General features: G+C 34.0%; 10 protein-coding genes across 11 annotated transcripts; 8 read left to right on the forward strand and 2 right to left on the reverse strand.

The window, feature by feature from the left end:
* The first annotated feature begins 20,617 nt into the window (after positions 1-20,617).
* Positions 20,618-22,035, forward strand: LOC6642405 (lysosomal aspartic protease). Its single transcript, XM_002064894.3, has one exon. The coding sequence runs from the start codon at positions 20,625-20,627 to the stop codon at positions 21,918-21,920; it is 1,296 nt and encodes a 431-aa protein (XP_002064930.1). The 5' UTR covers positions 20,618-20,624; the 3' UTR covers positions 21,921-22,035.
* A 964-nt stretch (positions 22,036-22,999) lies between these two features.
* LOC6642406 (lysosomal aspartic protease) lies at positions 23,000-24,255 on the forward strand. The gene has a single exon (XM_002064895.2). It carries the CDS (start codon positions 23,000-23,002, stop codon positions 24,233-24,235), a length of 1,236 nt encoding a protein of 411 aa, XP_002064931.1. The 3' UTR covers positions 24,236-24,255.
* A 968-nt stretch (positions 24,256-25,223) lies between these two features.
* On the forward strand, positions 25,224-26,633 carry LOC6642551 (lysosomal aspartic protease). The gene has a single exon (XM_002064896.3). It carries the CDS (start codon positions 25,229-25,231, stop codon positions 26,474-26,476), a length of 1,248 nt encoding a protein of 415 aa, XP_002064932.1. The 5' UTR covers positions 25,224-25,228; the 3' UTR covers positions 26,477-26,633.
* A 182-nt stretch (positions 26,634-26,815) lies between these two features.
* On the forward strand, positions 26,816-28,072 carry LOC6642552 (pepsin A). The gene has a single exon (XM_002064897.4). It carries the CDS (start codon positions 26,833-26,835, stop codon positions 28,009-28,011), a length of 1,179 nt encoding a protein of 392 aa, XP_002064933.3. The 5' UTR covers positions 26,816-26,832; the 3' UTR covers positions 28,012-28,072.
* Positions 28,073-29,034: 962 nt separating this feature from the next.
* Positions 29,035-30,573, forward strand: LOC26528985 (fibrinogen gamma chain). The gene is made up of 3 exons (XM_015178421.3): positions 29,035-29,233; positions 29,294-30,200; positions 30,258-30,573. The coding sequence occupies exons 1-3, from the start codon at positions 29,089-29,091 to the stop codon at positions 30,367-30,369; spliced, it is 1,164 nt and encodes a 387-aa protein (XP_015033907.3). The 5' UTR covers positions 29,035-29,088; the 3' UTR covers positions 30,370-30,573.
* A 1,244-nt stretch (positions 30,574-31,817) lies between these two features.
* LOC6642553 (pepsin A) lies at positions 31,818-39,237 on the forward strand. The gene is made up of 2 exons (XM_002064898.3): positions 31,818-32,962; positions 39,070-39,237. The coding sequence occupies exons 1-2, from the start codon at positions 31,822-31,824 to the stop codon at positions 39,102-39,104; spliced, it is 1,176 nt and encodes a 391-aa protein (XP_002064934.1). The 5' UTR covers positions 31,818-31,821; the 3' UTR covers positions 39,105-39,237.
* LOC6642554 (fibrinogen-like protein 1) lies at positions 35,188-36,724 on the forward strand. The gene is made up of 3 exons (XM_015178376.3): positions 35,188-35,385; positions 35,446-36,352; positions 36,410-36,724. The coding sequence occupies exons 1-3, from the start codon at positions 35,241-35,243 to the stop codon at positions 36,519-36,521; spliced, it is 1,164 nt and encodes a 387-aa protein (XP_015033862.2). The 5' UTR covers positions 35,188-35,240; the 3' UTR covers positions 36,522-36,724.
* A 2,283-nt stretch (positions 39,238-41,520) lies between the features above and the next one.
* LOC26530322 (angiopoietin-related protein 3) lies at positions 41,521-42,349 on the forward strand. Its single transcript, XM_015178523.3, has 3 exons — positions 41,521-41,716; positions 41,777-42,286; positions 42,345-42,349. The coding sequence occupies exons 1-3, from the start codon at positions 41,572-41,574 to the stop codon at positions 42,347-42,349; spliced, it is 660 nt and encodes a 219-aa protein (XP_015034009.2). The 5' UTR covers positions 41,521-41,571.
* A 697-nt stretch (positions 42,350-43,046) lies between these two features.
* LOC6642555 (putative uncharacterized protein DDB_G0271606) lies at positions 43,047-44,961 on the reverse strand. Of its 2 annotated transcripts, XM_023175673.2 has the most exons (4): positions 44,901-44,961; positions 44,492-44,541; positions 43,945-44,420; positions 43,047-43,880 (listed from the first exon to the last, which is right to left on the reverse strand). In XM_023175673.2, the coding sequence occupies exons 2-4, from the start codon at positions 44,532-44,534 to the stop codon at positions 43,266-43,268; spliced, it is 1,134 nt and encodes a 377-aa protein (XP_023031441.1). In that variant the 5' UTR covers positions 44,535-44,541; positions 44,901-44,961; the 3' UTR covers positions 43,047-43,265. The 2 variants fall into 2 exon arrangements, with proteins under 2 accessions (XP_023031441.1, XP_023031440.1); XM_023175672.2 differs by lacking the exon at positions 44,901-44,961 and having other exon boundaries at positions 44,492-44,618.
* On the reverse strand, positions 44,932-46,868 carry LOC6642556 (secretion-regulating guanine nucleotide exchange factor). Its single transcript, XM_002064901.4, has 4 exons — positions 46,433-46,868; positions 46,098-46,349; positions 45,259-46,040; positions 44,932-45,199 (listed from the first exon to the last, which is right to left on the reverse strand). The coding sequence occupies exons 1-4, from the start codon at positions 46,448-46,450 to the stop codon at positions 45,103-45,105; spliced, it is 1,149 nt and encodes a 382-aa protein (XP_002064937.1). The 5' UTR covers positions 46,451-46,868; the 3' UTR covers positions 44,932-45,102.
* Positions 46,869-58,929: the final 12,061 nt, after the last annotated feature.

Genomic DNA, 58,929 nt, shown 5'->3' on the forward strand with positions numbered 1-58,929 from the left:
ACAAGAAGGAAATAATCAAAATCAACCGACGCGTCGCAGCATCAGCAAACGGCAGAAGGCACGCGTCGTTCGAATTGCTACGCTGATTGAAAAAAGTTGTAAATTTTCGTAATGGCATATAAAAGTATAATGTGCAACAATCAACTTCTTAGGACTTTGTGATACCCTGTAGCAAGTATGGAAACAAATTCATTTGAGTTTTATATGATAAAATGACTTCTGTAAGAATCGTACAGTATCCCGACTTTATGTGACTCAACAAGACGGATTTATATTATTTTACTCCGATGTTTCGCAGAATTCGAATATGTATGCCAATTCCTGACCATATGATATAATATTCAAAATAAGGAAACAGATATAGTAGTATAGATATATAACTCATTAGCTCATCATCGTTATTCCCAATGGAGTACCAACTAACTCACATTAAGTCAATACAAATATACCCTGCTAGTCACAGCTCAATGGGTACAAGAGAATCCTTAAAAAATACATAACAACCGCTTGAAAGGTGACAGCAACGAAAGAGAATGAGAAGGAAAAAAAATGCCAAAGAGGGCAATTGATAAATTTAATGGCGTTACGCATGTCAAACTTGCAAAATCCTTAAAAAGTGTTCAAATTGCAACCACAAGAAAGAGAAGAGAAAAAAAAACGAGAGGGAAAACCCAAAGAAAAATGAGGAAAACCACTTGACTGACTGGCAGCTAATGAAAACAACAAACCGCCGTCTGACGATTTAATGGATAAATATAATAAACAACAACAAAAGTAAGTATGCAAAGTGCCAGGTGACGTAAATAAATTGTTGACAAAAACCAAAAAAAAAAAAGCGAAAAAAAGAGAGCAACAAAAATACAACATGATAGATGTATATTTCTACTTAAAACCCAAAGTTTCAAACTTGAAAGCCTCCAACGAAATTCCTTAATCTTAAAAATGGTGCAAACTTTTTAATGCCTGGCTATCATTAATTTTATAGGGAAATAAGTAAATTTGTTGACAAAAAAATAAAATTAATTGAATTGCAACTTTTTCGTCAAAGACATTTCCATTAACGTTAAGGTGAGAATTGAGTGCAAGATATTAATCAATACGTGAAATTCAAAATAAATACCAAAAGCTATTTTGACAAATACGAAACTAAAACTTATAAAAGTAAACATATTGAAACAGAGTTGAGTTATAATACAAGTCTCATATTCATATCAATGATTCAAATAAGATATAAAGTTCAGCATTCTTTAATGTATATGATTTCTTTAATTATTGTATCAATGTAAAATGTTAAATTGTGTCGCTTTTCTAAGTTAAAAACGAAAAACCTTTAATTGGCATAGTTCCTATAGGAAAGTGTTAAAGCGATAACGTTAATTAAATAATTAACTTTAATATAAGCTTAAAAATGGACTCGCTGTAGCCAACTTTTTGTGGAAAAACGCTAGAGTATTTAGTGTTGGGTTGAACTACGATATAATGACATCGTTAGAAAACAAATATAATAGTAGGCTTAATTGTCAACACTTTTAATGATGTCATATGTTATCCTTTTTCGAAGCTCCACTTGATATCGAAGCCATAGATAAAAATTAGTGATTTTATTGGCGATTGAAGTCAAAAGCCATCTCTCTCTCTCTCTTTTTTTTAATATCCATAATAATAATAATACTATAAGAGGTTATATATTTCAAATAAGTGTGTTATCGAAATCAGTGTGTCACAAAGAGGATTAAAATCTTAAATACATATTTAAATTAAACATTTTTTCTATTATTCTTGGTATTTTATAGGTTTCTGACGTATGATTATTTAACAATTTAAGTGCAGTATATGTAAGTCATTTCTTTGAATTTGAACATCGATATTTGGTCACAAAATTGTATTGATCAGCTGACATACAACATAAGAGGCCTGGCATAAGGATAAAGCCATCTATTACCAAAGACACACTTAGATATTGCTCGACTTTTGAAAAAAATTAATATTATATGTATGTATCTGTTGAACTAAAATTTCAATTAAAATAAAGGCAAATCAGTTTATTTTGTTTGGTTTTTTAAATATGATTGAATGTTGGCAGATGTTTTTTCTTTTCGAAATTCTAATAATTGCCATAATTGCGTTGATATTTACTCTTGGTTTTTATTGGTTTTGTTTCAGTTTAATTTTGCATTTCTGCCGCCACCACAGTCCCCTCTCTATTTCAATGGTTTTCCCTTTTGCACAAAGTCAACGAATGGCAAATGCATTTGAACTTTCGAGTACCTACATCGCATCTCGCTGTACTGTCTGTTCTGTCTGGCAAAATCTCCTCTGCTGATTTCTGATTATGTTTGCATTGAGTTCTTCCGCTTTCTATGTATGTACTAAATGCAGTCACTCACTCGTCCGTCAGTGGACTCAAGTGAACGACTGTGCCATGGCCTCTGATGTTGATGTTGATGATGATGATTTCTTGAAATGTTTGTTTTAATAAATGCTAACTAAATTGTGCGTTTTATGCTGTAAATGAAGCCTGCTAGAAGAACGTTTGATGTTTGCGCTGTTCGAGATGAGTTATATTTGGTTGGCCGGCCTTTCGATCTAAACTACCAAATTCTAATTGCTATATCCCAAAAAATGTTGTATTAAAAATATGTATTAAAAACTTTTACTTCTCATTCTTAAAAATCTGTTTATTCAGCTGTGACGAAATTTCAATTTAATATTTCCTCTTCAAAAGTGCATATCTTCTTTTCCCTCCTTCCTAATCTAGACGATTAATCCTGAATGATGTCAAAAATGTTGTCTGTCAAGGAATCCAAATGCGTTGATAATGTGTTTTGACTTGAGCTTGAGTTTAAGTCAGGCCAGCAACAACTTTTTACCATTCACCCACACCCACCCGCATACACCCCACTCAGATACACACACACACATCACAGACATCAAAATAAGCTTAGGCAAAAGTTTTATGACTAGACAGTTTTCCAAGGCACCTCTCACTTCGCCCTTGCCCCATCTCTGTCATGATTTTTCGTCAATATGCTAATAATGTAAACGCATTTGGCCGGAAATTGTTTAGCTATAAAACTTTGTTTGCGGTTTTTGCCAACTTCATAAATTTGTTGGTAAGAGAGAACGAGGGCAGCAGACATACTTAAAATGTTAAATATTTAACTAGGCATATGTGAATTAAGTCATGGAAAAATTTTCTTATGTAAGTGGTAGTATATACTATTACCATAAACTATCATTGACCAATCTAAAGAGCAAATTAACTTAAATATTTTGTGTATATTCACCAAAATCTACAACTAAATAATTCATATTTAATATTGTTTACATAGACATACATTTTTTCTTTTCTCTATAAATTTCTCCTTTTACCCTTAAACTAAAGAGGTAATTTTCAGACTTTCAATCGATGTATAAAGTTTATTCTTGCCTACGCCTTTGTCTCGAATTGCACCCCATTCAATCTCTACCCCCATTCAATTCATTCTGTATCTATTCCTTGCCCAGGCACAGTCAATATATATTCTGTATCCTCTTAGCCACGCTCGAATGCAACTGAAGACAATATAATGCTAATATTCCAATCGATAGCAAATTAATTAATATAATCACTTTTGTCCGCGACCAGAATAATATCCCCATTGTGACTTAGTGTCTGTGCTATACAGATTTGAATTTCATGCTCGCCGAACCAGAATGCAGAGGTAAAACCGCTAATAAGTATTCGCCCCAGTTGAAATCCTTTGGCAATTAAATGCCAATAAATTTTGTGCAAAATCTCGCAACTAGGATAATTGTGGCCGGTAACTTTGTCCAGCCAAAAAAGGATTAGACGACTTAATGAAAGTTGAAATGTATCTGTGCAGTAGAATGAAGCAAATTGAAGAAATTGCAAACAAAAGAAAAATCTTAGCTTATGATTCAGAATGCCTTTACTTAAAATGGTTTAAGAAAACATATTGAATTTGAACTCTTCTTCTTATATTTAATATTTTTGGGGTTAAATTTATCCAATTTTATATCCCAAGATCTGCCTTTAGATCCAGTAGTTATATAATGCTCCAAATTCTGTTAGGATTTCCAACAGCTCAAACAGCTATTTATTTACTTATCTTTGTTTATTTGAAGAAATGTTTATCACACTTTATTCTATTTTTGGATACTTCCAATTTAGAGAAAATATATTCTCCACAGAATTATGTATAAGTTATGCAGTTTGTTTTGCTCTTAATGCAATTTTTGTTTATTTGGTTTTGGCCAAAATTAACTTGCATAAATCTAACAATAAGTAAGAGGACAAACAACAAAAAGGCAAGAGAAGAAAAAAAAAAACTAGTGGCATATTTGTCTCTGATGAATTTTTGGCTCTCTCTCAAATGGCCAACAATAATTTATCATAAACTAAGTCCGGAGGCGATGCTCATTTGTCAAACCCAAAACTAAGTACAATGAACTGCAAAAATTGCTAACCAGCAAGACAAGAAAAAAACCAACCAAAAATAAGAAGGACTCTCTATCATCCACTTGGCAAATGCATAAATTTTAGCCTTGGCAATTGTAATGGCCCAAAAGATATTCGAACTTATCCACATATGTGGATATACATATATGTTTATTTCGATGTTTTTTTTTATGTTTTCTTTCTACGTCTGATAATTCAATTGCGGGACATTGATGCGTATGAGAGCGTAAAATGAAAGGAAATTGAAATGTGGGTAAATTGAATTCAAATTCAAAGATTGCCCTCAAGGCACACGGGCTAGGACTTGACTGCGGTCATGATGATAGGGGGGGACAAAGCCAAATTCGAGTCGTCTTATGCTTCGTTTAACCCGCCCACAACTTTCACTAGTAGATGAACTTTCACAATCAAGTATTCGAAATGGCCAACTTCTTGGCTTTGCTCTGCCATTGAAATGCATAATTAAAATCCATTAAGCGAAAAATTTCCAACTCTTTCGATTGCTTTTTCTTTTTCCGCCAAAAACTTTTCATTAATAGAATCAAGAAACATCGAAAAAAATTAAAAATAGAGACCAGTTGTCGATTAATTCTGGAATTTCGGACATTTACAGAATCGCGTTTCCATACCCTAGTAACTAAAAGCTGGAAAAGGGTATGTTAAGTTGGGCCTAATGTGTGTAAGTAATGGGAATCTTCATATTCTTAATATCCAAATATTTTAAAAGTTTTCTTTTTAATACTAAAATATCTTTATTTTCCTATTCTTTTGAATTTTAACTGTTTGTCAGTCTTTCAGTTTTTCTAATGGTCCTTAATTCATTTATAAATTGTTCTATCTACAGCTTAGTTGATTGTTTGCCTAATTTAGTCGTTGATTTTCTTACAGGGTATTCCACAGTCAATGCTCTATTTTGTTTGCAAAATTTTTTATCCCAATTGACTTTTTGGTTCATAAATTTTACAGCAAGGCAAATTTGTTTTAACATCATGAATACCAAAGTGCAAAATTCAATCAATTTGAGCCATTTACTGATTTGAATTGGGCTTGAGGTTGGGTTCTCTCTCTATATACATATATGTATATATCTATAAAGGACCACGCCCCCGCCCACAATCACAATGGTCAATTCTAGAGAGCTCATATGAGTGGGCGTTTGGGTGGGTGTGTAGAATTTAGGACTGAGGGCGTGTGTTTTTGACATAAGCAAAAACCATTGAAATATTTGAAAAGTTCATCAATTGCCAACGAATTTTTCAATTAATATCACACCAATTGGCATTGACTTTTGATTTAGTAAATATTTATGTGAGATATTTTCAATGATTTTTCATTTCATCAAAAATGTTAGTGGGATTTTAATTGAAGTAAATGACGTCGAAAAATTTATCTAATTTTTGATTGGTTTCATTTTTTAGAACGGAATGTTAAGGAAAATAATTTCTATACTTTTTTGTTTCAAAAAATTCAGCTTCATTAAGGCTTGAAGTCCACAAAAATGGATATAATAGTTCCGTTGTATTATGATATATGATATATGTATAATATATCTACTATAAATAGAAATAAGGAATCTTTTCTTTTGCAGATGTTGCTAAAAATTGAACTCAAACATCTACTTTTTCTTATAGTGTAGGCAAAAATTTTCGTCAAAGCTTTGGCAACATTTTTCTTGCTTATTTGATGTGAATATTCATTTATCTATTTCAATGAATCTTTTTTACACATTTCACCAATTTGTTGAAGTTTTTGTTGCTGTCATTGCTTTTGGGTATTTTTAAAATGAGATTTTGTAGAACAAATTGCAGCTACTTTCCGTTTGTCCGAGTAAAAAGAAGAAGCCAAAAACCTAACAAAAAAAAACTGCAAGTAATTACTTGGCTAATTAGTGAGGATTTTACAAATGAAAGGAATGAGCTAAAATAAATTATTTTGGTTAATGCAGCTCGCTGACTTTGCCAGGGATTTTTGCACTAGATTTTCTGTAAAAGAAAGAGAATGTTCAGTTGAGTCAAGTGTGTAGGACTTTATCAGAAACTAAAATATACTAGCCAAGGAAATTTATCTATCCGTGTTAATTCTAGACATTACAGAAACTAAGTTTTCGCTACTACTGATTGAATCCAAACGACTGGACATCATATCATATCATCAACGCACAGTATTGCAATTTAATCTTCTGAAAGGGTAAATGTGTTAAGTAAGTTTTTCATGCCGAGAGACACTTAATGAATGATCTGTTGTGAATTTTCTGTTAATTAAAGGTATCTAAGCTTCGTTGTTACAGGTGAAGATTTCAGGACTCTTCGTTTTTTTTTGATAAAAATGCTGGTAACATGTGTTGGCAAACGAAAAAAAGCATAAAGGAAAAAATCGTGTCTGTCTGCACATATTCCTGCACCTTTGTCATTCACACCTGCAGACACTGACACACACACACACAGGCACACCTCACTCGTTCTAAGTATAATGCTAAAATATTATACCGATATTATGCAAATTTTTATTGTTTTTCAGACGATGGGCCTGAGCCTGGATCTTTTTCCCTTTTGCAGATGCAGAAGAGATGTTCCATGGGCTAAAGGGATTTGGTGCGTGATGAAATTAGGATAATTTAATAGATTACGCTTTGGCGTTGATTTTGTCAGGGCAGACATTTTTGTGTGGTACGAGAAATGGGCGGGAGTAACTGAGTGGGTGGGCGGGGAGCACTTCATGCATTATACATAATATATAATACCTGTTATATGCCGTCTACGCGTATTGATTGCATTTACCTTATGCCTGGGTATTGTTGTCTGGCTTTTCACCACCCACTTGGGGTTTGGAATTTGGCATTTTTTTCGTTGCCTCAACCCCCAGCCCCATTGGGGGGTCCTTAATGCCTTTACCTTTGCTGTGTTCGTATGTCTGTGTATATTATGTGTTTTTTTTTTCCAGCCAAAGTAAGATTTCGCCTTCATTTCAGGCATTTGCAAGGCATATCACGTACTTTCAAGTCGCATTTCGTCACCCAAATAACAGGCAAAGGACTTCAATGGCTGTTTAGTGGCAAAGGAGCTCAGATTTCTCAACACCGATGCAAAAGATGAAAATGGGAGACGACCCTTAAGCTGCTATTTATGTGCTGGTCCAGTAATACTTGTTAAATATATAAATTATTCCTTCATCGATCCGCTTTATGTATGCGATTTACATAAGTAATGAATATATATAGGCTAAGATTATCGTTTCGACGCCTTACATATGTTTGTCACGATTTGTGATATTAACTTTCAGTTGTTTATATATATTTTATTTTGATCAGCATAGCTTAGATGATCTAGTCATGCTCTTCAATTTATCTAAGGCTTACATTCTTTGGTGTCAGAAATGGATATTATCTCAAACCACACTCTCAAAAATTCTTAGATAAAGGCATTTGCCATTGAAAATTCTTGCAGAAAAGTTTTAAGAAGCTTGACTTAAACAGAGAATGCCAAAACTATAATATTTGATTCTCATCCGACGTAGGTGGACTTCAGAAATAGTATTACTGGTACAGAACTCTGCATTGTATGGTGTAATTATTTCTGTTTGACATTTAAGTGGATTTTCAATGGGTTTACTTAATGATAGTTTTATTCATCGTCCATACTTGTTGACTTTTTACCCTTTTTGCTGGTTATTTTGTGATTTTCATATTTATTTTTTCATTTGTTGCCTGTTGGCTTTTCGTGCCATGAACCATGTCATTGATATAAATTGGAAAATGCAAAAAAAAAAAAAATTTAAACAAAAATTGTTCATTTATTAATATTGTCGATTTTACTAGTGAGGGAGGCCACGACGACATGAAGTCAATTTATACCACATAATGAACTGTAAACTGTAAACTGCAAACTGAAAACCAGGTAAACTGGTCAATTGGCCGACTGTTCGACTGGTAAACTGTCATTCCCAGGCCCAAGGAGTGGGTCTCTTCATTTGACTCTCATTTCTCGCTGTCGTTTCGATTCCATAATATGCCCATTTAAATGTAGCCAAAAAAAACAAAAACCATCAGCAACGGCAGCAACAAGCGAAATATATGTATATTAAAAAACAACAAAGCCGATACACACACCGACTTTGTTGATATTTATTGATTTAATATCTGGCCATTGCAATGGCCTGCGGCCAATTTAATCATCATTCTGTAGGAAATAATTAAAATTTACAATGGGCAATAAGACCAGACCAGACCAGACTGGACAAAAGGCTTTTCGTTTGACCGCCAAGTGGGAGGCCAACCTGTAACTTTTATAATTTAATGCATTTGTTGGTAATATATATCTATATATATGTATGTATGTAGGTAAATTTTTGAAAAGACAACTCAATGTATGGGGTATTTTATGACTTGTCTCCACTTTATTATTGCATTCATAAAAATTTGCTAATTATGTTGACATTGCGTAGACAGAGTTTTCAAATATTTTCAATCTTCTTTTTCCCTCTATACACTTTTCAGCTCATAAATTGTAGATAATGCAGAATTGTTGCAATGTTTGTTTTTTCTCTCTGTCTCTTTGTTGGTAAGTGCCATTTCAAGCTCATTAGTGGTGGCCATAATTAGCCAGATCAGTTTATGGACACCACAGACACCCAAGCAAAACACATTGAATAGAACTATAAATATAGCGCAACAGCAAAAAGAAAATCAAGAATTGAAAAACTACAGATTCGGCCTGCTAGAAATTCTATATACCCTGTGAAACATTAATGTAAAAAGAAGATATTTTCAAAATATTACGAAAAAATTTATAGAACAGAGAACATCATTTTAAAATGTTATATATTATCTCAAAGACATCTCACTACACTTATGACTCATCCATCGACTTACCTAAAATTAAGACTTTGCAGATAAATAAATATAAAAGTTTAATTTTCAAGCTAATATCCAATCACACTTTATATCTTGGGGTTTTCTGTGATCTTTTCGATTGTTATTAAATAAACTGAAACCAGTAAATGTTCAGTTTTTGTTTCGGTTCAATTTCGCCTGGCTTAAGTTCTTATTGAAGAAGGTAAACCGCTGCCAAATACCACATGTTCCCCTACAATTGTCAAATATAATCCTCTACTGGTGATTGCCGGCAAAAAATTCTCACACACATGCTCAGGCAACACACACATATGTACATATATATTGTATATGTAAAGGGCATGTGTTCCTTTCACCAAATAATAAAAACAGAAAACGCAGATACAAAATACTTTTTGGTTGCCCTCACATTATATTTCTTTATATATGCTTGTTTTTTTTTTGCACCATTTCGCCGTAGCATTTGAAGGAGACGGAAAGTGAAGAGGGGTAAGAAACAAGGAGGTTAACTTTACGGCCCCGCGCATTACAAAGTGAAACATGTGTTTATTATCCGTACTCGGTATGGTGATGGGGGGGAAGACACTGCAAAGACTGTGTCGACTTTGGTGTCTTTCTGGTCTGACTGTAAAAATTGTTGTACTTTCACACACTTACTGGCTTAAGGGTATATGAAATTGGTCGTGCGATTGGCACAAGATAACAAGAAGTATTATAAATATAAACTTTAAAATCCACATCTGAATTAAAAATTAATCGATAACATCTGAGAGTCTACAATATTCTTTAAGAGCCATGTTCAGAAGAGATCTAAGGTATATTGATTCAGTAAACCAGAGGTTTATAGCGGATATTTTTCAGTTAAGACTTTTTCTTATTTGTTTATACTTAAAAATGGGCTACCTAACTGAGATAGCTATGCCTTATTATTGAGTCTTTAAAGCGACGTAAATTAAATCAGTTTTCAATTTACATTCCCAACAGTCCGATTCAGTTGATGTATACGGTATGAAATGCATTCTCCCCAAATGAAAAGGGTATTAAAGAAACGGTTTGGATTTGATCTCCCCCATTTTCAATGGTTTTTATTTTCGTTGTCAGCGAGGCGACCCGAACTGAAGCTGCAACACTTCAAGTGACACTGCAGACACTTCTCACCTCCTCAGCCACCTCTCATTCAGTGCCACACCGATCTCCACCCTCCATCCGCCCATTTAATACTTGTAGTCAGTGTAAAATGTGAGTCTCATTTTCTTCTATTTAGCGAGTGTACATGGAATGCATTTAGAGGTCTTTGTTTTTGTTTCCACACAGGAGCTTGTCATTAACAAATTGCAAATTAAATTGTGCTTAAATTTGCCTAGCCAAATAAGAATGAGGCAAAACCGTCGTGGGGTCTGACAAAACATTAGCATTGTCATTTATACGCAAAGGGGCTAATATAAAGAGGAACAGGTGCAAAATGAATGGGGTGAAACGGTTAGGAGACCATCCCGAATACGCATCGGAATTTAAAAAAGTTTCTGAATAAACACCTGGGAAGACAAACATATATATGATATGTGATAAGGCTATATTATTGCATACTTTCTGTGCATTCAATTAACAATTTATTACCCATTTTAAATTTAAATTATAAAATTTTGAGTGAAAAATCTTTCAAAACTAATTGCTAATAGTTTTTTTTTTTTGGGACGTATGCGTAATGTTTTTGATAATATCAATAACTTGGGTGTTTAAATATTTCTTTTCTAAATTTTGAAATATATATATATTATTATATTAAATATATATTTTCGAACATTTCTAAGTACTTTAGCAGCGATTTATGGAAAATATTGAATTCAGATTAGGATTTTTCCGTTTTGGGACAAACTATACTTTTGACTTGAACGATTCCACACCATAAAGTGATTTCTTATCATGACAAGAAAAAGTATTATCAATTATTTTGTACTAACAAACAATTTTTATTCAAAAAGTATTCAGATCAAGTTCTATTCAAAAATCGGCAATATAATGGGAAACAAATTATTACTTTACCAGGCTCTTATATTAATAACTTATATAAAAGTTAACCAACAACATAAAAAGTTATTTCAAAAACTACGTATATTTGAACTGAATAAAATTCAACAAAATTTCTTTGCCTTTCAAATTGTTTGTATAAAAAAATGTTTAATTTTGGCTGACAATTGCAACAAATCGCTCAATGTGTGGCAGCTTGATGATAAGGATATATTATCAGCTTAGACTTGAGTCGCCCATTCCAACAAACAAATTCTTATCACAATCTCTCCCCCATGCCCATTTCCATAGACAAGCAAAAGAGAAAATGCAAAAAACTTGACAATGTCTGGCAGCACATCATGTGCACGGAAAGTTTTTGCCAAAATTTTTGCCATTGTCAAAACTTGACACACATGCAGAAAAAACTCAAAAATAAAAGAAAAAAACTCCAATGAGACCAAAAGAAAATGGAAATCATGAAAGAAACGAAACACATACAAATTATCAGTACATTTATCTGGGGACAACGATGAGTAGGATAATGCTTTGGAATGAAAAGTTTTGATTTATTTTTAAGCGCAAAGTTTTGTGGCCTGTCACAAAATTTTTGATAAGGGTATATATGGTTGTGCGGGTGTTTGCTTGTGTGTGCGAAATCGAAACAACAAAATGCAAAATCAAATTTAGATGGATGCCTCCCCAAGAGATAGTCTGGTGGAAGCAAAAGTGAAAACAAACAAAAAACAAATAAATCCATCTGTGTCTGAGAATGAAATTAGAGCTTAAGCAGCCATTTAACGACTTCAAGAGGCAAAAGTTAATTGAATTGCGGCCAGCTGCAAATAAAATTCTATGTGCGATTGACCAGAAAATGAGAAGAGCGACTTAAATACTCAAAAAAGTTTCTGAATATCCCTCTCTGAATTCCACCAAAGTCAATTACCTATTTCAAATGGCCACACCTTGCCATAACAAAAGTCTCCAGAGTGGAATAACTTTATGTAGTCCATACAAAGGAGAATAAAATAAATGTCGACTAAAGCTTCAGCATTTCAATTCAAATGCCACCCACAAGAAAAATCTCAGAACACATGTTTATTCCCTGTAGATAAAGTGTGAAGGGGTATATAGGGCTTTTATAACTTAAATTCCAAAAAGCTAAGTTGAAGTAGATTATTCACCTAAACAGAACCTCCTTTGAGGTGTTAAAATAAAGTCTTTTCTATGGCCAATTCCGGCGTAGCATTTCAAACTTCATCAGGATTTTCTAAACAATTTTCATGTGGTTAAATAAATTGATGGAAAACCCTTTTTAGATGCTTTTGAATTTACTATATTCAGGTTCAAATAATCATCGAGTCTATTGATTAAATATAAAAGTTAATGAAAATTTCTTTACAATATTCTCTTTTCCGGTTGATATATTCAAATATAGTAAAAAACTATATAGATCAAAATCTGAAAAATTTATTTGTTTGATATTCATTTACACAAATTTTGGCATATTATAATTGTGTCAATTGGCTCGAGTATTGGGTCAATTTCAAAAACGTATATCAATTCTTTAAAATATTATATCTCTATATTATCTCTATAGAGATATTTTTGTTTGATTCTTAGAGAGATACATTTTATGTATAGGTACTATATAAGAACATACAAAGAAAGATCGGTTCTTGAATTACAAAGGTAAGAAAATAAAAATGATACTATGATTTTTGTGATTGAGGTTTGATATTTGTCAAGTGAAGCAGTCCAAGTAGCATATATTACACAATAATTTAAAGCTAATAGTCTGATGTTGGGAGTTTTCAGTTTAAGCCTCGTACGACTAGAGGGTATCCCAAAGTCGTTAGCATCCCATCTTAATGGCAGTTTTATTTTTCTTCTTTGTGGCGGTAAACACAAAGCTTTTCGTAGAGCTAGCCCAAAAACCTATGGTGAATCTATTAAGGGTTTGATATTAGCATGAAAAACGCATTTTTCTTCAGGAAAAACGAAAAAAAAAAACAGAAAGATTGTGCCGGAGAGAGGAAAATGTTTTAAATAACTTTGGTAAAGACTTTTCGTTTCCTTTTTTTTTCTTTGCCCTTTTTACAAAGGTGACAAAGCATTCGATTCGAAGTTTTTTCTTATTTTTATACCCTTGCAAAAAGGGTATATTAATTTTGGTCAAAAGTGTGCAACGCATAGAAGGAAGCATTTCCGACCATATAAAGTATATATATTCTTGATCAGCACGACGAGACGGGTTCAAATCGCCATGTCCGTCCGTCCGTCCGTCCGTCCGTCCGTCCGTCCGTCCGTCCGTCTGGATCAACGCAAACTCCTCCTAGACCGAAAGAGCTACAGAGCTGAAATTTTGCATGTAGGCTTGTATATACTGCAGGCGTTGTATATCTCGGATTCAGCCGGATCGGATCACTATATCATATAGCTCCCATACAAATGGCAAAGTCACGAACAGTGACTTTTCTTAATAACTTCGTTATTTTCTGAGCTATTGTCATGAAATTTAATATTGGTGAGTTAATTATACATATAGACGATTGTGCCAAATTTGGTCAAGATCGGGTGACTATATCATATAGCTCCCATAGGAACGATCTTTCGAAAACAGTGACTTTTGTCAATAACTTCGTTACTTTTGACGCGATTGCTTTCAAATTAAACATTTGTTAGTTTATTATATCTGTTAATGACTGTGCCGAATTTGATAAAGATCGGGTTACTATATCATATAGCTCCCATAGGAACGATCGGTGGAAAACCGTGACTTTGATCAATATCTTAGTTTTTTCCTATGCTAAGATTGTAGGCCGTTCTTTCGCAAACATTAGCCTTTTTAGCTTGAACGTTTTTCCACTTTGATGGCTAAAGGTAAGGAAAGAGTTACCATAAAAGTTGCAAGGGTATACAAACTTTGACGCGGTCGAAGTTAGCCCCGGCCCTCTGGTTTGGCATCGCTTCGATTGAATAAAATTGTGAAATTATTTCTTTACTCAACAATAGGAAAAAGAAAAGTATAAGTTTACCATTTGTTTTGGTGGGGAGACTTTTTCTTGAACGTTTTTTGGCTGTTTACATATTTATGCAATTGAATTGTTTACATCAAAATAACAATTTTTGAAGGGTTCGAAGTTGACAACTTTTCGCAGTGCGTGCGTGTGTGTGTGAGTGTGATTTGGGTTGAAAACTTTTGCCATTGCCGGCTTAAAAGCTTCCCCATGTCTTCATTGTTCATAGAGTTTATCAATTTTGTGGCACTTGTAGATATATAAAACGAAAACGACTTTGATTGATTTGAGTTAAAGTTGATTTTTCTTGTTTGTTTGGCAGATTATACAAAATACTTAAACCATTTTTCAAGAGACAAATTGGTATAAAATGGTTTTGAAAATCAAAAACTATAAGATAGATCTTGATAAACAAAAAACTTAATTTAAAAGTTGGTTGGATAAATTTTAAAATAATCGCAGGTTCGTTTAAATATTCATAATCTTAAGCTGTTTAACGAAGTGGTTTTCCATTACTAGGTGTCTAGGACATTATGATTAAAATGCTTTTTGTTTAAATCTTATGTTTTATTCGATAACTCCATAAATGTAAAGATACAAGAGTTTTGTCTTTCTTTCGTTATATCCTAGGGATCTATACTTTGGTTCTTTAAACTCTTAATGAAGTAAGAACTTAGCGATTGAAATTATATTGGTTTAAATTTGTTGAATGGTTCAATTAAACAGTGATTATTCACATTGTTCGATTACAAAGACCTACAAGAATAAAAACAGTGATAATGTAAAATTTCAAAAAGAATAAAACAGAAACAGAATAAAAAGTGATAAAGGAAATAAAGCATCAAATGTTCCTTTTCAAATTGGCCACACAGTTAGGGCACTTTTCGATAGCGTTTCTTAAGCAAAACTATCTTTTAGTTGCTTAGAAAATGCAAAATCTGAGAAAAGACCAAAAACCATGAACGAAATAACAACTAAGACTACTTTTATATCCACACTATTATTTATGTTCCTTTAGAAAATCACAAAGTGCTTATTTGGCAGTTAAAAAAACAAAGCTTATTCAGCATTGATAAATGTCAAATGCAACTAAATTTCTATACATCTTGACCCTTACTATACTTACTTTGCACATTTCACAGTTTAGACTGATTAGTTTGACGACAACCAAAATGAATTTCCTATTTGCACAATTTAGACCAATTAATTTATATTTATAAGCATAGACGTCTTCCAGACATTTTGCTTTATGCTCCACAAATACACAAAAATTGTTGGCAAATAAACATAAAACAGAAATGTGCGAGTGAATGTAACAATTTGTATAAGTGTGTGTGTGAGTGTATGTTTGAATGTGAACAGTTCATTAAATTTTGTGAATTGCAACAGCTGCTGGCATTATAATAACAAGGACAAGCCACAGAGAACAAGAAGCCATAAGGCAATATTTCATTTTTGCTTACTTTGTTTCTTGGCCTTTTGTGTTCATATATAGAAATTTATTAACTTGGCCTAAAAATAACAATAACACCAAAAAAAAAGGAAGCAATGGAAAAGCATAAAGTCAAAAGAGTTGAGATATTTACAAAAATGAATGAACTGGAGCGAAGCACAATTGATGTAGGACAATTGATGGACAAACATGATATACATATATATACATATATGGAAAGCTGATATGTATATGTATATATATATATAGTTGTATAGTGCATGCTCCACTCAAATGCAGAAGGACAGTTATTTGCTTTTATGGCAGACTGAGCCTGTCTGGCCAGGACAACATGCTCTCTCGCTGTTGTACGTCAGTTGGTTGAACAGTTTGGTTTATCCTGGCCTCAAACTCAAAACACTACAAATACACACACACATACACACTTCCAACCAACAACTATTTCCGCTTACTGCAAACAAATCTAGCTAGCAAAACAACATTTACAACAACAGCAATTCGGAACAATGCCCGCACAATATTGCGTATACGTAATATTGACATTTCCCATATTATTGAGTGAATGAGTGAGTAAGTGAGTGAATGAATGAGTGTGTGAGTTGGTTGCCTGTCAAATTGCCTTTGCCAGTGCCATTGAAATGTTCGAGGAGGCGAAAGAAACAAGCAAATGTCTTTAACCCCGTCTCATTAAATATGTTGACAAGTTGATAAATCGTTGTAATAATGCCAATGCCTATATTCGACCATGGATTCGATGGGTCATTGAGTACCAACATATGTACATACATTTATATTTATCATTTATGTGAGAACGTATTGTATTCGGACATTAGGTGGAGTCGCCGGAGAAGGTCAAGTAGCCTACTCAACAAAGACATTTGATCTTTATTTGTGAAGTAATACTTCAAAATAACGTAAAGGAATTCTACGATGCATCTAAACAAAGAATATACAAACTCGTTTTACTTCTTCAATGAAGTACGTAACATATAAATTTCTAAGTAATTTTTATTCATATTAGGCCGACTTCAACTTAAACTTAGAGCCATGGTAAATGCAATTGCCTTTTCTCTTTTGGCCAATTCAGAATAGACCTATGATTTTTAAACTAAGGATATCCTTTAAGCTATTGATTTCGTACATATGCATTTATGATAACTAAGTTTATGTATTTTTTATAAACTTAAAAAAAATAAATAAATAATTATAATTATATGTATATCAGGGACCGAAAAAATTTAGAAATACCTTAAAACAGTTACGGTCTTTGTTATATATAAAGACATACATTTTGTTTTAATTTCTCAATTTTAATATTTTTTATATAATACCTTTGTCAATAAAATTTTTGTTTTAAAAGTGTTAAGTGATTTCGTAGATTTCGCTTGATACATAAGCGAATAGATTACATGGATTTTGAACTGATATTGATATCGAAAACGATCACAACCAAACTAACAAACTTTCTGTTAAATCCTACATAAAAAGTTATGTAGAGTTTGTTCGGAATCATAAGCTTCAAAATAAGTATTAAGATATTGTTAACCCTAGAAATAAATTACAATACAGAGTATGTAATTTATTATGATTATTTTACGGAAATTATAAAACTATATAGAACTATAATTTAAAAAAAAGACCTGTTACGTTTTTCAACTGCCTAACAATGGCATCCAAAAACGTTCTTAAAGTCAACTACTTCTACTTGATGCTAGTCAAATTTGATTTGCCAACTTTACACCCATCTTATAGCCATGTTTCCCAATCATAATATGGTTAAGAGGGTGCAAAGTAATAAAAATACAAACGAAAATGAAAATTCAATGAAAAACACAGAGAAATACAAAAACGATGCCTGCAAACATGTCACCAGCTGTCGCTTACAATCTTAATATTTGATGTCAGGCAGAGGCAATATAATGGCAGCTGGGACCATAGGACTTGAGGCCGGGAATAAGCATTTCTATATACCCAACCACACACATACATACTTACGTATGTATATGTGAAAGTGAGTGAATAAGTAACCATTGTTAGAGATTTGACATAAAGGTATTGGTGTGACCTAGATAAGACTTTTTTGCATAAATCTGAAAGGGGCAAAAATTGGGTAAGTAGTTTTAGTTGTGGAAATTCGAAATGCAGAGAAACTAATGCATGAAAATGGTATTTTTATTTACAAATTCTTGTTTTTTATTGTTCGCTTGGTTAAACTTACATAAATGTAAAGTGATGGTTTTTCTACTCAAACTCTAAAATGCAGAAACAATTTAATGCTTCATTGATAACCTCACATGAGTTTCAATTGGTTCTGTTTTTGTTGCTTTGGCAAATGACAGCCAATTGATTTGAGGTTGAGGCCGAAGCTGAGGTTGAGCTTCAGCTTGTGGTTGAAGTTTCTTCAGAGTTTCCCCATACCCCGCGACCTGTCAAACAAAAGCAAAATATATCGAACGAAACTCTACGATAAACATATGAAAAATGCACATGCTGCGGCCCAAGTTCAATTCCGAAGGCCAAAAAACTTTACGCCACTTAATAGAACTTGACGCAAATTCAATTACAACATTGGCAAGACCCACCAACAAGCCAAAAGAAATGTGCAGAAAAACGTTCGAAGGCAGGAAAAACTTTTTTTTTTCCTATTTTTGGGCCCCCCTCCTGCTCCCTATTACTATCCAACGCCTTCATCGTCTTCAGTTTTGCCCTTGGTGGCGGCTTTTTTCCATGTGATTTCTGTAAATGTTGTCACAGCCAAAGGCGAAATTGGAATTGAAGTTCTCCTTCCCTCATTCTCTTTCCATTTCTTTTGGTTTTTGTTGTTTTTTTTTGGAGGGGGGGAGGTGTTGCTTTGGTTTTGGTTTGTCCTTGCGGCTAAAAACTCTATTGCGCCATTTCGTTGCAATTAGCAAATAAAACTTGGCATATTTTAGAAGAAGTGGAATTTAAGTTCTTTGGGGGTTGGGGAAAACTTTTGCAATAACTTTCATTCCATTCATTATTTTGGCCAAAGTGAAAACTCAAGAGTCTGGAAAGAGTTGTCCACAGAACAATTTATATTATTCAATAGAGAATGGGGTTAAAGCTGTTAATAGATTTTAGCTGTTAATAAATTAATCGAAAATTTACTATAATTAAATTGGAATTTTTTTGTTAGTAAGTTGATCCAATTGGGACAGTGAATACCTAAAAGTGTGCGTGTTTTTCTTTCAAGCCATATCTCATAAAGCCTACAATTACGTCTGCATCATGTGAAAAATTCATTAAAAAATTAAACTAAAATAAAATAAATTGGTAAGAGTAATACTTAACTTACTATCTAGTGCAAAAAGAGTTCTTAATCTATCTAAGATTTTCTTTGTATTAGCCCGACTGAAATAAGCAGTGCAACAAGCAGTTCAAAAGGGTCTACTAAGCAACAGATGGCGGCACAAGAAAATGTGAGTAAGTTACTCAGCCCTTAGGACTTTTGTGTGGCGCCATCTGTCGCGTAGCAGACCTTTTTGAACTGCTTAGCCGACCAAAGTCCTAAGGGTGCGAGTAATAGTCCTAAGGGTGCCAGTAATAGTGCTAAGGGTGCGAGTAAGTGCAGACACGAACCTTAAATACGTGCTTAGACCAAGTTAGCAAGGACACAATTTGATAAGAACAAAAACAAAATCTCTCAATCAAATGAAAACAATTAAAATTTAAAATTTAATTCACTATCGATCCTAGTTCAATATTATTTTACATGATACATAAAGCTCAGTTTCATTTTGGAAAAATTTGTGTAATTTACTCAGTTCCTTAGCACTTCCTCGGCTTCCAATTTTTACATACCCTTACAGTTCTTGGTCATAATATTTTTACATTATCCAAACTTTTTTTTGTGCCATACGTATACATAAACATAATCTTAATTTTTTCAAACAGTTTGTATTTTTTTCTTCTTTTTAATAAATATAGAAATCGCCGTAAATATATAAATCTGGGAAACACCCAAAAAGCAATCCGCAAGAAAAATCTGAAGCTCTGAAACATTTATTTCTTCTGCTACTAAAAAAAATCAAAGATACATATCAGTCGAAGCGACAATCGAAAAACTTAAGTACGAAATATATTTGAATTATTATTATTGTTGTGTGCGGTAGATAAATCACCCGAAGTCAGAAATATATGATCTAGATTTTGACATTAACGATTCAAATAATTTTAAAAACATTAAACAGTTTCTAATTGACTAAATTGGTTTTTCCAAATTTTATTGAGTGTGTAAAATTTGTTTAAAAATTTCCTTAATATTTCATAGTAAAAATCTGTTGAAAAAGAGGCAAAGAAATACTATGACAAATATTAAGTCAACAATCCCAAATTAACCAAATTAACCGATTTAAGAACGCTAAACATAATTTTAACACCCGACTGATGGAGCCAATTAACAAGGATAAGTTAGAAAGAAATTTTTAGATAAAAATTGTTAAGATTAAGAACTTTAAGGTTACTAGTTCAGAATTCTTTCATCAGAAGGATCAAACGATTATAGTCGCGATATAAGTAGAAGGAATATAAATTTATAGTTGTAATTCACAGCGCATTAATACAATTAACTAAAATTGAATGTGAAATTCCCACAGTGCATATTTATTTATTTCGCGCAGCTTATTGTTAGAAGCAAATGTAATGGTGCTTGTAATTTCCGGTCACATTGCACTCTTATCCTGTTTACATGCCTACTACACATGTACTTACAGAATTAGCTAAGCCCCAATAGATAAACGTGGTACAATTTGTTGGAATTTCGCCCACTATAAATACGTGAGGTGATCGCCATTTGAGGCGTCAGACACAACGATGCGTTCGCTGTCAAAAGTCATATTGGGATTGTCGTTGCTGGTGCTGCTTTTAACGGCCAGCATTGAGGCAAGAAGGAGAAGGAAAAAGGTGCATAAGATCAGCTTGAATCGGGACACAGATCATGCAAAGTTGCTAAAGAATTTGCAAACCCAGACGACAGCCTTGAAAACCAAACTCAATGTGGCAAGTACAGCAAATGCCACGGCAAGTTCCAGCTCAAGCTCAAGCTCCAGCTCTAGTTCTAGTTCTAATGGAATTGAAGCCTTGATTAATGCCTATAATACGGAATATTCTGGCAACATTACCATAGGTAGCCAATCCTTCAAAATTCTCCTGGATACGGCTTCAGCAAATCTCTGGGTACCTTCGTCGCAGTGCACTGATAGTGTTTGCCTGAAGCACAATCGCTACAATTCAAGCAAATCGACGACCTATGTGGCCAATGGAACATCGTTTCAAATACAATACGCCACAGAAGGAAGCAATCAGGTGATACTCTCGGGGTTTCTCTCCACTGATACGCTAGGAATTGGTGGACTTAAGGTTAAATCGCAAACCTTTTCGGAAATCACTTCGCTGCCGACAAGTGTGTTCAATAAATCGAATTTCGATGGAATCTTGGGCTTAGGTTTCCCCAATATAGCCATCGATGGTGTAACTCCACCCATTCAGAATCTAATCGCTCAGAAACTAATTGATGAACCAATATTTGCTCTGATCTTAAATCGGAATGGCTCTGCATCTAGTGCTAGTAATGGCGGACAACTTATATTGGGTGGCACTGATCCTACCTTATATAGCGGTTGCCTCACCTACGTGCCACTCTCTCAAGTCGGCTATTGGCAGTTCACTGTCACGAGCATTGTCTTGGGCTCCAATGGCAAATCTCTGTGCTCCCAATGTGAGGCCATTCTCGATGTGGGCACTTCTCTAATTGTGGCCCCCTCTGCTGCTTTGGCCACAATTAATCAGCAATTGGGAATAACAGCGGCTAATCTACTCAATGGTATCTATACTATCGACTGTAATAAGACTTCAACTCTGCCGGATCTTATACTGACCATAGCACGAAAGGATTTCGTTTTGCCCGCTTCCAGTTATATTCTTCAATATGGTAGCACTTGTGTCTCCGGATTCACCAGTCTCCACGAAGGTGGTCAGGATGTCAGCAGTGTGGATGGTGTGGACTATAGCAACCTCTGGATATTGGGCGATGTCTTTTTGGGATCCTTCTATGTGGAATTCGATGTGGGCTATAAACGTGTAGCTCTAGCTCCAAAAGTGTCAAATTAAGTATTCAACTTTTTCGTCTATATGTAAACAAAATTCAGTAATATTTGTCCATAAAAATAATTATTCAAATATTGAAATAAAAATCATGATTTCTGTACAAATTTATATTCTTTAATAACACGAATTTTCTAATTTTCACGTTGTAAACAAATAAAAATTACGTATACGTAGTGTGTGCCAGTTTATTTTAGCTAATAACACACTCAACAAATCATTATAATAAACAAGGCTTTAGAGCCTTTAAAAATGTTTCGTCTTTCGTTACAATATTGTTATTTTATTATTTCGGTTTTCTTTCTTTCTGAGTTTTATAAAAAATATTGGTCTTTGGAACGAATCAATGGACTAACTCAAAACATATATTAAAATGAATATATTCTAATTGATTTGAATAGAATGAGTGTCAAATATTCAAAAAAGAGAATGATTATGAATACTTGATTGAGCCTTATAGAATATAAAACAAGAATGTAAGTCAATTAAATTAATGAAAGGGTAATTAAGTATAAAATTGTATAAATTTGTTTCCCATTAAGTAAAAAATTTATTCAAAATATATATATATATTGCCCTATATGTAGGTTAAAAAACCTTCATTCATTGGGCTTAAAATTAAGAACAATTTAAAGGCTCATAACATATAAAATTCTTATCAAAGTGCACAAATTTTTTTTTCATGTGTAAGCGGGGAAAATTACCAGAAAATATATACAAACTGTTAACCAATTTCTGACTGGCCGTTTATCAATGAGTTCATTACCTTTCGATATTACCCACTCGTAATGCCCTTAGCTTAGCTTGGCAGTCGACTTTCGCAGAATTCCCATCGATTTGCGTTAATTGTATTTTCTTGAATAAAGTTCACACGACACCAAGACGTGTCTGGTGTGTGCAAACAAAACAATAAGATAAAAGTTATTCTATCGATCAATTTTTTATATCTATATTCTGCACACTTAATCGATTGCTGGTGCGATCAATCCAAAATAATTTTGGCTAGTCTTATCACTTGGAAATATATAAATAGCACTTGTTGGTAAACATTTTGAGTTAGTTCAGACCAGGCAGGCAGTCTGAAAATGTTTAAATTATTTGTATTCGTGGCCCTGTTGGCTCTGGTCAGCTGTGAGGTGCAAAGGATTAAGATACACCAAAGTGGGCATAAGAGAGATCATCGTCATGTCAAGCAGGAGATACGTTGGCTCAAGCATAAATATCACCAGCTGATCGAAAGTATTATCGTCTATGATTATGGAGTACCCGACTATGTGGCACCCGATTACAATAACGACTATTACGACAATTCTAATACCGATTCCACCACAAATGATACGGCAACAATTGAAGAGCTAGGTAATAGCATGAATATGTATTACTTTGGCACCATTGGCATTGGAACTCCAGAGCAATATTTCAATGTGGTTTTCGACACGGGTTCAGCCAATCTCTGGATACCTTCCGTGCACTGTGCGAGCACAGATGTGGCCTGCCAACAGCACAATCAATACAATTCCAGTGCCTCTAGCACTTATGTGGCGAGCAGTCAAAACTTTTCCATTGAATATGGAACTGGCAGTGTTACTGGTTTCTTAGCCATAGATACGGTGACAATTAACGGTTTGTCTATTGCAAATCAAACCTTTGGGGAGGCCATCACCCAGCCGGGTAGCAGTTTCGAAAATGTTGCCTTTGATGGCATCTTGGGAATGGCATATCAAACGATTGCTGTTGATACGGTGGTCCCACCATTCTATAATCTCTACGAACAGGGTCTAATTGATGAGCCCGTCTTTGGCTTCTATCTTGGCCGCAATGGCACAGCAACGGATGGCGGTGAATTAATACTTGGCGGATCAGATGAGAGCCTCTATGTGGGCAATCTTAGCTATGTGCCAGTCTCTCAGCAAGGCTATTGGCAATTCGCTGTGAACAACATTACCTGGAATGGCACAGTTGTTTGTGATAATTGTCAAGCAATTGCTGATACTGGAACTTCATTGATTGCCTGCCCATTCAGTGCATATAGCCAATTGAATCAACTCATCGGTGCCTTGTATGTAGAAGGCAGCTATTATGTAAGCTGCTCAACCGTCGACTCTTTGCCGGTGCTCAGTTTCAGCATAGGTAATGGCATTTTTGAGTTGCCACCATCTGCCTATATCAGCACTTTTGGCGATGGCAATAGCACCTACTGCATGTCCACATTCACCTATATTGGCACCGATTTCTGGATTCTGGGCGATGTCTTTATTGGTCAGTTCTATACAGAATTTGATTTTGGAGAGAATCGTGTTGGCTTTGCGCCAGTGGCATAAATTCATCAATAATACCAATAAAATCTGCTTTTTAAATGTTTATTGAGTGCAATATTTAATCTTGTATTCTGAAAAGAGGGATTTTAAAGTTACTCGGAACTAATATCAAAATTTGCTACCTAAAATTTATAACCAATTTGGATGGGTTGAAATCAAAAGTTATTTAAATCAATTTTGCAATTAATAGAGGTGATTGTGGTATAAAAATATAAATATAATATGATACAATATTTAATATATTTTGTGAAGGCCTTGTTAGCTTTCTGGGGTTTGATTTTTAATCCGGCTATAGGTTATAGCTATAAATCATAATATCAATCATAAATATTCGCTTTTTTAACAATTTGGTTGTGCGTTTGCTTCACAAGTATTTTTAATGAAAAAAATATCATTCTCAATATGAAAAAATACATAATCACTAATATTATGAAAAATTCATTGCTTGATATATATCCAAATTTAAACTTTACTAATTTATAAACTACATTGCTTTGAGGGAAAGTAAAAACTAATTAGCTTGTTTTATATAATAGCTTTTTATTAATTTGCTATTAGCTCTCAACAAGTTGTTGTATATTAAGCAAAATATATCTTTTCCCTTTTCCAAAAGGTTGCTGAATTGGGTCGATCATTCAAAAGCATACAGATTATATATTCTTATTCTTAGGTCTTAAGGTAAAGAAAGCTTGACTTCAACTCTTTTATCAATACAGACCAAATGCATGCATATTAATTTGTTTAAATGTTATGGCTATGCATACAACTTGTTAAGTTGCATTACCATAAAAAAAAGAACATGCGAATTTGCTGAATAAAACAAACCATTCTGACAACTTCGCACCTCTTTTTATCATTCATTCTTAATTCAGGTGTGAAATTGCTGTGTTATCAGAATGCTACCAGCTGTAAGTGAGTGGGTCTATCTCTGTTTGGCTTTCTCACCTATAAATACCTGAGGCTGCTTAGTTTTTGAGTCAAGTCACACGGGTCAAGATGAGGGTCAACAGCAAAGTGCTGTGGTTTTTGCTGGCTCTAGTATTAATTGCTTTTAGTTCTGCTGAGGCACGCAAACGTAAACACAACCGAGTTCGAGTGGGAAGACACAATAATCCCAGTTCCAGTCATTATAATGTGAAACATGATCTGAAATCGTTGTCGATCAAGCATAAATTAAAGTTATCCAAGGCAATTGTGGACAATGCAGTGTCAGCCTCCACAAAGACAGGAACGACGGCAGCGACAAATGCAGCTAGTCTGGGAAATGCATACAACACGGAATATTATATAACTGTTCATATTGGTACACCGCCCCAAGAGTTTCGTCTACTGATTGATACTGGCTCCGCGAACCTTTGGGTGCCCTCCAGCAAGTGTCCATCGACAGTGAAAGCCTGTGCGGCCCATCAGCGTTATAACTCGAGTGCGTCCAGCACTTATAAGGCGAATAATACGGCATTTCAAATAGAATACGCCTCGAATACGGCAGGTGGTGTGGCACTCGATGGCTTCCTTTCACAGGATACCGTGGCAATCGGGGATTTGGCCATTAAGAATCAAGTGTTTGCCGAAATGACAAATGAACCAGATGGAACATTTTTAACCTCTCCCTTTGACGGCATGATCGGTCTGGCTTATGCAAGTATATCGATAAATGGCGTCATTCCGCCATTATACAATCTAATATCCCAGGGGCTGATTCCGGAGCCAATTTTCTCCATCTATCTCAATCGGAATGGCACAAACGCCACCAATGGCGGTGAATTGATCCTTGGTGGCATTGATCCAGCCCTTTATAGTGGTTGCTTGACTTATGTTCCAGTCTCCCAGCAAGGATATTGGCAATTTGAAATGACCAGCGCCACACTGAACGATCAAGAGTTTTGTGACAATTGTCAGGCAATTCTCGATGTGGGCACTTCTCTAATTGTTGTGCCCAACTCGGAGATAAAGGAGATTAATCAAATTTTGGGTGTAACTAATCCGAATGCGACATCTGGAGCATTTTTGGTCGATTGTGCAACAATTTCAAAATTACCTGATATTATTTTTACAATTGCTCGCAAAGAGTTTGCTTTGAAATCGACGGACTATATCCTAAAATATGGCAACACTTGTGTATCAGGGTTTTCCACCTTGGATGGCATCGACTTTTGGATTCTTGGTGAAGTTTTTATGGGTGCCTATTATACTGTATTTGATATTGGTTATAATCAAATTGGCATTGCCACTGCAGTGCATTAGGTAGTTTAATCAAATTTTTGTTTGTACCTTACTAATTCGGCAGAGTTGCCACATGTTCACACTAATCGACAGTGTTTGTCAGGTGTTGGGTAAATTTGAAAAGCATTTTAACGGTCGTTAACTGGAATAAAAATAATATTAAAAAAAAACAAACTAATTCAGTTCTTTATGCAATAATATATCACAATGGCTTTTTATTTGTTTTTTTGTATTTAAAAATACATTTTTCCAGTTCTACTCTACGTGTGAATACCATAAAGTATTCACCTTAGATAAAACCCTTTGTCCATTGAGTTAACCAAAAGCTATAAATTGTCAAGTCTAGGAACATCCATTGAATAGTCAAGCTCTTCAATATGAATCTTCGCGTAGTATTCGTACTATTATTCTGTGCCACATATGCAACTGCCAAACTGCATCATTTTAGTATGATCAAACGTAAGCATAAGCATAGCAAGCCGCTTCATCGTCGTGTTCATAAAAGGCACCAGAATGCCTTGAAAGCCAAATACGGATTAAGCACCATATCCAAAGTTAATGCAGTCACCAATAGTGGTTCCAGTACTTCAGCTGCGAGTTCGGGCATCCAACAGACAAGCTCTTTAGAAAATTATTATGACGCGGAATTCTTGGTAACAATAACCCTTGGTGAACAATCATTTATCGTGGTGCCCGATACTGGATCTGCGGATATGTGGGTGCCCGATGCAAGTTGCAATTTCTGCGCAAATTCTTGTCAGAATCATATATTCAATCGAGCCAAATCGAAAAGTTTTGTCAACAATGGCACTTCATTTAGCATAACATATGGCTCAGGTTCGGCTGCGGGTACAACCGGATCGGATACATTTAAAATTGGTAAAATGACCGTTCAAAATCAAACGTTTGGCTTAGCCAACACTATATCCAGTTGCAGTGCCTACGATGGCATCTGGGGCTTGGGTTTTCCCTCTCTATCGCAACTAAAGACTGAGCCGCCTTTTCAAAACCTCATCACCCAGAATCAAGTAGAGAAATCCATTTTCTCGTTTAGCCTTAAAACCAATACCATGATAATGGGCGGTTCCAATTCTAGCCTTTACTATGGCGAACTCATCTATACGCCTGTGACAGTGGCTTCTTATTGGCAGTTCAACTTACAAACCATTGACTTTTCGGATGGGAGTTGTCCACGTTGCTCTGGAAACTGTACAGCAATTATGGATACGGGCACATCGCTTATTGTTGGACCATCTTCGGACATTATGGCATTAAATACACAACTTGGTGCCACATTTAATTCAACATATGATCTTTGGTTAGTCGAGTGCGCGATAATCTCAACCCTACCTCAGCTGGTGCTGACTATAGCTAATACCAAATTCTATATTAAGCCAGAGACTTATGTCTTAAATTTGGGCACTGTCTGCGCCAGTGGTCTAATGGATTTGTCAGGCATAACTTTCTGGATAATTGGCGATGTCTTTTTAAGGCAACACTACGTGGAATTCGATTCAACAAAACAGCAAATGGGTATTGCTCCGGCTTTAGGGTAAAACTACAAAAATATTTGAATGATACCGAAAAGAAATGAATAAAAAACAAAAAGCATCGACATTGTCCGTCTTTTGTATCATTGTATTTGTTTATTTCAGCAAAATCCCAGATCAATTTCCTTAAATATACTTTAAAGATATTGCCTGATAAATTGAGACTACAAGAACAAACTCAATTACTATACATATCACACTACATATAAAATTTGGAGGTGGTATCTCTTATAGTCTAGACGAACAAACATCGCTGTTGATGCTGGCGACTTCAATATACCATTTCACTGTATAAGTGCAGCTTACTGTAAACAACGGCGGCAAAGCTTTGTTTACCCCGCAGATTGCAAATAATCTGATCGGAAAAAAAACAAAAAGTGTTGAATTGCTTTTCGATCTTTTTTGTTTCGTTTCGATTTTCTTTCCTGTTGCCAATTTTTGAGTTATGCCATCTGGAACACGTCCGAGCATCCCGTGTTTGAATCAATGATTTAACTTTCACTTCTCCATTAAAAAAAAAACTGATGGGAATGTCCTTGCTTCAATTAGCTTGATTTCAGCATGGGCTAATCTAAAATCTTAATCATGCTCATCAGCATGGGAAAATATTAATAAATAATATTTTTTTAGTTGTAAGATGTAAAAAATAAATAATTCTGCAAGAAGAGGCAAATTTTTTGTATATTTTTCCAAAGTTTACTGAAATTCTTTATGTGACTAGGAACATTTATGTCTTTTCAGCCCTTACTTATTGTCTCAGTCTTCAAATAATTTTTCTGGTTTCAGGTTTTTATATTGATCCACAGGAAGCTAATTATCGTAAAAATAATATTTTGCAGGAAGTACATATATAATCAAGCGGTAAGGAATATGTACGTTCTTATATTCTGCGATAGGCTAAATAAAAACAAACAGTTGCATTTATCTCTCACTCCCACGGACTGAGCGTAAAACATAAAGGGTGTCACATTATCGCATTCAAATGCCATTCGAGCACAGGCCTTCTTGATACTTTTGTGCTGAATGGAATGGTCAGTCAACATTGGACAGTCGAATCGAACGGTTTTATAAAGTGGTCTTACGATGAAGATTTTATTTCGAATTATTCTTTTATTTTTGCTGGCTAAGCATTGCCAGCAAACTCCTGTTGTGGAAACTACAGAAGACTTTGATGAGGAATTTATAGAGACAACAACCCAGGCGCACAACGTGGAGAAAACTAAAGATGGTACCTAATCAGGAGGTTTGTTGGTTTCAACTCTCATGTCATTTGACCTTATCTTTATAGAAATAATTGCCGATCTGCAAAATAAATTGAATAATATGAGGCGACATGTTGCGGCCTTCAAATCAAAGTCTCAGGCAGATACCGCAAAAGTTTTGAGTCTAAGCGATCTAATTGTGGCCTATGAGTCACAAATTGATTCGAATACTGCCATAATTGAGAAACAGGAGGAGCATATCAAAAAGTTAAATTCTTCTGTAAGCTCTTATCGAAGTATTTTCATGCAGAAGGAACTGGAAATAACTGACTTGCAAATCAAGACCAGAGAAGATAAAACTAGTATTCAGGACTATCTACAGCAGATTTCAAACTACGAAGACCAACTAAAAACATCCCAGGTTTCAAGTTGTGTACCCTTTGGCAATTCCACAGGAATACATCTATTGCATTTGCCAAGTGGGAAACCGTTTTTCGTTCCGTGCGAATCGAGGAACACAAATTTCGGAACTGGTTGGACAGTTATTCAACGTCGATTGGATGGCAGTGTTAACTTCTACCGTGATTGGAATCAGTATCGTGAGGGATTTGGTGAACTATCGAGTGAATTTTTTATTGGACTCGATAAACTATATAGAATGACAACCAATGAAAGATATGAACTTCTGATACACTTTCAATTTTTTGGCAGTGAAGAATCAAATTACATTCGGTATAGTAATTTTTCGATTGGAAATGAAACCGAAAAATACGTCTTAAAGTATTTGGGCGTGGTTACTTGTGATAATGGCTTTAAATTTGAAGGTTATACAAATTATGGTTACGTTTTGGGTTGTCATGACCCCATGGAGAATAATATTGGAATGAAATTCACAACGTACGATCAGGATAATGACAATTTTTACTGGCAAAATTGTGCTAAAGAATGTCATGGCGCTTGGTGGTTTAATTCATGTAGCCTAATAGGCAATGGGTAAGTTGAAAAATGCATTCACTTGACAATAAGATAAAGTTTTGTTTTTCTTTTCAGCTTTAGTCATCTAAATGGTTTATATGGTAAAAGTGAGGCATCGTCTAATATATACTTTCGTAATAGTGTAAGATATGCAGAAATGTTGATTCGTCCATTCAATCATCATTAACCGAAAATGCTTAGATTTTGTAAGATTTTCTACTTTTGGAAAGAAATTCAAAATACAATTATACATACTTACTTTTTATTAAATCAAGAAAGTTGGAAACATGTATGTTCTTATACATTCTAAAATATAATATGAATTTATATATATATATTCAATTCAAATTAAAATAATAAACTCCACTTCATGCGGTGCTGACCTGTAAAATTTATATATGTTTATATGTTTTTTGGGATTATGTTGTTGTTTCGAATTGTTTTGTATTATAGCTGCTGTGAAGACGTATACCGGAGTGTAACAGAAATATATCGGAAATACAGAATCTAAAAATATTTTTGTCGGATGACTTTAAAAATTGATCTCGAGCCTGTTTCAAATTATTCTCATTAAATAATAATAAACTTGTTGTTATGCAAACAAATTCAATTAATTACAAAGCAATTCTCTATTTTATTTTCAAAATATGTGTCGTTTTTAGGCATATGACTATATTATTTTTAATTATATTATTTCTTTGTCTTTTTGATGCGGAAAAAGAATTCGTTGCCCAACTATGCTTAAACACTTTTTCCAGGGATTTATACACTTTGAAGCCTAATTAAAATATCATTTTAATATTTTGTTTTTAAGGAGAACCAAGTGATATTGATCATTGGAGATTAATTTAGACAAAAGTATATTTATTAAAATATATGTTTAATTTTTTTATTTTTAACAAGATATAATAAGAATTATGAAGGATTTCGTTAGATTCTTGAGACTCCTTCAAAAAATCTCCCTCCATTGCCGTCCTCACATATTAAAAGGAAAGTATGAAAGTAACTACTAAAACTACTAAAAGCGAGTTTTTGTTCATAATTATTTGATATACAAACAACAAATGGAGTTATATCTTAAATTTATAAGTTGTGAGTCAAACGTCTTTTATTGTTCAATTAAGTAAAAGTTCGAACTTGAAAGGAAGGAAATCTCATATTAATGAATACGAGTTACAGTTCAACTTGGTTTCGTTTGCCCTTGTAGCACTCGTTTACAGATTAACTATATATACATATACTTATCTTTATATAAAAGTTATTTTTGCCGATTCTGATAAAACACCATAAATGGATAGTATTCTAATTTAGCATTTAATTTGAAATGTATGTGGTATTGTAAAGAGTCCATCCCAAATCCTAGCAAATTATTAAAAAAAAAAAAAATTTATATTTCTAACAGGATGGAAAATGGAAATATGTTTTGCTTTTTTGAGCATAATTACCTAATATACATATGTAGCTAAATGGTTTGATATGTATTCAAATTCTACCCATTTGCCTTTTATTATGAGCTTGGAGAACGTGTTTTTAGTGCAAAGTTAAAAGACAACTAAAGGTTCCTTTGTTTCTGAATTCGATTGCATGGTATAAAAGCAAGAAGTTTACTGCTAACCAAGGCACAGTCAACTAATTTAACATGGACTTACGTTTCGTTCTATTATTTTTAATCTGCTCCCTCAAGGCGAATGCCGAGTTGCATCATTTAAAGCTGACCAGGCACAATCACAGGGAACACAAATTGCCCCACACCCTTGGCAATGGCAATATTCGAAACAGGCTGAGACAGAAGTACGGATTGGACACTATAGGTAAAGTTAATGCTGTCACCAGCAATTCCAGTTCAACTGGTAGCATGGAGAGCCAATCTTTGTTTAATTACTTTAATCTTCAATTCTCCCTAATCATATCGATTGGTGGGCAATTTTTTACTATGGCACCCGATACGGGATCTTCGGATTTGTGGGCGCCCGGAAAGAATTGCAAATTTTGCATAAACACTTGCAAAAATACTGCATTCAACCCAAACAATTCTAAAACCTTTGTCAGCAGTAATCAAACGTTTAGCATAACTTATGGCTCAGGTTCTGTTTCGGGTACCGTAGACTTCGATACGGTTAGGATTGGCCATATGACCATTCTGAATCAGACATTCGGTGTGGTAAACGCATCGACAATGTGCTTCACATTTGATGGCATTATGGGCATGGCTTTTCCCAATCTGTCTGCAATGAATGCTGTGCCACCGTTTCAAAACCTAATCGCACAAAAACAAGTAAACAATTCGGTTTTCTCGTTTTACCTAAAGAGCGATTCACCCACTGGCAGTCTCATGATTTTGGGTGGTTCAAATTCAAGTCTCTACTATGGTAAACTTACCTATACACCTGTAACAAACCCACTTTATTGGATGTTCCAGATGAATTTCATTGGATTCAATATATTAGATATTCCTAACTGTTTCTATTCCTGCGATGCCATTATGGATACGGGCACCTCATTGATTGTGGGGCCTCCTGAAGCGATTGAATCTCTAAATTGGCAAATCGATGCCACCTACAATTCGAACTATGACCTTTGGACGGTGGATTGTGCAAAAATATCAACATTGCCTAAATTAAAGCTGAAAATTGCATACGAAGAGTTTTATGTTACTCCACAAACTTACATCACTAATATTTCCAATGTTTGCATTAGTCCCTTTACATCTTTGACATACTTAAAATTTTGGATTATCGGTGATGTTTTTATGAGAGAAAATTATGTGGAGTTCGATTTGGGTGAGACAACAATTGGCATTGCTCGGGCTAAGTAAAAGCCAAAATAAAACACAATTAATCAGTTTGAGCTGATAAAAGCATTATTATTTTTATTAAAACAATTGTATTATTACTTAAGATGATCACAAGGTAATGCCATTTATAAATAGACTTTAAGAAAAATTTAAGTACTGAATAACATTTTAAATTGATTTGATAATTATAATGAAAACAAATTTGATTTTGTCATTCAACCAACAACAACAAAGGCAATCTATCCAGAATATATTCTAAAATTTCGATCCTTAAACACAATAATTATGTCAAAATATTGGAGTTAAATTTTTTTCGTTATTTTCTTAGCTGTCGTGAAATTTAATATTGGTGAGTTAATTACAGATATAAATGACTATGCCAAGTTTGATCAAGATCGGGTGACTATATCATATAGTTCCCATAGGAACGATCTTTCGAAAACAGTGACTTTTAATAACTCAATAACTTCGTTACTTTTAACGCGATTGCTTTCAAATTAATTATTTGTCAGTTTAATATATCTGTTAATGACTGTGCCAAATTTGATAAACGGGTAACTGCATCATATAGCTCCCATAGGAACGATCAGAGGAAAACAGTGACTTTGATCAATATCTTCGTTCTTTCCTATGCTAAGATTGTAGGCCGTTCTTTCGCAATATTAGCCTTTTTAGATAAAACGTTTTTCTACTTTAATGGCTATAGGTAAGGAAAGAGTTACCATAAAAGTTGCAAGGGTATACAAACTTTGACGCGGTCGAAGTTAGCCCCAGCCCTCTGGTTTTTCTATTTGGTTTGGTTGTATTTATGTATTTAAAAGTTGATTTTAATGATTTAAAGAGTATTCAGATATTTATAAGACACATATTTATTTGTACTTCTTTTTTTTTTATACATATTAATTAATTAATACTTTGTTTGAAGTAGAACGGCAGGCAACGTAACTCAAGCTTGTTCACGGTTTCCTTCTGCGCGTCGTCCTTTCGCATACTTAAAGGACAGCAAAAAATTCGAGAGATCGGAAGAGCATGGAATGTTATAAAAGTACATTGACTAGATATTGAGTATTACATACTCATTCATCAATTTGTTGTATTCCAATATGAGTAATCTTTTGTCAACTTTTGAAGCCTTCTAACAGTACAGAAGTTTCTTCCCTGGACCACAAACCTGGATCCGTCTATGATCGCTTTTATGTATTCCAAAAACATTGAAATTATGGTTTGAAATTTTAGTAAGAAACATATTCGCAATTCATATCACAACTATAGTTTGAAAGAAAATGCACTTTATATTTTTATTTCATTTTTTTCGCAGTTGACCTTATCCGGTATGTGTTTTGTCAAGGGCAAAAATAAAATATCGCAAAATGACAATTTGTCTACAGTCGGATATTTATACCCTTGCAAAAAGGGTATATTAATTTTGGTCAGAAGTGTGCAACGCATAGAAGGAAGCATTTCCGACCATATAAAGTATATATATTCTTGATCAGCATGACGAGACGAGTTTATATAGCCATGTCCGTCCGTCTGTCCGTCCGTCTGGATCAACGCAAACTCCTCTTAGACCGTTGGAGCTACAGAGCTTTCCTGTTGCCAATTTTTGAGTTATGCCTTCTGGAACACGTCCGAGCATCCCGTGTTTGAATCAATGATTTAACTTTCACTTCTCCATTAAAAAAAACTGATGGGAATGTCCTTGCCTTGATGTAATACTTCAATTAGCTTGATTTCAGCATGGGCTAATCTAAAATTTTAATCATGCTCATCATCGCATGGGAAAATATTAATAAATAATATTTTTTTAGTTGTAAGATGTAAAAAATGAATAATTCTGCAAGAAGAGGCAAATTTTTTGTATATTTTTCCAAAGTTTACTGAAATTCTTTATGTGACTAGGAACATTTATGTCTTTTCAGCCCTTACTTATTGTCTCAGTCTTCAAATAATTTTTCTGGTTTCAGGTTTTTATATTGATCCACAGGAAGCTAATTATCGTAAAAATAATATTTTGCAGGAAGTACATATATAATCAAGCGGTAAGGAATATGTACGTTCTTATATTCTGCGATAGGCTAAATAAAAACAAACAGTTGCATTTATCTCTCACTCCCACGGACTGAGCGTAAAACATAAAGGGTGTCACATTATCGCATTCAAATGCCATTCGAGCACAGGCCTTCTTGATACTTTTGTGCTGAATGGAATGGTCAGTCAACATTGGACAGTCGAATCGAACGGTTTTATAAAGTGGTCTTACGATGAAGATTTTATTTCGAATTATTCTTTTATTTTTGCTGGCTAAGCATTGCCAGCAAACTCCTGTTGTGGAAACGACAGAAGACTTTGATGAGGAATTTATAGAGACAACAACCCAGGCGCACATCGTGGAGAAAACTAAAGATGGTACCTAATCAGGAGGTTTGTTGGTTTCAACTCTCATGTCATTTGACCTTATCTTTATAGAAATAATTGCCGATCTGCAAAATAAATTGAATAATATGAGGCGACATGTTGCGGCCTTCAAATCAAAGTCTCAGGCAGATACCGCAAAAGTTTTGAGTCTAAGCGATCTAATTGTGGCCTATGAGTCACAAATTGATTCGAATACTGCCATAATTGAGAAACAGGAGGAGCATATCAAAAAGTTAAATTCTTCTGTAAACTCTTATCGAAGTATTTTCATGCAGAAGGAGCTGGAAATAACTGACTTGCAAATCAAGACCAGAGAAGATAAAACTAGTATTCAGGACTATCTACAGCAGATTTCAAACTACGAAGACCAACTAAAAACATCCCAGGTTTCAAGTTGTGTACCTCTTGGCAATTCCACAGGAATACATCTATTGCATTTGCCAAGTGGGAAACCGTTTTTCGTTCCGTGCGAATCGAGGAACACAAATTTCGGAACTGGTTGGACAGTTATTCAACGTCGATTGGATGGCAGTGTTAACTTCTACCGTGATTGGAATCAGTATCGTGAGGGATTTGGTGATCTTTCCGGTGAATTTTTCATTGGACTCGATAAACTATATAGAATGACAACCAATGAAAGATATGAACTTCTGATACACTTTCAATTTTTTGGCAGTGAAGAATCAAATTACATTCGGTATAGTAATTTTTCGATTGGAAATGAAACCGAAAAATACGTCTTAAAGTATTTGGGCGAGGTTACTTGTGACAATGACTTTCAATTTGAAGGTTATACAGATTATGGTTACGGTATGATTTGTTATAACCCCATGGAGAAAAATATTGGAATGAAATTCACAACGTACGATCAGGATAATGACAATTTTTACTGGCAAAATTGTGCTAAAGAATGTCATGGCGCTTGGTGGTTTAATTCATGTAGCCTAATAGGCAATGAGTAAGTTGAAAAATGCATTCACTTGACAATAAGATAAAGTTTTGTTTTTCTTTTCAGCTTTAGTCATCTAAATGGTTTATATGGTAAAAGTGAGGCATCGTCTAATATATACTTTCGTAATAGTGTAAGATATGCAGAAATGTTGATTCGTCCATTCAATCATCATTAACCGAAAATGTTTGAATTTGTAAGATTTTCTACTTTTGGAAAGAAATTCAAAATACAATTATACATACTTACTTTTTATTAAATCAAAAAAGTTGGAAACATGTATGTTCTTATATATTCTAAAATATAATATGAATTTATATATATATATTCAATTCAAATTAAAATAATAAACTCCACTTCATGCGGTGCTGACCTGTAAAATTTATATATGTTTATATGTTTTTTGGGATTATGTTGTTGTTTCGAATTGTTTTGTATTATAGCTGCTGTGAAGACGTATACCGGAGTGTAACAGAAATATATCGGAAATACAGAATCTAAAAATATTTTTGTCGGATGACTTTAAAAATTGATCTCGAGCCTGTTTCAAATTATTCTCATTAAATAATAATAAACTTGTTGTTATGCAAAAAAATTCAATTAATTACAAAGCAATTCTCTATTTTATTTTCAAAATATGTGTCGTTTTTAGTCCTATGACTTTTTAATTATATTATTTCTTTGTCTTTTTGATGCGGAAAAAGAATTCGTTGCCCAACTATGCTTAAACACTTTTTACAGGGATTTATACACTTTAAAGCCTAATTAAAATATCATTTTAATATTTTGTTTTTAAGGAGAACCAAGTGATATTGATCATTGGGGATTAATTTAGACAAAAGTATATTTATTAAAATATATGTTTAATTTTTTTATTTTTAACAAGATATAATAAGAATTATGAAGGATTTCGTTAGATTCTTGAGACTCCTTCAAAAAATCTCCCTCCATTGCCGTCCTCACATATTAAAAGGAAAGTATGAAAGTAACTACTAAAACTACTAAAAGCGAGTTTTTGTTCATAATTATTTGATATACAAACAACAAATGGAGTTATATCTTAAATTTATGAGTTGTGAGTCAAACGTCTTTTATTGTTCAACTAAGTAAAAGTTCGAACTTGAAAGGAAGGAAATCTCATATTAATGAATACGAGTTACAGTTCAACTTGGTTTCGTTTGCCCTTGTCCATTTCATTCGTTTACAGATTAACTATATATACATATACTTATCTTTATATAAAAGTTATTTTTGCCGATTCTGATAAAACACCATAAATGGATAGTATTCTAATTTAGCATTTAATTTGAAATGTATGTGGTATTGTAAAGAGTCCATCCCAAATCCTAGCAAATTATTAAAAAAAAAAAAATTTATATTTCTAACAGGATGGAAAATGGAAATATGTTTGCTTTTATGAGCATAATTACCTAATATACATATGTAGCTAAATGGTTTGATATGTATTCAAATTCTACCCATTTGCCTTTTATTATGAGCTTGGAGAACGTGTTTTTAGTGCAAAGTTAAAAGACAACTAAAGGTTCCTTTGTTTCTGAATTCGATTGCATGGTATAAAAGCAAGAAGTTGACTGCTAACCAAGGCACAGTCAACTAATACAACATGGACTATTATTTTTAATCTGCTCCCTCAAAGCGAATGCCGAGTTGCATCATTTAAAGCTGACCAGGCACAATCACAGGGAACACAAATTGCCCCACACCCTTGGCAATGGCAATATTCGAAACAGGCTGAGACAGAAGTACGGATTGGACACTATAGGTAAAGTTAATGCTGTCACCAGCAATTCCAGTTCAACTGGTAGCATGGAGAGCCAATCTTTGTTTAATTACTTTAATCTTCAATTCTCCCTAATCATATCGATTGGTGGGCAATTTTTTACTATGGCACCCGATACGGGATCTTCGGATTTGTGGGCGCCCGGGAAGAATTGCAAATTTTGCATAAACACTTGCAACAATACTGCATTCAACCCAAACAATTCTAAAACCTTTGTCAGCAGTAATCAAACGTTTAGCATAACTTATGGCTCAGGTTCTGTTTCGGGTACCGTAGACTTCGATACGGTTAGGATTGGCCATATGACCATTCTGAATCAGACATTCGGTGTGGTAAACGCATCGACAATGTGCTTCACATTTGATGGCATTATGGGCATGGCTTTTCCCAATCTGTCTGCAATGAATGCTGTGCCACCGTTTCAAAACCTAATCGCACAAAAACAAGTAAACAATTCGGTTTTCTCGTTTTACCTAAAGAGCGATTCACCCACTGGCAGTCTCATGATTTTGGGTGGTTCAAATTCAAGTCTCTACTATGGTAAACTTACCTATACACCTGTAACAAACCCACGTTATTGGATGTTCCAGATGAATTTCATTGGATTCAATATATTAGATATTCCTAACTGTTTCTATTCCTGCGATGCCATTATGGATACGGGCACCTCATTGATTGTGGGGCCTCCTGAAGCGATTGAATCTCTAAATTGGCAAATCGATGCCACCTACAATTCGAACTATGACCTTTGGACGGTGGATTGTGCAAAAATATCGACATTGCCGAAATTAAAGCTGAAAATTGCATACGAAGAGTTTTATGTTACTCCACAAACTTACATCACTAATATTTCTAATGTTTGCATTAGTCCCTTTACATCTTTGATATACTTAGAATTTTGGATTATCTGTGGAGTTCGATTTGGGTGAGACAACAATTGGCATTGCTCGGGCTAAGTAAAAGCCAAAATAAAACACAATTAATCAGTTTGAGCTGATAAAAGCATTATTATTTTCATTAAAACTATTGTATTATTACTTAAGATGATCACAAGGTAATGCCATTTATAAATAGACTTTAAGAAAAATTTAAGTACTGAATAACATTTTAAATTGATTTGTTAATTATAATGAAAACAAATTTGATTTTATCATTCAACCAACAACAACAAAGGCAATCTATCCAGAATATATTCTAAAATTTTGATCCTTAAACAAAATAATTATGTCAAAATATTAGAATTAAAAAAAAAAACAAAAGTTAAATAAATAAATTAAAAATTGATAAAAAAGAATACACCTTTTCACACTACTTTTGCCTCATCAAAGCGTTTTATTTCTTAACTTCAAAATCATAATTTTTCGTCTAGGCAACTTCTTTTTGGGATAAGATAGATTCAGATTAGAATAAATTAGATTTATGTGACGGATATTTAGAACTAATACAAATTGACTTAATACAAGGATGGATATGATGGAATTGTAGGTACTCAATAAGTAAGAAAAGAAGTAGGTACTCTCTGCTTATATGTATTTGAGTTTAATTTGTGCTCTTGAATGATTTTGCCATTTATTTTTCTATTTGGTTTGGTTGTATTTATGTTGTTAAAAGTTGATTTTAATGATTTAAAGAGTATTCAGATATTTATAAGACACATATTTATGTGTTTTTTTTTTTTTTTTGCTTATACATATTAATTAATAAATACTTTGTTTGAAGTAGAACGGCAGGCAATGCGACTCAAGCTTGTTCACTGTTTCCTTCTGCGCGTCGTCCTTTCGCATACTTAAAGGACAGCAAAAAATTCGAGAGATCGGAAGAGCATGGAATGTTATAAAAGTACATTGACTAGATATTGAGTATTACATACTCATTCATCAATTTGTTGTATTCCAATATGAGTAATCTTTTGTCAACTTTTGAAGCCTTCTAACAGTACAGAAGTTTCTTCCCTGGACCACAAACCTGGATCCGTCCATGATCGCTTTTATGTATTCCAAAAACATTGAAATTATGGTTTGAAATTTTAGTAAGAAACATATTCGCAATTCATATCACAACTATAGTTTGAAAGAAAATGCACTTTATATTTTTATTTCATTTTTTTCGCAGTTGACCTTATCCGGTATGTGTTTTGTCAAGGGCAAAAATAAAATATCGCAAAATGACAATCTGTCTACAGTCGGATATTTATACCCTTGCAAAAAGGGTATATTAATTTTGGTCAGAAGTGTGCAACGCATAGAAGAAAGCATTTCCGACCATATAAAGTATATATATTCTTAATCAGCATGACGAGACGAGTTTATATAGACATGTCCGTCCGTCTGTCCGTCCGTCTGGATCAACGCAAACTCCTCCTAGACCGTTGGAGCTACAGAGCTGAAATTTTGCATGTAGGCTTGTATATACTGCAGGCGTTGTATACCTCGGATTCAGCCGGATCGGATCACTATATCATATAGCTCTCATACAAAAGGCAAAGTCACGAACTGTGACTTTTCTAAAAATAACTTCGTTATTTTCTGAGCTATTGTCATGAAATTTAATATTAGTGAGTTAATTACACATATAAACGACTGTGCCAAATTTGATCAAGATCGGGTGTCTATATCATATAGCTCCCATAGGAACGATCTTTCGAAAACAGTGACTTTTGTCAATAACTTCGTCACTTTTGACGCGATTGCTTTCAAATTAAACATTTGTTAGTTTAATATATCTGTAAATAACTGTGCCGAATTTGATAAAGATCGGGTAACTATAGCATATAGCTCCCATAGGAACGATCGGTGGAAAACAGTGACTTTGATCAATATCTTACTTTTTTCCTATGCTAAGATTGTTGGCCGTTCTTTCGCAAACATTAGCCTTTTTAGCTTAAACATTTTTCCACTTTGATGGCTATAGGTAAGGAAAGAGTTACCATAAAAGTTGCAAGGGTATACAAACTTTGACGCGGTCGAAGTTACCCCCGGCCCTCTGGTTTTAAATAACATCCTCTTTCCCATAATTGATAAGAAGACCAGATAGTCTGCTATGGCATATATAATTAGTTTATCATAAAGCTACATATGTATCTAAGACTAGTTTAGGTACATAAAATTAATATTATTTGGTTGGATCTGATATTCACCGACTAACTTTTGTTGAAAACATAAACAATTTTTAACAAGACTTAAAAATTTAAAAAAATCATAATGTGACTTGTCTGAATGCTTAGCGTGGGGAACTCCCAAGTTCCAGAAATCTTTATATTTATAAACCACAAAGTAAGCAAATTCCCTCGTCAACTCAAGAACTGAGCGTAAAACAATCGCATTCAAATGCCATTCGAGCACAGGCCTTCATGATACTTCTGTGCTGAATGGAATGGTCAGTCAACATTGGACAGTCGAATCGAAAGGTTTCATAAAGTGGTCTTACGATGAACATTTTATTTCGAATTGTTCTTTTATTTTTGCTGGCTAACCATTGCCAGCAAACTCCTGTTGAGGAAACCACAGAAGACTTCGATGAGGAATTCATAGAGACAACAACCCAGGCGCACATCGTGGAGAAAACTAAAGATGGTACCTAATCAGGAGGTTTGTTGGTTTTAACTCTCATGTCATTTGACCTTATCTTTATAGAAATAATTGTCGATCTGCAAAATAAATTGAATAATATGAGGCGACATGTTGCGGCCTTCAAATCAAAGTCTCAAGCAGATACCGCAAAAGTTTTGAGTCTAAGCGATCTAATTGTGGCCTATGAGTCACAAATTGATTCGAATACTGCCATAATTGAGAAACAGGAGGAGCATATCAAAAAGTTAAATTCTTCTGAAAACTCTTATCGAAGTATTTTCATGCAGAAGGAATTGGAAATAACTGACTTGCAAATCAAGACCAAGACTGATGCCTCAAATATAAAGGATTACCTAAAACAGATTTCCAACTACAGAGATCAACTGAAATTCTCTCAAGCCTCAAGTTGTGTGCCCTTTGGCAATTTCACAGGAATTGCATTGTTGCATTTGCCAGGTGGAGAACCCTTCTATGCGCCCTGCGAGTCACGCCTACAACAAGGACTCGGCTGGACAGTTATTCAACGTCGATTGGATGGCAGTGTTAACTTCTACCGTGATTGGAATGACTATCGTAAGGGATTTGGTGATCTATCGGGTGAATTTTTCATTGGACTCGATAAACTACACAGGATGACTTCAAATGAACAACACGAACTTCTGATATATTATCAAACATTTAGCAGTGATTCAAGATACTATCGGTTTGACAAATTTTTAATTGGAAACGAAACAGAGAAATATTCATTAAAAAAAATGGGTAAAACGACTTGTTCTACTTCCCATTATTGTAATAATCCCATGGAGAAAAATATTGGAATGAAATTTACTACTTACGATCAGGATAATGACAACTTTTGGTGGCAAAATTGTGCTAAAGAATGTCATGGAGCTTGGTGGTTTGATTCCTGCATTAGTTCAAAATCGTAAGTGTTTGCTTGAGATCTTAATCAAACAATTTTACTATTTTAATTTTGGTGTTTTTTTTTTTTTTTTTTTTTGCAAGATATACTCATCTCAATGGCGGATATAATGACCAAATCACTCAGCGCAAAGTAGGGGGCGTTTTCTGGAATGATTTTGTTCCTTTAAAATATGTTCAAATGATGATTCGACCAAAATATTTTTAAAGTTATTTAATTATCAAAAACCAAACAAATTTCAATAAATAAATCTGATTTGCAAAGATTTGTAACCTTTCTGAAAAGATATAAATAAATATAAATAATATTTTTGGGAAGTCTTATTCACAGAGCAAAAAAATAATCATAAATAAAATAATGTTTAATAATGTTTATAACCCTAAAAGTTCTGAAGTAATAAAAGGCATAAGATTATGAAATCCGCGTTTTTGTTTTAATCACTGTTTTATAGTTAATAGCTAACAACTAGTTCTATGAACTTTTTGAAATATGCCAAAATATTTCAACCACTTTGCCAAGTCATATAATCATAATGGCTTCTGATTTTATTTTCTTTCTTCTTTTTTCTTTTTTTATAAAAGAAATTTATTTATAAAACAAAATTTTGATATTTATGATGGGTTCGAGTTGTTATTTTTTAGCCGGCTGAGATGGTTCCTTGCCTGGTGTCGGAATCGGTATAACTCCACTGCCAACATTATACATGGCACGAGGTGAACGTTGTAATTGTTGTTGCTGATGCTGCTGCTGGAATTGCTGCTGTAAGTGATATTGACGCAAATGAACTTGTTGCAGCTCCAAATTTGCATATATAATGGCAGCGGCAGCAGCAGCATTGGTAGCTGTTTGTTGTTGTTGTTGTTGTTGCTGCTGCTGCTGCTGAAGATTACAGGCCATCAATTGCTGATACAAATGATTAATCTCGTTCACAGTAGTTTGAGCAGCAACAGCAGCAACAGCAGCCGTAGCAGCATTAGTTGTCTGCTGCTGATGCTGCAATTGTTGCTGCAGTTGTTGCTGCTTTTGTTGTTGCTGCTGCTTTTGTTGTTGGTTGAATACTTTCGGATACTGAACCGATGATGAATTATCATTTACATTGACATTGCTGGCATTCTGGTTGGCCATATGAGCGGATTCCGAACCAGCACCTTGACGTGGGGATTGATTCGGCGGTTGCCGCTGGAATTGCTGTTGCCGCTGTGGAGATAAATTGTTATAGCCTCCCTTTGGTGGTGAATTGTTAGCCTAATTTAAAATAAATTTGAAGCATTAAGGTGAATTAATTCGAAAATGAAACCCAGTAGCATACATTCGCATAATTGGAGGAACAACCTGCGGCTGCTGCAGTTGACGTCGACGGCTGCTGAGAATGTCTGCGTTGATAGAGAGCCGATCTGGCTGGACGATCAAAACCAGGCGGCGGATTGGTAGCAGCAATTGGTAATGAGACCACCGAATTGCCATCAGTCGACAGATTTGAGAAACAACTAGATAGATCTTGGGGAAAATCCAAAAATCTATCACCAGCCACAGCATAATTCTCGGCAGCCTTAAAATGATTAACGCTTCCATTCTCCGGATGTCCATCCTTATCACCATAGACAGCGCGTTCCACTTCATTTAAATAGGACACAATTGTTGCCTCTTTGGTTTCCTCTTTTGGCTCCTTGGTCTCTGAACCCAATAAATTTGACATTATCTCCTCACTGGACTCGACTAGACCCAATGAAATATCACTGGGAGTGGCTCGCCAAATGAGCTGCGCCAATTGATCCGATAAATTAGCTGTGCAAAAAAAAAGAAAAGAAAAAGTTAAGAATTGCAATGAAACATCTTTGTAAAAAATATATGCAAACCCTGGGCAATTGCAATAGATGCTGTTTCCTTTATTTTATCCATCCTTTCACTGTTGCTCTCAATCATGGGGTTGTGGTTTTTATAAGAAAATAAAAAAAAAAAAGAAGCAAATTGAATTTCAATTACATATGAATAATCTTTAAATTTTGTATATTTTTTTTAATTTAAAATTCGACCTTTCTCCTTCACATTGCCAGAACTACTGCCGTGAAGCTTTTCTGTCTCGAACAATGGAAAGTAATTGAATCTCTAAAGAGTTTCACTTTTCTGTTTATGGGATAATCATTTTTCTCTAAACAAGTGAGAATTTCTTCAATGTCATTCCACTTGACAACAGACACAAGTGTCAATTTGCAAAAAAAAAAAACATTTAAACTCTAAAATTAAAGAAATTCACTTTAGACTTACCTTATTTAGGAATTACGTAAATAATTGGAAATTTACAAGAAAATAGAATTTATTTATTTTTAAATATACATTAGTTAACAATCCACAACAAGAAAGATATGACAGGGAAAACGTTAAGTCATGTCCCTAGGACGCAAGTGCAACTGACTGACGTTTACGCCGTAAACAGTATATTTGTCCCACTCTAGCATGTGTAGTTCTGTCACTTCTCATCAATTTCAACAATAGCGTAACAGAAACCAGCTCCAGTTCCGGCCAATTTAACGACTCCGGGAAGTTTTATTAGCGTAGGGTTGCATCTGCAATTAATCGACATGAAAATTAATCGTTTTCCGTTTTTTTCTGTTTTTGTACTTACAAATTTTCCGTGTCGTTGTTGCCACAATTACCGTGCTCATTCCAGCCCCAAGTATAGATTTTCCCGGCTGTGGTACGCATTAGACCATGTTCTGCTCCCATATGGATGCGTGCAGGTGTCTCTCCATCGTCCAATTGCAAATGCAGCGGCTGGGGAATGGCCTGTTGTTCACTGAACGCTCCTGTGCCCAATTGTCCATAACAATTGCGACCCCACGACAAGATGGTATCATTTCTCAATACGGCCACATTGTGAGTCCAACCTACGGCCAATTGTCGCACATCGTGCTCGAAAAGAAAGGCATTCGATTGCCCAAATTTATTGTCACCCAAGGAAAGTATGCGCCTGGTGCCGCCACCATTGGCAGCAGTCGTGCTAGTGTCCAGGCACTTGAGGAGCATGTGATGCTGCCCACTCGACAGCGATAGGATGCGCAAATCATTGGGATTGTGGACTTGAATTTTCATGGTGTTGCAACGATGCAGGCAAGTTGATGTAATGTCCAGCTCAATTGGCGGTGGATCCATTATCCGCAAACGCCCGAAAACATAGATTTTGTTATCCTCGGTAAGCACAGCGCAGTGTCGCAGGCCAAAACTAATCCGCTGGGCCAGCTCATCGCGTGGCAGACGCACCGGCATGGGTCGACGGACAGCCATAAAACCACGTTGACATATGCCCAGCTGCTGAAAGGCATTCGAACCCCAGACATACAATCGTTTTGTCAGCGTAATGGCCCCCGAGATGTCCCAGCCGCAGCAGATGGTTTCCACTGGTACCTCCTGGCAAAAGATTCGTTTAAATGGAACATGCTAAAAGCCAATTACTTCGAAACTTACTTCAAAATATTCAGTGGGAATCATGGTGAACTCATTGTGACATTCCTCCGTTGAATCCAGCCCCAACTGCCCACGATTATTCCAACCACAAGCATGGACTCGTCCATTGTTATCTAAAATCAAAACATGACCGCCACCGCCTCGTATGCGTCGCACCAATTGGGGGGCAAAAGACAATTTTGCTACACGTTGCGGTGTCATACACAGTTCCGACTCAAAGCCAAGGCCAAGTTGGCCATGAGAGTTGGCTCCCTGGTGGAAAGGAATAAAACGTAAAGGAAGTCTCTCATTAATTTGCCTTGCAAATCCACAAACACAAACACACACACACATACCCAGGCATAGACCTCCATGTCAATTGAAGTGACCACCAGTTGCTCCAGTCACTCGTTGATTTAATGCACTGCAAGCACGACAAACCGACCAACAACAACAATAACAACAACACGTCTAGCGCATGTGCGCCTCCTACACTCTGTTCTTTTGGGTCTGGGCCAGAATTTGTTCTATCGTCTCCTTCGTGTCTTGGGCTTCCGTGCTTCCTGTAACTTTCGCTGTTCATTTGGAACTGCGGTTCTTACGCGGTTGGTAAGTAACTTTTATATTTTTTTTGGATTAAGTTACTTCCATGTAATTTATGGAAGGATTATTTGGCTTTCCCGTATCGAACGGGTTAACGCCCCAGCGAATGTGTGAAAACCAATTGTAAAACCAATGTAACTTCTGGGAGCAAATCTGCAAGAAATGTATTTGTTTTTTGTTTTCTTTTTGTTTTAACAGATGGTCTAGAGATGTGCGCATGCTGAGTGCCGTGACACGCTTGCAGTTACCTCACGACTGACAATACTGGTTTTCTGAAATATTGGTTTTAATAGCGCGGCCGTTATGAGATTTCAAATGGATTTTAGTTTTAATGACTACAAGAACATTGTCTTAATATGGGCGGAGAAATATTCCCTTAAGTTAATAGAAATTGTTGTCACATATTTATGATCATTTAAACTGAAATTATGAGTATTTGGCAGTCAGAATATGCAATTTAAATATATAGCTATTGACTTTTATAAATTATTCACACTATTCGTCTTAGGCTAAAAATTAAATAATTCATGAAAAATATAATAAGCTTCAGAAGGAATGCCCTTTGGAGTGGCTTATATAAAAGATAAACAAGACTTTTGTTTAAAATCCAATTTATAATCACTAAATTTATTTTATAAATATATTGTATATTCATATATAACATAAACATTTATACCTAACATATAGCATATTTTAACTGTTTCCCATATCTTAATTTCATTGTATTCATTGTAAAAGTGACTCGTTAGTTAAGTGCATTGAATTGTTAACTACAGAGCATTAATAAACTTTAAAGTCAACAATAAATGAATTGATCTATACATTTAACATAGCTTTATAACCTGCATTTTGTAGGATTTTTCACAAATGTTCGAAAAATTACAGCATATAGACCTTATAAAAGGAGTATCTGATAAAGAGCTACATATACGATTCATAAATTGTCATTACATGTCAAAAATATTAGGAAAAAAAGTAGATTTTTATAATAAAAGGAAGTGAAATATTTCGATCAGCGAATAAGATATGACTAAAATTTAATACCAAGTTCTTAAAGAAATGATATTTAGGGGTGACAAATTCTACAAGATTTTCTTAGTTTTAATATATGTACAGTCGAAATGCGCTAATTCTTGCAAAATAGAATAAGTATTTTAACTATTTTGTAAAATTAAATTAATTTTAAGCCCCGTTTCAAAGAGGTTCTTCCCCTGAAATAGATATATACATCATTTCATTTTACGTGTATTATTAAGAATGACCCCCAAAGAAGAAGCCCAATGGCCCATTTTGCTTAACTGCATCTAATGTCTCTGTCGATTATGGAACGACGATTATAATCTTTTTCCTTTTACTGTAAGCAAACCTAAAGTCACGTAAACCGCATATAAACATATTGTAATTAAAAAGTAAATAAAAGTTCAGGGCGAAGGTTGAAAGTGCATGCGATTTAATTAAGTTTTAATTGTCAGGTTCCAGCTAGTCACAATGTGTAGCGAAAACGGCTGAAAAATACAACAAAAAAACTTGTCCAAATAGGCAAACCGCTTCAAAAGATAAGATGATCGTTAATGAAGTCACTAGTGATGCGATTACACCTGTCAGGTAGTGAGTCAACTAAGTGTAATTAACCATCCAGCTCAACTAGCGCTAACAGCAGGACATTAAAAGTGTCTCAATACATTGCTGAGAAACATGCAATATTCCAGTCGTCGTCATGACTTAACCCGACATATTGTTTGGATAATCGAGCATTCATAACACACCGTAGTGTTGAGGAAAATTGATTTAATTTTCTTTTGATAAACCAAAGTTAAGCCCGGCCCTCCTTTTGGGCAGTGGCCCCATATGAGTATGATGATAAAAAGAAAGGCGAGCCATAGCCACCGCACAAGTGAGAAATGCACTTTGCGGCTGAATTTGCATTGCAAATAGAGTCACACAGACGGGTGTATGTATATACATACATATATCCTAAACGCTAGAAATGAAAACTAATGATTTTCACTGCACTGGAACCAATATGGGAGTTAAACACGCAAACGAAGGCACTCGGAGTTGCCTTCCAAATGAAATGAAATGATAATGCAAAAAATTAACCATCCAATAAAAGAAACTCCACTGGTACTTTCAAGTTATGGAGAAATTTATACATTAAGAAACTGCTTAGAGTATTTCAAAGTCGCCATTAGTTTAGAGGTCACATTGTTTGATTTCCGTCTAAGGTTTTTCCTACTGTCCGGCGTGAATATGACAAACAAGTTTGGTTGTACGTATTTCTTAAGTTTTTTGTGCGCAATGCGCAGTTGGAAATTTACAAGCGATAAAATTTTAGAATTCATAAAATTAGAAAAAGCGACAATAAACCAAATTCACTTAACTTCAATTAAGACATAAAGAAAACCAAAAAAAAAAAAACTGCCCTTGAAACTTTTACTAGGTAACCAACTATGGTGTGTTTTTCAATTTAAATAGTTTTCGATAAGAGTATGGGCGAAAGTTTAGGTTTATATAAAAGTTTATTTACAAATATAGTTCCGAAAATTAGTTTTTGTATACAAATTTTTTGACTTCATATATCCGATTATACGATTAGATATATATGTAGACAGTATACCTATAAAAAGTCTTAGATCTCGAACTCATTTTCAATAATTTTGAAACCGTACTTTACAATTTTTATGGTCTCAATTTTAAGCAGGTTTTTTGTTCTTATAAAAATGTAGCATACTTTACAGAGTTTGTAGATAAAACAAGTATAAGCTGTAAGAGTCCTGTATGAGAATAGGAATATCAAATTTAAATTAAGACATACGAGAATGTAAACTATTTTATATTTTACAGGAAGTTCTACAAAAGTTCAAAGAGACGTAGACGGAAAAAGGATAGATCTGATTCGGAAAGTTTGTATATAGAAAAAAAACTTTCATTCTGTATACATTAATCTTTTGTTTCTTATTTTAAATTTGAGAATACACTCTCAGATTCTTAAATTCCATTCAGAATTAGGTTTATAATTTTCAATATTTCCCATTCAACGAAATGGTAACCTCTGAATGCCTTTGTTTGCGTGTGGAGCTTTTATTTTTGTTCTGGTGAGCCGTATGAAGTAAGAAGTGAAAATCATAAGTTTTCATTTGTGGCGTTTAGCATGTGTGTAGAGTGTATCGCGTGTGTGTGCGCGTCTGTGCAATGCAAATTTCAGGGGGAGTGTATGTAAAGGATACCAAGCATGTCGGCAATTGTAACTCAATTTGCAAATTTTGTGGGCTTTTAGCCAGCAGAAAACCAGCAATTTTTGAAGAAAAACCTTAGAACAAAAAAGATAAAGATATAATTGGATTACAAGTCTTTTAATTAACGACCAAATCATCTTCAAAATGGTCTTTGCAGTAACAGTTTCCTATTTGGACGTATTTGCATGTTTCGCCCGTTTTCTTTTATTTTCCGTTTTTACATAAGCCGCTCACATTGTGGCTAACTGGAGCCTGACAATTAAAACTTAATTAAATCGCATGCACTTTTAACCTTCGCCCTGAACCTTTACCTGCGTTTTAATTACAATATGTTTATATGCGGTTTACGTGACTTCATGAATATAAAAGGAAAGAAAATAAACGTATTTGACATTACATGGATTTTGGTTTTGCCTGCTATTTGATTCAGAAATTGTTAGCATTATGCATATGGCTCAGCAAGAATCATTTAACTGTCTTGAATAAGTTGAATATGTTTATATTTTGTTTATTGTTTGTGTTTTAGTATTTTTTAAAGAATTAAATGAAGATTTGCCTAAAAATCCAAAAAAGGAAAACCTTTTGATATTTTCGAAAATATCATTCAAGAAAATCAACTGAACAACGAGGATCCGGATTCGAATCCCAGGCTAGTGTATGGATGTAGTTTTCGTCTAAGCCGAAGGCCTTAGTTGCCAGTGCTTGTAAAATATAGTTAGGTTAATAGTTTATAACTATACTTTAATAATAATAATAATAATAAAATCATTCAAGAAAAAGTATAAAAGCGTTTTAGAGTTTACTAATGCTCTATAATGTAAATAAAAATATGTACATTTACTTTTTATATATTTCACAGATTTTCTCAAAATAAATTAATTTCTTCGGTAAAAGTTACAATTAATAGTTTCTTATTATATATTATTATTAATTTTTTTCCATACTGTTTTAATATTTTGTGACGCTATGCAAATTGAGTATTAATAAATAACTCAGAAGCAAGTGTTGACTAAATATGTCATCTCAACGTGGTGGGATTATGAGGAATTCACTTCAAGATTGGCATGGGCTCATCCAATATAAAGGACGGACATGTTCTAGACAAAATTTATTGGGAGTACATTTGTATTCTTATCCTATACTAAATAATATAAATAATAATAAATAATAATATAAAGAAAAAAGTGTTGAAATGCTTCACAATTCAAACTACCCGAATAATACTTTACATACTGTACAAACGATTATTTTCAATTGCTAAAAAAAATTATTTCAAACCCATAAATTAGTTTTGTTTCCTATTTAAATTTTTTTTGTGAAATATACTTTTTATTCGTATTAATGATCTGTACGACACTTCTTACATTTTACCCTTATTCAAATCAGTAACAAGATTAATTAATTTCTCAAATCATTTATTATGCTTCAAGTAAAAAAGAAAACTCATTCTTTTCATTGCTCGGACAAGATTCGCAATATTAAAAAATAGTAAATAATGCCAATGGCAACCAAAAACTATATTTCATTTATTATGGTCTATTTATACACGAGTACATTTTTTAAATTTGCCCGCCCAGTCAGGTTTGCTCCGATAATGTCGATTAACCGATAAGCTTGCTCCGATAATGCCAATTTTTTAGCCCTTAGGACTTTTTACTCAAATGTCGATTTGTTATCGGTTATCTTATTTGCTATCGCCCCCAGCGCCCTTTAGCAGCTGTTAGGCACAACCACATGCGCGGCAATTAAAATATTTTGAATGTTAGCATTTTATAATTATATACGTGTGTGTAAATTTTTCTTCCATTCTAATTACGCCGGAATGTGGTTTACTTTACTTACTTTCCCTATTTTGTTTTTCTTCGTTTTCCCTTTTGTGGCTAGCACATTGGGCGCAAAAAAAGAACGAAATGAAATTCTTTCGACTGTACTGACATTTTTATGCTCTACTAAATAAACAGATTTCGCCGTTACATATTATATATATTTATTATAGTTATTGCTAAAACTTAACATAAAAAATAAAATTATATTCAAATGTGTTTGGTTTTCGATTTAAAAACCTTTTTCTTATCAGTATTTAATGTATCCTGCACAATTTTAAGGAAATTTAACTTCCTCTTTTGAAAGTGTACAAAATGTGCAACGAAAGATAAGCTGAATTGGCGCCAGTGAATAGCTTGTTAAGGAAATTTCGATTGGCACTTGTAATTAAACGCTTGGCTTTTAATGTCATTTGTTGGCAACACCTTTAGTACAGAGATTAAGTTATCCTCGCCAAAAGTGAACGAGGAGAGGTATTTTTTTTGCTTTTTAGCTTAAGGTTGCCAAACTTAAAGGTAAAGCATTTTGAATTGTTTAATTTTAATAAGGGATAGATAATATTTTTTTTTTGATCTTTATATATATAAGTATAAATACATATGTTTTTCAACGAATGCTGAATTCAGTGAAACGATAAGAATTTTAGGGTTTCGTTTTACTAAAAAGTTAATAAAGAAAAGAAAAATTTAAGTCTATCACATTAAGATTTTAGAAATGAACAAAATATGTAGCTAAATTTACAAAAAATGTAATTTTAAAATTTCTCAAAAATAATAAAAATCTTCTTTGTGAATATATAATTTTGTCAAATTATTTAAAATTAAAAAAAATTATATTCATATTTTAATGCTTTAAAATTATATGTGTAATATAAATATAAAATACCCTAACTATTAACTTGTCTTTTTAAACAGTACAAAAAATGTCAATAAACTTCTGTTTATTTTGCTAAATATTAAAAAAAAAAACTATAATTTCATGAAGCTCTAATTTGGTAAATTTTTGGAGTATTTGATAAATTCAGTTCTTTATTTTGAAGTCAGTATATTGTGTCTTAATCTGCATTGAAAGCTCAAGAACTACATTTTTTTCAATTTTTGCACAATATTCTGATGTAGACATCATTATTTTTTTAAAAAATCGGTTTGAAATTAATGGTTTTAAATGTCCAAGTGTTAAATAATTTTTAATAATATGTTAAATTGCGATTTAGTTGAGATATAGCATTTTGAAATTGGTCTAAAAATTTATGAAAATGAATAACAAATTTGTGTTTAAAAATTCGTAGAAAAACCTTTGTAAATCGTTTTGACCGTTTCTCAATTATGTTGTAACTTTAAAAGTGAAATTTTTAATGCTTCCTGAGATGGTTTTTAATATATTTAAAGTAAAATTTAATCAGACAACTTTTAGTTTCCGAAACCAGGAAAAAAATATAAAAATTTCTTTTTCCACCGATTATACAGTATACAGTAGTCTAAATTGGGAATTTGGAATTCAAAATTTGATTTGCTTGATTTGAAAGATTTGGTCCATCTTAATAAATTTTTTAATTCTAGGGCTGAATCGACTTATGACTACTTGCGATTTTAAGGCCCATTGTTTTTAAGTATTGAACTCTACCTATAACAGCATTTTAATGAGTGTAACGACCTCATGTCAGATTAGACAAACATTCATTGCGTTCGGGAGTTGGCTTGGACCTGTCAGTTTTTGTATTCAATTATACATATGTTTCCACGTTTTGAATACCAAATTCACTTATCATTCATTCAACACAAAAGTCATTCTAACCACTAATCATGACCTGTGGTTATGGTACACTGTCCATGGTTGCCTCCTGCCACATGCCATCGAAAACGCCAACTTTTCCTGTGCAGTAATTTCCAACTGTATGTCTGAATGTGTGTGTGTGTGTGCATTTGGTCAAAACAAAACCATGGCGACCGACAAAACCAAACTGCAACCAAATTTCATAGCCCACAATGCCCCTTGTCAAATTATGAAAATGTTGGAATATTTCTGATATATCTGACACTTGAAATGATTTCGCTTTTTCCCCCTCTCTACCCATAATCCCCTTTTTTGCAAAAGCTATTCTAATTGCTCAATCAAAAAACGTATGCAATTCCATGGGGGTAAATCAAGCTGATGCTTCAAATGCAGACTTTAACTTTTCAAATATATATATATATAGATGTATATAAAATGTGAAGGAAACTAACGGAAGTGTTTGGCGGTATTTTTTCCCAAAAGGATGAGGAAAGCGAAAAAGAAATTTGAGGGTAAAGAAAATGAACGAATGAAAGTGATTGCCACAAGCAACAGCAAAAGACAACAATGCCAAAACTTTGGCTGCCCTTGTGGTAGAAGAGATGGCGGGGGCAGGGCTTACCAAGAAGGCGAAGCAGTGGCATTTGCTATGAGGGGGAGTTCCCCCCTCTCAACTTAACGGAAACGGAAGCGCATTGAGCAAAGTTGCAGTTGCAGTTGTTGCTGCCTTTTGTTTTGCCTTGTCTTGGCCAAGCTCAGCTTCTTCTCGAACCGGCAAAGCAATTTAAGTTAAACAAGAGCTCAACGCCCACTACCTTTCGCCGCTCCCCCCAGGGCCCCTTGCCTGTCATGGTCCACAGCCACAAGCACAATGTAAATGTCAAATATTTTTCAAAATCCTTCGCTGCAAGTACATATAGTATATATACGTATTATCGTCAACCGGATTTGTTGCAGGGCACTTTTCAAAAATTGTTTTTCCTGATTGACTTAAAGTTTTGACAGCGTGTCGCATGGCTAAGTCGTTGAGCGAAATTTTCGATTCAGTTAGGGAAAATTCCAATTAGTAAAAAGCTAAGCGGAAGTTTATAAATTATTCAATCGATTTACAACGAAGTTCAATAATTAGTCAGACTTTGATTTAATAAAGTATATATTGATTTTTTTTTTGTTTAAGAAGAGATGCTAAAATTTGTGTATTTTAAAACTTATTCAAGTTTATAATCAAAGAAAGAAGCAGCAACATTTTATTCATTGAAGGAATCTATGTATATTAAGACTAGACTAGACTACAAAAATTAAAAAAAAAAGTACTTGTTTACTTAAAAAAGTTTTTTTTCTTAAAATTGAGTCACAAAACTTTTTTAAATTTGTCAATAAAATTCAACACATTTTATTTCGAAAGTAAGATTTTTGTGAAACTTCCCAAGTCAAGCTAAAATTTTCAGGTTTATTGAAAGAACTTTGCACTTGACTTTAGAAGTGTCAACCAGGGTAAAACCTTTATGCTTAAACCAGTTGAGAATCATACAAAAAAATACTCTACTGATTATATTTACATTTTATAATTAGATCTATCATATTGTTATAGAGTTTATTAATACGTGGATCACTATTCTAAGAGTTTTAATAAAAAATGCATTATTATGTTAAGAAAATTACTTTAAAACTATTCTAGAATTCTGAAATTAAAACAAAAACTTGTTGCGGTACTTTTATCTATAATGATCCCAATTGTTTTTCAAATGAAGCCCACTGTCTTAAAGTTTAATGTAATATCTTAACTGCTCTGAAACTGGCTTTTAAATTGTTTATAACTTTTTTCAAAAATCCATAGAAATTCGTTTCATAACCGAATAATTTAGTTGTTTTTCTCCATAGAATTGAGTTACACAACTTTTGCTTGTTTCCTATAATTTTGTAACTTTTCTGATTAAATTGATGAATTTTCAATTGGTTCTTTAATCGTTTCTGTCTAGCAGCTCAAGGCGGATTGCCATTAAGTTGCAAAAGTTTTTCAATATATGTATATTGAAAGGATTCTGTGTAGTTGTTGTTGCAGTTTACGTTATCGGTTCTGTATTTTTTTTTTTTTCTTCGATTGGAATTTCTTGTGTAAGAATTTTGTAGCAGCCTTTTTCAACTTTGGCTTCAGCTACGATAATTATTATGTAAATTGCTTAAAAATGCACCGCAGGTAAACCCTAAGGATTCACTTTGCTCTCATCTGCCCAACTCCTCCTCTACGACTGCGTCTCGTCGGGCAGCCGTTGCGCTGCATTAAGCTTGATTGCATTAAGTTTGCTTTCGTCTATGTCTACAGTGGAGGCAACGGCTGAGATGGTGGTCGGTGGACGTGGGCGAATGGAATGAAGGCTTCTGCACTCTGGGGTAGAGAGAAGGGCAGTTCTCCTAGTTTCTTAGCAAGTTAAGGCGTGTTCACATTCCCTTCTCCTGCTTTAATCTATGCACTTTGAATTTCTTAGCGTGCATTCCGTATTAGCCAAATTTTCGCATGCTTCGTTGCATGCCTCTCGGTTTGCTTACGAGCAGAAGGAGCTCTAGGTGAAGAAGGGAGAGAGTGTGGGAGAGATGAGGACAAATGGGGTCCCAATTGATTGAACCATGTTTATTGCCGCATAGTGGGAAAGATTCAATTCTCTGCAAAGTTTATGACTTTTGGACTTTTTTCTAATTTTTATAGCGGTCAAATTTTGAATTTAAAAATAAAATATAACAATTTTGGAACCAACTTATGGAACAGATTATTATTATTGTCAATTTATCTCTTTTAGCGATATACACTCCAAAAGATTTAGTTTGTTTTGGACAGTCAGGACAGTCATCGGTTTTAATTGCATATTTTTTATTCCCTAATGATTATTTCAGGATTGTATGTCGGCTAAACTAACTAATTGTCAACTAATATAAATAATGAAATCTACAACTGTTTTGCTTAATTATGATAAGTTTATATAAAAATATTGGAAAAGAGTAAATAATCAAGTTAATTTCCTCATAAGGACTATTATTTTAATAGACGAAGGGAAAAACTTTAGCGGTTTTTAGAGATTTAAAAAAAATATAATTTTAAATATTATATAAACATATATATAAAAATTTTAGATATTATTAGTAAGAAATCACACTATTTGTTAAATTATAATTATTAAGTAACCGTCAACATTTAGCTTGTTATATTTTAGTTCACAAATTTCATCAACTTTTGAAAATAAGAATTTATTTACAGGGATTTCAAACACATGTAATTTATTCATTTATTTCCTAGCGTCCTTAGGGAAACAATTTTTAGATATTTTTAAATGTCTTTTGCAAAAATTGTTTACCATCAAAGGAGTCACTTACATCAAAAAATTTGTTTACCTTTTAGTATAATGTGGATATTTTAAGTCAAAAACTTTTAAGTTTGTAAGCAGCCCCAGACAGAAAGTGTTTCAGACATTTTTAAAAAATTTAAAACTTTGTTTTTATTATTTTACTAATGGACCTAAAGAGACATTCAGCAAAGTCTTGGTCCTTAGTTTGCCTGTTGCCATTGTCAAATTGCCCAGGTTCATCTTGGAAAATTTGCCATGTTCCGCTTGACAGGATATCGATGACTTGTCTTACGCCCCCAACCTCATCCCTGATGCGAGACATCGTGACTGTTTCGTACACTGTTTACGTTGTTTGTCCTCTCAGGGGTGGACCTGGACAGGAACTCTTGTATTTAATCTTTAGAGATTTTAGCACATTTTGGCATATTATGGTTATGACTTTGGTTTCCGTTTGCCTTCTTGGTTCGTTCGCTTGGCAAATAATTAATTGATTTGCTTAAAACTTTGCAACACAATGCATTATACAGACAGTTTCAATTGAATTCATGTGAATTTTTCATTGGCAAGAATACAATATTGGCCTATTGCCAGTTGGAGTTAAGAATTAAGCCAAAGACCAATCATCAAGAGGCTTCAGCCAATGTCTTTAAGTGCGAGAGTGTGCCAAATTCCACACACACACACACACACACACACACTCCCACCCACAGTTTATGCAAATGAGCCAACGCTATTTCTGCGGTCATCATCTGCCTGTAGATCTGACCAAAATGTCTATCTTTCTATTGTCTATATGCATTGTTCTTGACTCTGGCTAAATTGTCTACTGGCATCCTTGCACTCCCTTTAGACCTCTCGTGTGGTTCGTCTTCCTAGCCTCGTCTCGAACTGTTTTCATGCCCAATGGGCAACTAATTATTTGTTAACATAACACGAGTGGCAATTTAAATGCAATTAAGTTCAGCATAGGCTTCTACGTTGCCTGCTCATTAGAAGCGCTCTATATCTCTACCTCCTTCTTACTCTACTCTTTCTCTTTCCCTCTAAATGTCCTTCAAACTGTTTAGTGCATTTTGAGTGCGCAAATGGTAAGATGAAAATTTTCTATCGATTGAAATTGCTCGCAAATACCCATTTCTGAATGAGTTTCAATGAAAATTTATATTTGGCTTAAGTGTGTTGATTGAAACTGGAAACAATGAAAGATAATTGGCCAGAAAGTATCCAATTCGATTTAAATGACAGTTTTAAGCTAATTAATTGCCAATGGTTAAACGGAATTATCCATGTTTTTCTTATTACACTTGGCCACAGTAATTAAATCCTCTTAGTCACTTTGCTAGTTAAATTAAATCCGTTTCAGTAATTTGGTATGATTTTTTGTTTTTCTGTAAAGCATTGGAGTAAAAACCTTTTGACTTATTGCTTTGTTAGTTAGTTATTAGAAACATGATTAAAGTTATTTAAGATTGAAGAGTTTAAGATTGAAGAGTTAAGTACGTAAAAATTATACAAGTTTTAAGCCACGTCTATATAAGTTTAGGGCTTTGTCCCCTTATCACAGGCTTTTGATTTTCTGCGAATTTAAAGTACTTTGTTTGGATTATCCTGCAGCCTATGTTAGACTTAGTCGAAAGACATTTATTAAGTAAAATATCAATTTTGGATTTTATTTAATTTCCTAAATGGATACCTGTCTATTTGTATTATTTTCTTTTTATACAATGCATTCAGTTGAATATGACTTACTTACTTCATTTATGTCATAGACGAATTTCCTAAAGTATAAATAAAGTTTCAATAATCCAATAGAACAAAAAGAAGTATAAAAAGTGTTGATAGACTCTTTACTCTTTTGAACATGTTTACTTATTTAAATTACCCAACATAACATTACAAATTTTTCCAAGTGAATCAGGTTTAAATATTATTTAATACCCACCCAGCTCCATGGATACATTGTTATAAGTAGATTACGTTTCAATATTAGTGGTTTTAATCTAAAAATGAACAGAAAGTACACAAAGCATACGTACTATAAACCTTACCATGACTAAAACTAATTTAACAATTTTATAA

The sequence above is a fragment of the Drosophila willistoni genome, assembly GCF_018902025.1.
Source record: "Drosophila willistoni isolate 14030-0811.24 chromosome 2R unlocalized genomic scaffold, UCI_dwil_1.1 Seg167, whole genome shotgun sequence".
Classification (NCBI taxonomy): domain Eukaryota; kingdom Metazoa; phylum Arthropoda; class Insecta; order Diptera; family Drosophilidae; genus Drosophila; species Drosophila willistoni.

Bases quoted from the DNA above. Each gene is read 5' to 3' on its own strand.
- LOC6642551 (XM_002064896.3), top strand. From the start codon at position 25,229: ATGAGGGTCAACAGCAAAGTGCTGTGGTTTTTGCTGGCTCTAGTATTA.
- LOC6642555 (XM_023175672.2), bottom strand. From the start codon at position 44,558: ATGATTGAGAGCAACAGTGAAAGGATGGATAAAATAAAGGAAACAGCA. The intron at 44,421-44,491 runs GTTTGCATATAT...TTTTTTGCACAG, and splicing joins ATCTATTGCAATTGCCCAGG to CTAATTTATCGGATCAATTG. The intron at 43,881-43,944 runs GTATGCTACTGG...ATTTTAAATTAG, and splicing joins GTTCCTCCAATTATGCGAAT to GCTAACAATTCACCACCAAA.
- LOC6642406 (XM_002064895.2), top strand. From the start codon at position 23,000: ATGTTTAAATTATTTGTATTCGTGGCCCTGTTGGCTCTGGTCAGCTGT.
- LOC6642554 (XM_015178376.3), top strand. From the start codon at position 35,241: ATGAAGATTTTATTTCGAATTATTCTTTTATTTTTGCTGGCTAAGCAT. The intron at 35,386-35,445 runs GTACCTAATCAG...TTATCTTTATAG, and splicing joins CGTGGAGAAAACTAAAGATG to AAATAATTGCCGATCTGCAA. The intron at 36,353-36,409 runs GTAAGTTGAAAA...TTTTCTTTTCAG, and splicing joins TGTAGCCTAATAGGCAATGA to CTTTAGTCATCTAAATGGTT.
- LOC6642405 (XM_002064894.3), top strand. From the start codon at position 20,625: ATGCGTTCGCTGTCAAAAGTCATATTGGGATTGTCGTTGCTGGTGCTG.
- LOC6642556 (XM_002064901.4), bottom strand. The intron at 46,041-46,097 runs GTAAGTTTCGAA...ATCTTTTGCCAG, and splicing joins TTCCCACTGAATATTTTGAA to GAGGTACCAGTGGAAACCAT. The intron at 45,200-45,258 runs GTAAGTACAAAA...GATTAATTGCAG, and splicing joins AACAACGACACGGAAAATTT to ATGCAACCCTACGCTAATAA.
- LOC26528985 (XM_015178421.3), top strand. From the start codon at position 29,089: ATGAAGATTTTATTTCGAATTATTCTTTTATTTTTGCTGGCTAAGCAT. The intron at 29,234-29,293 runs GTACCTAATCAG...TTATCTTTATAG, and splicing joins CGTGGAGAAAACTAAAGATG to AAATAATTGCCGATCTGCAA. The intron at 30,201-30,257 runs GTAAGTTGAAAA...TTTTCTTTTCAG, and splicing joins TGTAGCCTAATAGGCAATGG to CTTTAGTCATCTAAATGGTT.
- LOC26530322 (XM_015178523.3), top strand. From the start codon at position 41,572: ATGAACATTTTATTTCGAATTGTTCTTTTATTTTTGCTGGCTAACCAT. The intron at 41,717-41,776 runs GTACCTAATCAG...TTATCTTTATAG, and splicing joins CGTGGAGAAAACTAAAGATG to AAATAATTGTCGATCTGCAA.
- LOC6642552 (XM_002064897.4), top strand. From the start codon at position 26,833: ATGAATCTTCGCGTAGTATTCGTACTATTATTCTGTGCCACATATGCA.
- LOC6642553 (XM_002064898.3), top strand. From the start codon at position 31,822: ATGGACTTACGTTTCGTTCTATTATTTTTAATCTGCTCCCTCAAGGCG. The intron at 32,963-39,069 runs GTGAGACAACAA...AGTTCGATTTGG, and splicing joins TTATGTGGAGTTCGATTTGG to GTGAGACAACAATTGGCATT.